The sequence below is a fragment of the Mya arenaria genome, chromosome 9, assembly GCF_026914265.1.
Source record: "Mya arenaria isolate MELC-2E11 chromosome 9, ASM2691426v1".
Lineage (NCBI taxonomy): Eukaryota > Metazoa > Mollusca > Bivalvia > Myida > Myidae > Mya > Mya arenaria.
The window spans coordinates 66,433,500-66,503,773 of record NC_069130.1 but is presented as its reverse complement, the minus strand read 5'-3'; the positions used below and the strand labels follow the sequence as shown (position 1 = coordinate 66,503,773).

Sequence of the window (70,274 nt, the reverse complement as noted above, 5' to 3'; positions counted from 1 at the left end):
GCACTAACCTAACCCTAACCCTAACCATAACCCTAACCCTAACCCTAACCCTAACCCTAACCCTAACCCTAACCCTAACCCTAACCCTAACCCTAACCCTAACCCTAACCCTAACCCTAACCCTAACCCTAACCTAACCCTAACCCTAACCTAACCCTAACCCTAACCTAACCCTAACCCTAACCCTAACCCTAACCCCCTACCCTAACCCTAACCCTAACCCTACCCTAACCCTAACCCTAACCTAACCCTAACCCTAACCCTAACCCTAACCCTAACCCTAACCCTAACCCTAACCCTAACCCTAACCTAACCCTAACCCTAACCCTAACCCTAACCCTAACCCTAACCCTAACCCTAACCCTAACCCTAATCCTAACCCTAACCCTAACCCTAACCCTAACCCTAACCCTAACCCTAACCCTAACCCTAACCCTAACCCTAACCCTAACCCTAACCCTAACCCTAACCCTAACCCTAACCCTAACCCTAACCCTAACCCTAACCCTAACCCTAACCCTAACCCTAACCCTAACCCTAACCCTAACCCTAACCCTAACCCTAACCCTAACCCTAACCCTAACCCTAACCCTAACCCTAACCCTAACCCTAACCCTAACCCTAACCCTAACCCTAACCCTAACCCTAACCCTAACCCTAACCCTAACCCTAACCCTAACCCTAACCCTAACCCTAACCCTAACCCTAACCCTAACCCTAACCCTAACCCTAACCCTAACCCTAACCCTAACCCTAACCCTAACCCTAACCCTAACCCTAACCCTAACCCTAACCCTAACCCTAACCCTAACCCTAACCCTAACCCTAACCCTAACCCTAACCCTAACCCTAACCCTAACCCTAACCCTAACCCTAACCCTAACCCTAACCCTAACCCTAACCCTAACCCTAACCCTAACCCTAACCCTAACCCTAACCCTAACCCTAACCCTAACCCTAACCCTAACCCTAACCCTAACCCTAACCCTAACCCTAACCCTAACCCTAACCCTAACCCTAACCCTAACCCTAACCCTAACCCTAACCCTAACCCTAACCCTAACCCTAACCCTAACCCTAACCCTAACCCTAACCCTAACCCTAACCCTAACCCTAACCCTAACCCTAACCCTAACCCTAACCCTAACCCTAACCCTAACCCTAACCCTAACCCTAACCCTAACCCTAACCCTAACCCTAACCCTAACCCTAACCCTAACCCTAACCCTAACCCTAACCCTAACCCTAACCCTAACCCTAACCCTAACCCTAACCCTAACCCTAACCCTAACCCTAACCCTAACCCTAACCCTAACCCTAACCCTAACCCTAACCCTAACCCTAACCCTAACCCTAACCCTAACCCTAACCCTAACCCTAACCCTAACCCTAACCCTAACCCTAACCCTAACCCTAACCCTAACCCTAACCCTAACCCTAACCCTAACCCTAACCCTAACCCTAACCCTAACCCTAACCCTAACCCTAACCCTAACCCTAACCCTAACCCTAACCCTAACCCTAACCCTAACCCTAACCCTAACCCTAACCCTAACCCTAACCCTAACCCTAACCCTAACCCTAACCCTAACCCTAACCCTAACCCTAACCCTAACCCTAACCCTAACCCTAACCCTAACCCTAACCCTAACCCTAACCCTAACCCTAACCCTAACCCTAACCCTAACCCTAACCCTAACCCTAACCCTAACCCTAACCCTAACCCTAACCCTAACCCTAACCCTAACCCTAACCCTAACCCTAACCCTAACCCTAACCCTAACCCTAACCCTAACCCTAACCCTAACCCTAACCCTAACCCTAACCCTAACCCTAACCCTAACCCTAACCCTAACCCTAACCCTAACCCTAACCCTAACCCTAACCCTAACCCTAACCCTAACCCTAACCCTAACCCTAACCCTAACCCTAACCCTAACCCTAACCCTAACCCTAACCCTAACCCTAACCCTAACCCTAACCCTAACCCTAACCCTAACCCTAACCCTAACCCTAACCCTAACCCTAACCCTAACCCTAACCCTAACCCTAACCCTAACCCTAACCCTAACCCTAACCCTAACCCTAACCCTAACCCTAACCCTAACCCTAACCCTAACCCTAACCCTAACCCTAACCCTAACCCTAACCCTAACCCTAACCCTAACCCTAACCCTAACCCTAACCCTAACCCTAACCCTAACCCTAACCCTAACCCTAACCCTAACCCTAACCCTAACCCTAACCCTAACCCTAACCCTAACCCTAACCCTAACCCTAACCCTAACCCTAACCCTAACCCTAACCCTAACCCTAACCCTAACCCTAACCCTAACCCTAACCCTAACCCTAACCCTAACCCTAACCCTAACCCTAACCCTAACCCTAACCCTAACCCTAACCCTAACCCTAACCCTAACCCTAACCCTAACCCTAACCCTAACCCTAACCCTAACCCTAACCCTAACCCTAACCCTAACCCTAACCCTAACCCTAACCCTAACCCTAACCCTAACCCTAACCCTAACCCTAACCCTAACCCTAACCCTAACCCTAACCCTAACCCTAACCCTAACCCTAACCCTAACCCTAACCCTAACCCTAACCCTAACCCTAACCCTAACCCTAACCCTAACCCTAACCCTAACCCTAACCCTAACCCTAACCCTAACCCTAACCCTAACCCTAACCCTAACCCTAACCCTAACCCTAACCCTAACCCTAACCCTAACCCTAACCCTAACCCTAACCCTAACCCTAACCCTAACCCTAACCCTAACCCTAACCCTAACCCTAACCCTAACCCTAACCCTAACCCTAACCCTAACCCTAACCCTAACCCTAACCCTAACCCTAACCCTAACCCTAACCCTAACCCTAACCCTAACCCTAACCCTAACCCTAACCCTAACCCTAACCCTAACCCTAACCCTAACCCTAACCCTAACCCTAACCCTAACCCTAACCCTAACCCTAACCCTAACCCTAACCCTAACCCTAACCCTAACCCTAACCCTAACCCTAACCCTAACCCTAACCCTAACCCTAACCCTAACCCTAACCCTAACCCTAACCCTAACCCTAACCCTAACCCTAACCCTAACCCTAACCCTAACCCTAACCCTAACCCTAACCCTAACCCTAACCCTAACCCTAACCCTAACCCTAACCCTAACCCTAACCCTAACCCTAACCCTAACCCTAACCCTAACCCTAACCCTAACCCTAACCCTAACCCTAACCCTAACCCTAACCCTAACCCTAACCCTAACCCTAACCCTAACCCTAACCCTAACCCTAACCCTAACCCTAACCCTAACCCTAACCCTAACCCTAACCCTAACCCTAACCCTAACCCTAACCCTAACCCTAACCCTAACCCTAACCCTAACCCTAACCCTAACCCTAACCCTAACCCTAACCCTAACCCTAACCCTAACCCTAACCCTAACCCTAACCCTAACCCTAACCCTAACCCTAACCCTAACCCTAACCCTAACCCTAACCCTAACCCTAACCCTAACCCTAACCCTAACCCTAACCCTAACCCTAACCCTAACCCTAACCCTAACCCTAACCCTAACCCTAACCCTAACCCTAACCCTAACCCTAACCCTAACCCTAACCCTAACCCTAACCCTAACCCTAACCCTAACCCTAACCCTAACCCTAACCCTAACCCTAACCCTAACCCTAACCCTAACCCTAACCCTAACCCTAACCCTAACCCTAACCCTAACCCTAACCCTAACCCTAACCCTAACCCTAACCCTAACCCTAACCCTAACCCTAACCCTAACCCTAACCCTAACCCTAACCCTAACCCTAACCCTAACCCTAACCCTAACCCTAACCCTAACCCTAACCCTAACCCTAACCCTAACCCTAACCCTAACCCTAACCCTAACCCTAACCCTAACCCTAACCCTAACCCTAACCCTAACCCTAACCCTAACCCTAACCCTAACCCTAACCCTAACCCTAACCCTAACCCTAACCCTAACCCTAACCCTAACCCTAACCCTAACCCTAACCCTAACCCTAACCCTAACCCTAACCCTAACCCTAACCCTAACCCTAACCCTAACCCTAACCCTAACCCTAACCCTAACCCTAACCCTAACCCTAACCCTAACCCTAACCCTAACCCTAACCCTAACCCTAACCCTAACCCTAACCCTAACCCTAACCCTAACCCTAACCCTAACCCTAACCCTAACCCTAACCCTAACCCTAACCCTAACCCTAACCCTAACCCTAACCCTAACCCTAACCCTAACCCTAACCCTAACCCTAACCCTAACCCTAACCCTAACCCTAACCCTAACCCTAACCCTAACCCTAACCCTAACCCTAACCCTAACCCTAACCCTAACCCTAACCCTAACCCTAACCCTAACCCTAACCCTAACCCTAACCCTAACCCTAACCCTAACCCTAACCCTAACCCTAACCCTAACCCTAACCCTAACCCTAACCCTAACCCTAACCCTAACCCTAACCCTAACCCTAACCCTAACCCTAACCCTAACCCTAACCCTAACCCTAACCCTAACCCTAACCCTAACCCTAACCCTAACCCTAACCCTAACCCTAACCCTAACCCTAACCCTAACCCTAACCCTAACCCTAACCCTAACCCTAACCCTAACCCTAACCCTAACCCTAACCCTAACCCTAACCCTAACCCTAACCCTAACCCTAACCCTAACCCTAACCCTAACCCTAACCCTAACCCTAACCCTAACCCTAACCCTAACCCTAACCCTAACCCTAACCCTAACCCTAACCCTAACCCTAACCCTAACCCTAACCCTAACCCTAACCCTAACCCTAACCCTAACCCTAACCCTAACCCTAACCCTAACCCTAACCCTAACCCTAACCCTAACCCTAACCCTAACCCTAACCCTAACCCTAACCCTAACCCTAACCCTAACCCTAACCCTAACCCTAACCCTAACCCTAACCCTAACCCTAACCCTAACCCTAACCCTAACCCTAACCCTAACCCTAACCCTAACCCTAACCCTAACCCTAACCCTAACCCTAACCCTAACCCTAACCCTAACCCTAACCCTAACCCTAACCCTAACCCTAACCCTAACCCTAACCCTAACCCTAACCCTAACCCTAACCCTAACCCTAACCCTAACCCTAACCCTAACCCTAACCCTAACCCTAACCCTAACCCTAACCCTAACCCTAACCCTAACCCTAACCCTAACCCTAACCCTAACCCTAACCCTAACCCTAACCCTAACCCTAACCCTAACCCTAACCCTAACCCTAACCCTAACCCTAACCCTAACCCTAACCCTAACCCTAACCCTAACCCTAACCCTAACCCTAACCCTAACCCTAACCCTAACCCTAACCCTAACCCTAACCCTAACCCTAACCCTAACCCTAACCCTAACCCTAACCCTAACCCTAACCCTAACCCTAACCCTAACCCTAACCCTAACCCTAACCCTAACCCTAACCCTAACCCTAACCCTGCCAACTTTTAGCTGTTAACAGCTGGTTGCCAACTGTTAGCTGGCTGCCAATTGCCAGCTGGCAGACGTTCACAAGGCGGCTGCCAAAGCGGCTGTATACTGTCAACTGGCTGCCAATTGCCAGCTGCAAATTGTCAGCTGGATGCCAACTGTAAACTGGCTGCCAATTGGCAGCTGGTTGGCAACTGTAAAGTGCCTAAATCTGCATTTTCCCGTTTGGGACTGCATATTCCCGTTTCGGACTGCATATTCCCGTGCAAAACCCTAACCCTAACCCTAACCCTAACCCTAACCCTAACCCTAACCCTAACCCTAACCCTAACCCTAACCCTAACCCTAACCCTAACCCTTTTCCAGAAATGACCCACAAACTCCAAAATGACCCTCATTTTCCAGATAAAAGTATAACCCTAACCCTAACCCTAACCCTAACCCTAACCCTAACCCTAACCCTATAGCGTCCTCATCAAGCAAATTGCCCCTGTTTCGCAAAGGCCACCATTGAGCAGAATGCCCCTGTTTCGCCAAGGCCACCGTTAAGCAAATTGCCCCTGTTTCGCAAAGGCCACCATTGAACAAATGCCGCTATTCATCAAATGCCATTGTAGAGCAAATTGACAAACACTGAGCCATGTCCTATCACAGCTTTGCAGACAGCCTGACAGACAGACAGACAGACAGACAGACAGACAGACAGACAGACAGACAGACAGACAGACAGACAGACAGACAGACAGACAGACAGACAGAATAAACCACAGGAGGCAATCATGTTAAAAAAAAAAAAATCGTTTTTTTTTTTTTTTTTTTTTTTTTTTTTTTAAGTGTTTTGCCAAACATGAGTTAAGTATACTATACAAATATGTTCACTAATGTCCTACGATGATTTTGGGATGTACGCTGGATACACTTTTTTTTTTTATAAAATTTATGTCCGTAACCCTAGCCTTACCCTAGGTGTATTTTGCTTTTAAAATAAATTGCCTGCCTGCCAACTGTTAGCTGGCTGTCAATTGCCAGCTGGCTGCCAACTGTTGACAGTTGACAGTATACAGCCGCTTTGGCAGCCGCCTTGTGAACGGCTGCCAGCTGGCAATTGGAAGCCAGCTAACAGTTGGCAACCAGCTGTTAACAGCTAACAGTTGGCAGCCAGCTGGCAATTGGCAGCCAGTTTACAGTTGTCAATTTGCTCTACAATGGCATTTGATGAATAGCGGCAATTTGTTCAATGGTGGCCTTTGCGAAACAGGGGCAATTTGCTTAACGGTGGCCTTTGCGAAACAGGGGCATTCTGCTCAATGGTGGCCTTTGCGAAACAGGGGCAATTTGCTCTACAACGGCAATTGATGAGTAGCTGCATTTTGTTCAATGGTGGCCTTTGCTATAAACAGGGGCAATTTGCTTAACGGTGGCCTTTTCACCTGCAGAATGAGGCCGCAAATAGGATTTTGGTTGAAACGGGAATATGCAGTCCGGGACTGTCAACTGGCTGCCAATTGCCAGCTGCCAATTGTCTTTAGCCGGCTGCCAATTGCCAGCTGGCTGCCAACTGTTAGCTGTTAACAGCTGGTTGCCAACTGTTAGCTGGCTGCCAATTGCCAGCTGGCAGCCGTTCACAAGGCGGCTGCCAAAGCGGCTGTATACTGTCAACTGGCTGCCAATTGCCAGCTGCCAATTGTCTTTAGCCGGCTGCCAATTGCCAGCTGGCTGCCAACTGTTAGCTGTTAACAGCTGGTTGCCAACTGTCAGCCGGCTGCCAATTGCCAGCTGGCAGACGTTCACAAGGCGGCTGCCAAAGCGGCTGTATACTGTCAACTGGCTGCCAATTGCCAGCTGCCAATTGTCAGCTGGATGCCAATTGCCAGCTGGCTGCCAACTGTTAGCTGTTAACAGCTGGTAGCCAACTGTTAGCTGGCTGCCAATTGCCAGCTGGCAGACGTTCACAAGGCGGCTGCCAAAGCGGCTGTATACTGTCAACTGGCTGCCAATTGCCAGCTGCCAATTGTCAGCTGGATGCCAACTGTAAACTGGCTGCCAATTGGCAGCTGGTTGCCAACTGTAAAGTGCCTAAATCTGCATTTTCCCGTTTCGGACTGCATATTCCCGTTTCGGACTGCATATTCCCGTGCAAAACCCTAACCCTAACCCTAACCCTAACCCTAACCCTATAGCGTCCTCATCAAGCAAATTGCCCCTGTTTCGCAAAGGCCACCATCGAGCAGAATGCCCCTGTTTCGCAAAGGGCACCGTTAAGCAAATTGCCCCTGTTTCGCAAAGGCCACCATTGAACAAATGCCGCTATTCATCAAATGCCATTGTAGAGCAAATTGACAAACACTGAGCCATGTCCTATCACAGCTTTGCAGACAGCCTGACAGACAGACAGACAGACAGACAGACAGACAGACAGACAGACAGACAGACAGACAGACAGACAGACAGACAGACAGACAGACAGACAGACAGAATAAACCACAGGAGGCAAGCATGTTAAAAAAAAATCGTTTTTTTTTTTTTTTTTTTTTTTTTTTTTTTTTAAGTGTTTTGCCAAACATGAGTTAAGTATACTATACAAATATGTTCACTTATGTCCTACGATGATTTTGGAAAGTACGCTGGATGCACTTTTTTTTTTTTATAAAATCTATGTCCGTAACCCTAGCCTAACCCTAGGTGTATTTTGCTTTTAAAATAAATTGCCTGCCTGCCAACTGTTAGCTGGCTGTCAATTGCCAGCTGGCTGCCAACTGTTAGCTGTTAACAGGCTGCCAGCTGGCTGCCAACTGTTAGCTGGCTGTCAATTGCCAGCTGGCAGCCGTACACAAGGCGGCTGCCAAAGGTCGAGCTAGCCTATTCATGGCTAAGTTTAAAGTGGCTGCCAACTGTTAGCTGGCTGTCGATTGCCAGCTGGATGCCAACTGTTAGCTGTTAACAGGCTGCCAGCTGGCTGCCAACTGTTAGCTGGCTGCCAATTGCCAGCTGGCAGCCGTACACAAGGCGGCTGCCAAAGGTCGAGCTATGCTCTTCATGGCTAAGTTTAAAGTGGCTGCCAACTGTTAGCTGGCTGTCAATTGCCAGCTGGCTGCCAACTGTTAGCTGTTAACAGGCTGCCAGCTGGCTGCCAACTGTTAGCTGGCTGTCAATTGCCAGCTGGCAGCCGTACACAAGGCGGCTGCCAAAGGTCGAGCTAGCCTATTCATGGCTAAGTTTAAAGTGGCTGCCAACTGTTAGCTGGCTGTCGATTGCCAGCTGGATGCCAACTGTTAGCTGTTAACAGGCTGCCAGATGGCTGCCAACTGTTAGCTGGCTGCCAATTGCCAGCTGGCAGCCGTACACAAGGCGGCTGCCAAAGGTCGAGCTAGGCTCTTCATGGCTAAGTTTAAAGTGGCTGCCAACTGTTAGCTGGCTGTCAATTGCCAGCTGGCTGCCAACTGTTAGCTGTTAACAGGCTGCCAGCTGGCTGCCAACTGTTAGCTGGCTGTCAATTGCCAGCTGGCAGCCGTACACAAGGCGGCTGCCAAAGGTCGAGCTAGGCTCTTTATGGCTAAGTATAAAGTGGCTGCCAACTGTTAGCTGGCTGTCAATTGCCAGCTGGCTGCCAACTGTTAGCTGTTAACAGGCTGCCAGCTGGCTGCCAACTGTTAGCTGGCTGCCAATTGCCAGCTGGCAGCCGTACACAAGGCGGCTGCCAAAGGTCGAGCTAGGCTCTTCATGGCTAAGTATAAAGTGGCTGCCAACTGTTAGCTGGCTGTCAATTGCCAGCTGGCTGCCAACTGTTAGCTGTTAACAGGCTGCCAGCTGGCTGCCAACTTTTAGCTGGCTGTCAACTGTCAGCCGCACATAAGGCCTAACCACAGCCCTAACCCTAACCCTAACCCTAACCCTATAACCCTAACCCGATTCACATCTTCACCCATGAGAGCATAATAGACAATAATGGAAAAGAAGTTAAAAGATTATTGAATGTTGATAGCCAATTCAATGGTGGATAATTGAAGCAGACAATTTTGTAAAAAATGGGTAAAGACTTGGTAAAGACTTGGTATAGACATAAGTTAAAGATATGCCCATAAGTTTAATTCATTTAGTGTGCTACATAAACTTACTGATTGTCATTTTGAATAACAGTACGGTTTGATTTTAAACATTCGTGTTCACTTATATTGAAATGGGAAACCAATTAGAAAAAAAAATAAATAAATGAAAGTTGAAACTCGATAGCATTTGAAATTAAATACTCTTAATTAACTAGTCTTTGAACAATAGGATCTTGAATATATGTATTTCTGCTGTAAAAAATTGTATGGATATCTGGAGATCTCAAGGTATTACAAACTTGCCTGTTCTTTTTATAAAGGCGTTGAATGCGAACCCTTCGTTCAACTGAATTTAAAATGAATTATTCGTTTTGAGTAAAGCGCAAACAGTTTTTGTTCCAAATCTGAGAATGTATAATGAAAGTGAATAAGTTTGTCGAAATATTGCTTTTTTTGAATATTAATCAGGTTATCGCGACAAAACTACCTAAACGACGTATGTGCTTACATGCAATTATGTTGCGCTAAAAATGTTTGTTAATAGTGGTTGATCATAATGTTTAAAATCCGATGTTCAATGGATGATCCAAATTAACGTACGACTTTTTGGCCCTGCCCATACTTTTCCATATACGATATACAGTGCATTGCAAGTGCATAGACAAGGTTAAAATTACACAGTATGCTGAGTAAATTTCACATTTCTATCGTACTTGTATTTGTACAATGATAACATTTATCATCAATTTTTCCATATAATCGAGATAGCACACTAAGAAAAGTTTTATATTGTTTATTTTTATATACCTTTACAACAATGGAACCATTTGTTTTACTTATCTTTTCATATTGAACCGTTATTCATGTCTCTGCTATTCTTAACAAAATCTTACTTATCTAAAATATTTTTAAATTTTGAAAATAATGTACCCAGATGTGTTAAAATGACATTTTAGAATGGAGGTGGATCTTTTCAGGTCAGTTGACAAAACAATTTTATCTTTTAATAGTTAGTCAGCATTTACGTGTACTGGCCTATTCGAACGGGACCTATCATATTTAAGACATGAGTCTTTAAGACATTGAACCAGCTATCAACGGAGTTTTTTTAGTCCGGACCATAAAAGACTATGTGGACGGTACTGGTTTTGTAGGATGTTAATGAAGAGTGTCGCAGTTACCAACAAAACAACTAAATATAGATTGTATTTCAAATTTACTTAATTCCCCTTCTTCGGAAATATCTCATTGAATTATTTTTTTGTGTTCATATACCCGACTTTAAATACAGGTTTTTGTATCGTGTAACTTGCACCTTTCACTATAAATATGTATCTTCAAATACTATTTTTTTATAAAAAAATAACCTTTTAAAGTTTTATTTGAAAGTCTAAAGAAAGTGTATCGTAAAATTCAAATATGCAGTTTCTGTGATTTGTTTTCATAGTCGTTTTGCAATAAACCACAAACACAAAACTGTCGTAGGAAATCACATTAACTGATAATAGATACTACTTTTTGCGGACTTTCATGGTGATTGAAAGCAAAAAAAGCATTTCAAAGAATATTAACTCGATAAGAAAAGCATTTAAGGTGAATCTGGCATTTAATAATATTCTAATGTAGTATAGAATATTGTACTGATTTGATAAGGAGACCCCCCCCCCCCCCCACACACACACACAAAATGAATAAAAAAATAAAATAAATAATAATATTTTTTTTTTTTTTTATCCAATTTCCTGACATAAAAAAAACAATTCTTAGAGGAGTTTTTATTTCAGGTTTGAAAAGTTTGTAAGTCAATAATTGTAGGATTAGAGTAAATAAACTGCTGTTTTCAAGCGGGTTTGAGCGATTTTTTGAAAAAAAGCCTTGAACGGCTTGATTCCTGTTGTTTGCCTGCCAAACTTTTCGCCGTCCCCGTTGGTACACTCGGTTAAAATAGAAAGCCACAATAAGCTAACAAATATATGGAATCGAAACTCACTGATAGACGTAAGGCTATAATGAACAAATATCATATTATTATTTCATTGTGCATGTACAAAACACAATAATAAAAAAGAAAATACATAAATCAATTCTCAATTATGAAAGCCTTTCTCGGGGTCTCCTATCACCAAATATGAAAGCTTTCCCCGCGATCTCCTATCCCCAATTATGAAAGCTTACCCCATTCTTATATACACCCAATTAAGAAAGCTCGACTGCAGAATATTATTTCCTCATTTATGAAACCTTTTCCAAGGATCTCTAATCTTAAATTGTATCTCATTTAAGGTTGGTGATATAAACCAGAAGCCCTTAATCATTGCATATCCCAACGTGGTCGTATTTTCTGAAACGAAATTTCCATTCGTAGTTGTCATTTTTATCTATATCGCATGTTTAATGTATAATCTAAGAACAAGTCTCTAGAATGTGGGCATGAGATTAGAAAATGATAGGAAGTGGTAACCCTATTTTAAGCCTTTTCATGAACTTTTGTCTACATATGAATGCATTTGATGGCACATGAAGCTATATTATTGTCTGTTACACATATTCAGTACTATAATTTTAGAACATACCTAGAATGTTGGCATGCTAATTAAAAATACCAATATCTACAAGAACGCATTTGATTACATGAACATTTCATTTATCATCTTTATCACTTGCTCATTCCAGAACAGACTTCAAGAATGTCCTCTTGCAACAATAAAGTAACAAAAAGGCGAGTAGTTCTTCTCTTTCTGGCGTCTCTCTCCGTCTACATCTACCTCTGCATCAACAATTTTGATGGCATCAAGTCGTCTGCTGTGTATAAAGTCGTTGATGTGAAACTTCAGGTATTTGTCATAAAATAACCTAAAACATGTTTACAACAACGCATTTTAAGCCATGATTTGATGCTTGTTTCATTTTTGAGGTATCTATTTCACCAGAAACCTACACAAACAGTTATATATGCAGTTACCCCAACTCTAGCTTCTTTTAAACAGTTCCTGGATCTGCAAAACATTTCAGCTGCACTCTTACAGTTTGACGGAATTGAAAACTGTGTTATTTCCTGTCTCAGAATCAGCTGATGTTTGCATGAGTGTTTTCAAATCAGTCTTATAGAAAAACACACAATAGAATAGATCTCAATTGTTTGGAAAACTGCCAAAAATGTTCATTTTTCTTAAAGCGTTAGTAACGCTAATTGCAATGAAACATCATCTTTTGAGCGTAAATCTCAATCATCAGTCTTATATCACCGGTTTACCAACATTTACGCAACATTTCGAAAACGAAAAAATAAAAAAAGTAATCAAACGGTCAATCTGTCAGAGTTTAGCTTTAAGATCAAACCAGGATGTTAAAGATTTTGTTCAGGATTTAGGTCACACAAAAGAATATGCATTACCCTAAACACCATATACGTCTATTTAGGCTTAAACTATGTTTATTTTAGATGCAAACTGAGATGTCAAATGTCAAAGTGATGTCAAATAGATAATCAATGTAAACTGTGGTATAATAAAATACTATTGAAAAATACTTCATTATCATTATGAAATAGTTGCTGTTATTTTTGGTCTTGTGAACAAATAACTGCCTAAAACAACCATCTTAATTTGGACGCAAAAAATTAAATGTCCCTTTACTATACAGCGCTACGTACGAACTGCTAAACATAAAATCAATTAATGACCTAATTAAAATTCGGCGATCGTTTTGGTTTGACGCTTTCTGAACGAATTAACATAATTCGTCTGGCGATCCTTATGGTGATAACACGCACGTAAACACTGCGATATTCGTTTGTATTAAATGAACTGGAGTTATAATATATGTTAATAAATAAGTGATTTGATATTGGCCATGTTATTTGTCCGATGGCAGACTAATTGGCACGAGGCCGAAGGCATAGGGCCAATACGACTGTCCCGAGGACAAATTCTATTAAATAACTTCATGCACTTAAAGGATTCAAAGTTTAAACACTTAATTTAACCTTAGTTTAATTTATGAAAAAAATATTAACAAATAACAACTCTTAAATACATAACTTATTTAACCATGTTTATGGAAATGTTATGTAATCAAAATGTATAACACATTGCATTTTGAAAATAAACCAATGTTTCTGTTTTTCTTTGTCCATGTATCAAAATACTTATACAACTAGAATGTCTATTGTGATTCCTGTGAGCTCTCAATGTCTTAAAACTTCATTTTCTCTGAAACAATGGAAATGTTAAAAGTACCCCCATATATATTGGCACCACATAACACTGCAAAAAGATTTGAGTTTTGTTTTGAGATCTTGGATGACATACTTCGGCTTGCATCAAGCGTATTACACGTATGGTTACTTGTGTTCATTACTGGAGTGACATCTGCCAACACAGATGTCTGGTCATGCTCAATGGATTGGACCTTGTTTCCTGAATGAGGAACATCAGCAGTGCTTGAAGATGGCATAATCAAATCAGATATGATATCAGACGCCTGTGCTTGCTTGGCTAAAGTAGGGGTTGAATAAGCGTTAATTGTTTGTAGGCTTTTCCAACCTCCTAGATTGGCAATTTCTGTTGGTGGTCGACCTGCCTGAACAAGAGTTTGAGCAAATATTTTTCTTGTTTCACTTTTCGGCCTTCAAGGCTTCCCTTTTCAGTCAGTTGTTTCATTATTTGCCCAAGTTTATTTTTTCCTAAAGGCTGATGAGAATACCAAAGGTCTGTTTTTGGTGTATTAACTGTTTGTAGGTAAAATCTGCTGTTATCATCAAGAATATCGGTTGGTCTTCGACGTGTATACTCCTAGTAGATGGCTACTGGACATAGTTCCTCTCCAGGTTTTGCAAACAGCTTGGGTACATTTCTCTGTTAAATTTTCGGCTGGATCCTTTTCTAGTTTGTTTACTTCTCTCTGAAAATATTCAACAATAACTTTATTACAAATCTGTAAGTCAATAAGAAAATGCATTTTCCATTCATATGTTAGTCATGAATAAGTATTGCATATACTGATATTCTAAATAAGTATATGATATGGCAACTATTAAATCGGCCTTCATAGCATCTCTAAACCATATCAACCCTTGAGCTGAGATCTTGGACTGTTATAGTCAGTGGATATTTCAGGGGTTGATATACAATAGTGCAAATGACAAGTTATACAAATATTTACCATCAATTTACAAAACCAAATACCTGTAAATTCCATGTACTCTCGATTGTCTGGTGACCTTTTCAGCTCTTTATCTGTGCCTCACCTGTAATATTTTGTCTATATATGTTAGCATTGATTGCATATATGTAAGTGATTTTCAAGTATCATAAGTATTCATATTTATATTTTAAACAAAACAGAACAAATGCAAACAGTCGGCAATATTTTGCAATAATAGTCAGCATATTTTGGCAATAATAATTAACATATTTTGGCAATAATAATTTACATTTTTTTACAATCTTCTTGTTAATTTATTTCTCTCAGGTATCATTTTCTCAATTCAAATACCCAATGTCTGATATTTAAGAATGGTCACATTACCTTTGCCAAAAAGCTGTCTCTTAACCGTTGGAATTCTTCTTTGGTCAGTGACTCAGCTTTAGATTTTAAATTCCCTTTGTCCATTGCCTTCAGATGTTTTCGCTTGGAAATCAAGATTTGGTTGAAATGACTGAAAAGTTCATCTTTCCTAATGCTTAAGTTTCTGCTTTAGGTAACGATCAATGGAATATTGTATGCTGGTAAGAGTACCTGGCTCATATTCTGTGCCGTCATGCTTCCGAATCGCTGAAAATAAGACGTACATATTTGATTTTATTTTTTAGACATTATGTTAGGTAGTGTCTAGCCGTCTTGTAACCGAATGCCAAGCCTGCGTTCTAGCCGTCATGTATCAGGACTGGCATATTCACTAGGGATTTTCTAACTATCCGGCTAGAATGCAGGCTAGGCTAAACACTTACATTTTGTTAAGAGGCAGTACTACAGCTTTTATGAATCACGATCATTAACTAGGCAATGACTTCGCTCTATAATTAGCTATCAAATAAACATTGAGTGTTTTTGCTCTAGTGTTGAATTATCTTCAAAAATACAAAATATGTTAACAATAAAATGAATCACCATCACATTTGATAATTAGAATAAAATAAGTGATTAATTGACTTACCAAGAAAAAACCTGGCCAAAAGGATATCAATCTCAGGGGGTTGGTTTATTGTCCAGGATCTCTCTGTTCACTGATGCTGTTCACACAATCATAAAACAGTTTTAAATCACTTTTGGTGTTATACTGTGTGTTATTGTTTTCATTTTCTTTAATAAAGCTGTCACAGTCTTCTTCAGAGAATATCTGAAAACGTTGCTCTCCAGAATTTGATTCCGTCACTGGGTGGGGCACAATCACAGACTCATCTTCAAGACTTGAAAGTTAATCAATTTCTTTGGTTTCATTCATGTATTCCATGGATAATAAATCATTAGCTAGCAGCTCAAACATTTATTCGCCAGAAGATATTCTTCCGCATTGATCCGAGTGAATATAAACGCTTGTAAATTTTACGTACACGGCGGTTACCACTAAATGGTGTTGTTGATTTCTGTATACGCTATAGCTATGAATTAGTTTTGTGATCAAACTGTCGACGAACGTTTTAATGCTGACTTTAAAATAAAATTGCTGCCGTTTCCCAATTTCCAGCTGCGAATCTATCACAGACTCATCTTCAAGACTTGAAAGTAAATCAATTTCTTCGGTTTCATTCATGTATTCCATGGATAATAAATCATTAGCTAGCAGCTCAAACATTTATTCGCCAGAAGACATTCTTCCGCATTGATCCGAGTGAATATAAACGCTTGTAAATTTTACGTACACGGCGGTTACCACTAAATTGTGTTGTTGATTTCTGTATAGGCTATAGCTATGAATTAGTTTTGTGATCAAACTGTCGACGAACGTTTTAATACTGACTTTAAAATAAAATGGCTGCCGTTTCCCAATTTCCAGCTGCGAATCTATCATTTTTTGGCCCTGTTTAATTAGCTAAGCTAATTCTTTAAAATGCGGGCTTTATATCTTTATCACTTTTCGGTCCGGAGCCTCTAACCGATATAAATATTGTCACTGTTATAGAGGAGGCCTTTATATTATTGGACGAGGCAAATGCTGTGTTTGAAGACTAATAATTAACAGTTATTTTATAATGTCTGGTATAAGGCGAAGAGAATACCCTGTGCCATTAAACGAGGTTAATGTTAAAACTTTCGGCTACTGAGCTTGTTTCTGTAGGTTTTCATATAAACATGGATAACTACTGTTTCCTTAACAAGCTTTTTTCGTATTTTTTATTTGTGTGTCAAAATACTCTCTTTCTATAGCTCCTTATGCCAACAGTTTGCCTGTCTGTCTGTCTGTCTGTCTGTCTGTCTGTCTGTCTGTCTATAACAACTATAAATCAAAACCCATATACTTAACTTAGTGTTCAAACTCATGCCACCCCTATTGGGAGCAAGAACAGATTCACATTAGTTTTATTCACTTAAAAGAGTTCTGTCAGCCAAAAACCATTAAACAGAAGACAACCTTCACATTTCCAATAAGACACGCGCGCATGCGCATTGGATAGAAAGAGGAATTCCGCACCCAGCACTAAATAGTGAGCATTGTTTTATCTTCCGTTTAGAAGACCAAATAACAACACTACTATTACCTAAACTTGGTTCAAACTTCACCTTAATACTTTTAAGAAGTGTTAAATAAAGAAAAAAAACATTTGTGATACACACTTTGGCATGTCCTTGAGTTTCATCTAGCTTTCCTTGTAGTTCACTCTCTATTAAATTCTACACATGCTGTGAAGACAGAAACTATTTTTGTCATAATATATTTATTTTTTTACACGGAGCCCTTTCGAATGATACCAGGCATCAACATTCATATATTAATGAATCGTATAGCTTTAGTGGATGCTTTGCTTTAAAAATTAAAAAATTAAAACGAAAACCAACTCTTTTGTAACAACATATGCTTTTATTTGTGTTTTTAAAATTTGGCAAGAGCCTGAAGATGGAGTTCTTCCCCTGGAGAGGAATAAAGCAAGAACAGACCACACCATTGCCTACAACTATCAGGGTTGTTAAAATTCATAGCAACTCGGATAAAGAACAATTACAAAAGTATAGAACAAGGATTTTGAAAAAAGAGAGTGTACCATTATTGACGTTATTCACCACGTGGAATTATAATCTCGAAAAAGATCTAGTCCATAATATAACAGTGTACAATTGGATGTCCCTTAACCCTTTCGTGATACCGGTGGTATTTACTAATGACAGTGACGTTGCTGCAGATTGTTCTAGAAAAGGATGGAAGGTCTTGCCCGTCTTGATCACTGCTGCTGAAGGTGTTCCAGTTCTGAAATACATGTACAGAGATGTGATGGAGAAATACAACACCACCTTATATGCCTATAGCAATGCAGACATCCTCTTCACCGACTCTCTTCCAGACAGCCTTGTCCAGATCATCACAAATACATCTCTGGACCTCACTCAGCCTGCACTAATGGTTGGGAAAAGAACCAACGTTGAAAATGTTACATCAGATGAAGGAAGTGCTTGGTATAATATAACAAAGATTGCAAAAGATAGGGGCACATTGTTTAATGGTTGGGCAGAAGACTATTTTATTACGACTAGATCGTTCCCATGGCATGACATCGCCGAGGTTGTTATTGGAAGGAGAGCTTATGATAACTGGTTAGTTTTTTATTCCCGAAAAATGAAATATTCTGTGATAGATATTACAAGGACAGTGTTAGCTGTTCATCAAACGACAAAAGCAGGGAATTCCGAAGGTCATAGTCATAAAAACAAAGATTACAATCATAATTTGTTAGTAAAAATGTACAAAATTATAAGGTATCACCTTGGTGTTATCGAGTGTATAGAGAAGTATACACAATATGAATATGGAATTGTTAGTATTAAAAATCGTAATTACCAGAAAGGTTGTGAGGCCGGTTGAAGAAAAGCGCAGCAGACACATCGATCTAAATATAAATATAAAAGAAGCTTCTAATACGAACATTAAAATTTGTAATCGCCATGTGATATTTACGAGTATATATGAGTATTATAGTAAAATACAAACGAGTGAAGCATGTGTAACAGCATACATCAGTAAACATGAGTTAATGTGTGTAATTGATCTACATGCATGGCTGCATTTGTGTTGCAGATGAACAACATGCCTTGTTTGTATACTTGTTTGTTATTCAGCTGAAATATGTAACGATGATTGTTTATTTATATGAATCTACCAATGTTGAGAGTTTTGCCAGGGGGTCGCCATTGAATAAAAGCCATTTCACTATTGTGCTAAACGAAATTCCTATAATCAAATATTAATAAATGATTGGCAAACTATCGACTGTTCGCCAAGTATACAGATTCTGTGATACGTAGTATTCGACTCAGATTAATAATTATTATAAACAAAGACGGCCTTTTTTAAGTTGAACAATAGATTCTCCTTACATTGTAAAATTCGGGTCAAAGCTTGTATGTACTGTTTTATTAATCTTTATTCTTTTTAATACATTGCGGATTAAATAATTGCAGACAAAAAGTGAGTATATAACTATGATAGGGTCTGATATAATGTCTGAAAAATTCCCGAGGTCAACACGATGCTTTTTTTAAAAGAAATATATTGAAAATACCAATGTAATTCTAAACTGGTTAACTGACTTACTATATGCTAACGAGGCAGATAAGTGGGCGGAGCATAGCATCAATGTTGTTTACAGTAGTAGAAATCGCAGATAGATACTCCTTGAATGCATTTTTTGTGTATGACAAACAAGTGGGACAAATCATTAGGAGTATTAAACTAAGATACTAAATGCTGGAACTCATCAGCAAATCTTGATATTTGCTCAAATAACAGGGACGGTCCAGGACTCAACGTTAGAGAGGGGCGTAACTTAGGGGCGTCAACGTTTGACTTGCGCCCCTCCCTCAGAATAGAAATTTATTCCGTTTAAAGTGTTGGGAGGGAGTTTGGGGCTACTCCCTCATTTTCTTTTAATGATTTCTATTCCGAAATGGTGCATTTTGAACGAGTTATATCTCCTTTTCGCCTATATTCGCGCACCCAACCCCCTCACCCTTGATCCGCTAGTTAAGATCGTTTTTTGAAGACCTCACTTTCCATATTAATTAGCGTCAACAGCTTTGTTGCGCGATAATTTGATTGAAATTATCACGTTATTTTATGATTGTATGGTCAATATTTAAAATCGTCTTAAAAATGTAACTCATCATGGTCCTGTGGGTTCGCACCCCATTAAAACCAAAATATTGTTTATTCTTTAACTGTATTTTTTCGGCAATAAACTTCTTAGTTGAAAAATGCAAATCATTAGTATAAAGCAACAAAGAACTTTAGGCTTTCAGAAAATCACGTGATATACAAATTTTGTAAAAACTTGGTGCGCGCTAAATTTAGATTTGCTTTCGGTTTTGTTGCATTTTGTAATTGCGATAAATATATATTTTTTATCATTTTAGGTGTTAAAAAATCCAAAAGGTTTAGTGAAGTTATTTGGATATGCATAAAAAAACGTTTACTTCACGAAAACATAATGAGACTTTAAGGAACCCCATATAAACATTCATAAACCAATAACATTTAGCTTTAGCTGAACATTTGTGTTATCATTGAGAGCGTTAATGTCCGTAATCATTATATGACTAACGCATGGATCGACAGGTACTAAGATCAGCCTAGAAAATTGTTACTCAATGGAATTTGTAAACGATAGTTATTGTTTTTAGACTGTCAGCTACAAAGCCGACAGGATTTAGAAAGCCACATTTCAGAAACGCGACGCGTGCCTGACACGGCAAGGTTTGCCTTATTTGTTTAAAACAACCACCTGCATACTAATGGAACTACTTTCATAAATATAGGGGTCAAATGCATGCTTATGCGTATTTCAAGTATTTTTATGGCAAAACATCGCGTGTTATTTTCGGAATAGTTGGAATTGTAATCTACTAAGTTTAACTCAATAATTTAAAGTTAAATCCCATTAGATACGAAGACAATTTACTGTCCAACCACAAGTAACTATGTGAAATACTTATTTTTGCATATTGACCTTTTGGCCATAACTAGGGCTAAAGCTGACTGGTGGTTTATAACAGAAACCCGCAACAGTCGCAGGAGCACAACCGGAAAAGCGGCATGTGAACAGGAAGAGACATAAAAATGAGTCAAGAAAGACATCAACATGTAAGTATCTTATAACTTTAATTTTAAGCTACAAATGATAACACACACATGCTTTCTTCAAATTCGTTTAACTAAGATGTAGAAAAGTATATTTCTTGAAAATTTACATTTTTATCTCTACACATCTAGGAAAGATAAGAGTATGCAAAAAGTAAACTAAACATTACAGCTACTTTACTAATAGTCCCATTAAGGTGACACCATATGTGACTGTTTCTTAGAACTAAAATACACCCCCACCCCCTAAAAAAAATAAATAATATAATTAAGTGAAATTTTATTTAAAACTCATTTTGTGTCAATTTTTTCTACCTGTACCTTTTAAAATGTATACAAGAAAACAGGTCGATGTAGAAGTCGTCGTCTGCAATCCCAAATTAGTATTCCTCAGTAAACAGTGATATTGCCATTATTATCAAAATAATTAGAAATATTTCTTATGTTTTAATATTGAACAAGTATGTAAAACATTTCCGTTGAATTAGTCAAATGATTAACAATGCAAAATAATCGTAATGTGTTTCTGTTAACAAAAGCAAAACATGCATGTTCATGTTCATTTCTGTGAAAGGTGCATGGCCAGTACAATGATATCACTTCAAGATATTATCACAGAAACGTCCCTGATCAAGTTAAAGGCCAATAGCTTCCAGTTATCTCTGTATTTACAAAATGGCACACAAGACACAACACGACATCGCCATGCAGTCACCGCAGATGGAACCCTGAAACATTACAATAGTAGCCATGCTGTCATCACAGATGGAACCCTGAAACAGACGGACGTAACAGTTTTTACCCTGCAGTCACCGCTTATTGAACCTTGAAAAAGACGAGCATAACAGTTTTCCCTTGCAGTCAACGTAGATGGAACCTTGAAACAGACGAGCATAACAGTTTTTGCCATGCATTCCCTAGAAGGAACCCTCAAAAGGACGAGCATAACAGCTATTGCCGTCCAGTCACCGCAGATGGAACCCTGAAACAGACGGGCATGACAGTTATTGCCGTCCAGTCACCGCAGATGGTAATGAAACCATGAAACAGACGAACATTACAGTTATTGCCGTCCAGTCACCGCAGATGGAACCCTAAAACAGACGAGAATAACAGTTTTTGCCGTCCAATCACCGCATATGGAAGCCTGAAAAATACGGGCATAACAGTTATTGCCATGCAGTCACTGCTGATAAAACCCTGAAACAGACGCGTATAACACACATCAAGTAAATTTACTCAACTCAACTTTATTTCAACTATTGATGATGATATTCAGACTACGTACAAATAATGATAAATAATGACAGTAATACACAAACAAATTTGCTTTACCCATTAAAAATCGAATTGCATGTTTTGTCAAGGTTAACTCATTTCTAGTTTAGATGTACGTGATAGGGTATATAAACTATATAATCTGATTTTAGGTTTTACAAAGAATGAGAAAAAGAGTCTCATACATGCTGGAAGAGGGTCTCAAACATGCAAGACACGAGTATCATACATGCAAGATAAGGGTCTTAAACATGCAAGACACGAGTCTTAAGCATGAAAAACAAGAGTCTCAAAGACGCAAGACACGATCTTCAAACATGCAAGACACATGTCTGAAGCATGCAAGACAATAGTCTCAAACAGCCAGACGCCATTTTCAAGCACGCAAACCACGTGTCTCAGGCATGCAGGACACGAGCCTCAAGCATGCAAGACAAAGGTCTCAAACATGCAAGACAAGAGTCTCACAGACGCAAGATAAAAGTTTCAAAGATGAAAAAACGTTTTTAAAGCATGAGAGACACTCAAGCATTCAAAATAAGTGTCTCAATCATGCATGATACGATTTTCAAACATGCAAGAAACGTGTCTCAAATACATCTATAGCTGACGTTTGTGCCTGGACCACAGACAAAATACTCACTTAATCGTTGTAGGTATTGAAAATAATATGATAAGTGATAGATGCGTACATGTTGATATAATTTGAATTTATTTATAGATATTTAATGAATACATGGTCCACCGACTTTGTCATACTTTCAAACATTTCCATCGGTCTTTCAATTATGTTTCAAAACATTTGAATGAGGTAGTCTTAAATACATGGGAAAATGTGGTTGGCTATATAAAGTATAAGAGCAATACAAAATTCGATATTTGATGAATTCGAAATAACAATTAGATTTAGAATGTATATCTTTTCTCGTTTACATTACGACAACCAAAGGTTCATCGGGCACTATGCCTGTATCGCGGAAAAAAATGGATATACCATTTCAATAGATGCGTATGTCGATGGTCGAGGAGATAAGAGGCGGCTTTCAAAAAAAATGTGGCTCTATGGTTTGTATTCTTTGTAAGCATGCCTTTGTTTTGTTTTACACCCACTGGAATTTTACTAGAATATGTATTTGATTTGAATTCTAGAATAAGTACAATATATGACAATAGCAAACCAGTTCTGTTCTCATAGCGCAAGCTGTTTCAAGGCGTTAACCAACACAAGCTTTGTCGTTGCTATTGACACACTGACGCAGAAATATGCCAGTAGGATTTGCTTGCTTTAAACACTCAACTGAGTACTTTGGGTGTCTTATCGCTTTTTTGTATCCATCGCTAACAAATTCCGCAATTTGGTATTTCTAATGATCTAAATTGAAGCATCAATAAAGAATGGCCACTGAAACTAGAATCTAGGTAAATATATTTAGCAAAACATTGTATCGCACTTATAACATCAAACGTAGCGATGTTTTTACACTTCCAAATTATAAGGCAGGTACAGTTCAATCATATAAATGTTTTTCTGTCCGTTATAACGTGCAATGTTCATGTTCTTTGTATGTCTCCGTCTTCTTATCCATCTACACCATGATACTATGTAGGCAAGAATTATCCGCCGAACACATAAAACATTAATTAGTGCAAATGTGCATACCTTTATTTCAGAATGCCGCTTGAGCCGGTGCGTTTTGCGTCGACGGCGTTACAACTACCAAATTTTCGTTTGGCGTCGACGGTGTTACACCTTCCAAAGTGTCATTGGGCGTCGACGATGTCACACCTATAATAGTGTCGTTGTGCGTCGACGGTGTTACACCCTCCATAGTGACATTTGGCGTCGACGGTATTACACCTTCCATAGTGGCATCGGGCGTAAACGGTGTTACACCTACCATAGTTGCATTGGGCATCGACCGAGTTACACCAACCATAGTGTCATTGGTCGTCGACGGTATTATTCCTACCATAGTGTCATTGAGTGTCGACGGAGTTACTCCTACCATAGTGTCATTGGGCGTCGACGGTGTTAAGCCTGCCACAGTTTCATCGGGCGTAAATGTCGTTACACCTAACAAACAAAGTTCCATTGGGAGTCGACGGTGTTACACCTACCATAGTGTGATTGGGTATCGACGGTGTTACACCTACCATAGTGTCATTGGGCGTCGACGGTGTTACAACTACCAAAGTGTCATTGGTTGTCGTCGGAATTGCACCTACCATAGTGTCGTTGGTGTCGATGGTTATACACCCAACATAGTGTCATTGGGCGTCGACGGTGTAACACCTACCATTGTGTCATTGGGAGTCGTTGGTATTACAACAACCATAGTGTCATTTGGCGTCGACGGTGTAACACCTGCCATTGTGTCAATGGGCGTCGTTGGTATTACACCTACCATTGTGGCATTGGGCGTCGACGGTGTAACACATACGATTGTGTCATTGGGCGCCGACGGAGTTACACCTAACATAGTTCCATTGGGAGTCGACGGTGTTACACCTACCATAGTGTCATTGGGCTTCGACGGTGTTACACCTACCCTAGTGTCATTGGGCTACGACGGTGTTACAACTACCAAAGTGGCATTGGTTGGCGTCGGTATTACACCTACCATAGTGTCATTGGGAGTCTTTGGTATTACACCTACCATAGTGTCATTGGGCGTCGACAGCGTAACACCTACCATTGTGTCATTGAGAGTCGTTGGTATTACACCAACCATATTGTCATTGGGCGTCGACGGTGTTACACCTGCCATGGTGTCAATGGGAATCGTCGGTATTACACCTACCATTGTGGCATTGGGCGTCGACGGTTTAACACCTACCATTGTATCATTGGGCGCCGACGGAGTTACACCTAGCATAGTTCCATTGGAAGTCGACGGTGTTACACCTACCATAGTGTCATTGGGCTTTGACGGGAATACACCTACCCTAGTGTCATTGGCTATCGTCGGTATTACACCTACCAAAATGGTATGGGGGTCGTTGGTATTACACCTACCAAAGTGTCATTGGGCGTCGACGGTATAACACCTGCCATTGTATTAATGGACGTCGTCGATATTACACCTACCATAGTGTCATTGGGCGTCGACGGTGTAACACCTACGATTGTGTCATTGGGAGTCGTTGGTAGTACACCTACCATAGTGTCAATGGGCGTCGACGGTGTAACACCTACCATAGTGTAATTAGGCGTCGACGGTGTTACACCAACCATTGTGTCATTGGGAGTCGTTGATGTTACAACTACCAGTGTCATTAAGCATCGATAGTGTTTCACCTACCGTAGTGTCTTTTGGCACTGGACAGCCTCCATTATGGGATTAAATGTCCATATGTTTGGTGTAATTATTTCTTTTTCAAATCTACTAGGGGTGTTGGTGTTTGGTAATTAATCAAAGTACTCGAATAACATGTTTATTTCTGCTAAACGTCCTGCTTGGAATCTAGTATGTTTAATAAATGCTTAATTAAAAAAATGAAATTGATTGTCTACTGAAAGCATAACGCCAATATGTTTGGATATAAAAAAATACACAACACAACGTGTTTGTGTGATAGTTTTTATATATTATAAATTAAATAAATGCGTATATATACTGAAAGTATATTATCAGAAAGAATGGAACTTGTTTTCAACACTTCCATAGTTAAAAGAAATAAAGTTTAAGAAAGATAAATTATAATGTCATAGATCAATGCAGCGGATTAAAAGTGATATACTCAGCAAACTGTATGAAGATGTATACAAAACTATACTAAATGTACCTAGTATGAGAATCCACCAATGATTACTTTTTCGAAAATTCCATAACATGCAATGTACAATTAAGCTTTTTATTTTATTGATCCATTGGCACTTGTGCTACTTTTGATGCCTGGTGATCCCATCTAAAAAAATAATTGTATCTTCCGTGCTGTTGGAAAATGGCTTTTGTTACATAATTCATGACTAAAACAATGTTTCTGGAATATATTTGTTTTCCTTTCTTTACACGTCAAACCCTTTCACATGATACGAAATAAAATATGTAACCAGGCATCAAAACGTGCACACTTTTGTTAAAAAGATATCTTAAGCAGACGTTAGGATAGTGGTATCGACCAAAATGCGACGGCTAACGGACGTCTTTTCATGTAATAACGCCGATGTAAGATAAGTGCTACCGATCCGAATCCCCGACGTTTAACCGGCGTCTATTTATGCCCAAATCCGACGTCTAACCGACATCCATTCGTGGAATAAAGCCCACGTTAGAGTACCGATCAACGTCCGTCTTCAAACCGATGTCTTTTCCTGGACAAAACCGCCGTCGAAAGGACAGTGATACGGACCCTCTCCGACGTCCCTCTGATGTCTATTCCTAATATGAACCGACATTAATTGACTAACTTAATTTAATTTAGATTAAAATAGTTACAATGGTTCATAATATAATGACAGGGTTATAAAAATGTGGAAGTCCCGATTGTATCTTGCCATTCACAACTCAAAACCATCTCAACTGCGCTCAACTTTGTTTCAACTCGCTTCCGTTTTCGCTCCCATTTCGTCTCCGACTACTCGCAAATTTAATCCGAACACTCCACAATTAAATCATAGCAGGCACGTTCCTACTTCGTTTCGTTATTCTCTCAAAATTCTTCTCCTTATACTCTCCGAATTCGTCTCCTTTTACTCTCAAAAGTTGTTCACGACAAGTTCCCAATGCGTCTTCAACGCTCTCCGCATTCGTCCCCAAACTGGGATCTATTAAACAATGTGTTCCCCAAAAATATCATTTGATCATCTTGACTGTTTTAGTCAGAGTGAAATACAAGTCAGAAAGCAAGATGTAACTTTTGCTTAAATGCTCTTCAATACGCGGTCTCTAGAAGCGTTTGCATGGTTTAACACGCCTTGGTTATGTGTCCTAACATAAAGTACAAACCGCTTAACTTTGAAGCAAAGTTCGACTTGAGACTAGAATTTTCAATTAAAGAAGTATACATGACAATTTTTATTTCTGAAGATTCTCAATTAAGGGGGCCGTATTCATAAAACTTCTTAAGTCTGTTCCTAACTTAAGTCAATTTCTTAATTTGTTCATTGTCAAGTTAAAAGATTTTTTTTTCAATAAGGTGTACAATGTATTTTGAAATATATTTTTATTTCATATGACATAAAGAGATACAAAGATAGGAAAGTGACTTAAGTTTGGAAAGGTTGTACATACTTGTTGAAAATGCCTGGGTCATACACACCCGTCGTCCATGCCGGTGTCATACACACCTGTCGTTTAACTTCGAAAGGCCTTAAATATGTTATGCAATTAAAGCTCCTCTGTGCTTTATGTTAGAGATTAATATTTCTAGTAAACAGAGCAACTGATAAAGTACTTTTGGCTCGACATTATTTTTAAATTAAGGGTATAAGTGAAAATCTAACCACTTTTTTGGACAATGAAAAGTGTTTGATATTAACAAGTGACAGGTTTGTTCTAAAACAAACAACCATTTCTCAAATACTCTAATATAAAAAAAAACTGTCTAAAAACACACAGTCATAAACTTTCTGTTGCACTGAAATGTTATTGTCTTTTGATAACAATAATAGTTTGTGGTTAATTCTTCTAAAAATCAAACACAGGCGCTCGCGCTTAGAAAACACGACAGAGACGGCGGAACAACAATAGGGAAGTGGCCGACGCTCTGTTTACAGTGTTAGAGCTTACACTTGTTGTTGGAATATTGATGGTGCTAGATACAAACTAGAATTCGCAGATGTTGGTCAATCTCTTAAGTTCTTTTCTGTTTATTCGAAACATGGGAGTAAGACGACAGTAACATGAATAACGTATTCACAAACTGTAGGACATTTCATTCTAATGCATTTCAACACAAAGAATATGGTAGACCTATGGCCGGTGTTTCTTTTTTTTCAGGATTCATTTAAGGCTTTTGTTAAACAGACAAACTATCAATGCAAATATTGTATTTCCATAACCATAGATAAGCGAATGTTGGCATCACAGAAAAAAAAACGTGTAAGCTGGTTTTGTTTATTTGCCATCTTTTGACTCATCAAGTAACAGATAAGAACTTTTAAGTGGTATTGCCTTGTTCGAATTTTCAGTTTGTTACCTAGGAAAATGTCAGCCCGCGCTCACTTCAAAATCATACGTCAGAGCGCACAGGGCAGGGACGCATTTCCAACGACGTAATTTTTCCAACTGATGTTACGTTCGATAAAATTTGGTTTCAGTGTGTGATTGCAATATATTTTACCACAGGAACACAAAAAGTAAAACATTTCACTTGAGGCTACACCAGTCGTGAATTATTTAGCTTTGTTGGTATCTCAGTGATAAATGTATTGCGAGAATGCATTGAAATACACAGTTATACTCCATTTCTCAGTTGTGTTTTGTTTCAATAAAAATAGAAATGATTATTTCATTTTGTCAACACAAATTTGTTGAATCCGTTTTGCATAGTAACTAAGTTCTAAATTCATTAAATTCATTAAATACCATAAATGTTGATAAATGTCATATTGATTTTTGATATGGCTTATAGTAGTATGTAATATGTTCGTCGTGGTCAAATTTGACCAATTGAGATATAGCTAGAATTGAGCGTTTCGGGATATTTGATTTTAAATGAATCTACTATGCATTGACTAGTCTAGTTCAATTATTTTGGTACTTAACCATTTTACGCTTTGATAATCTACTATCTCGCAATACTAAACACAAGTAAACTCCAAATAAAACAACGAACACATACTTCTACGGTTAATTTTCTGTTCCAACCCCTTAACAGTAACTTATTTAAGGTGCTTACCCTTTAAGAGTTGCCTATTAGGGACACATTTTTCTGGGGTTCCATATACATACTACATTTTAAAATATAAATAATATAATGACATATTTTAAAATAGAAAGTGAAGGGCAGCTTTTAACTCATGTGGAAATATAAGCGCAGCTTTAGAAGAGGTGAGCGGTGTAATTGGTTGCACGGCTGTTTTAGCTTTATTAACATTCTTACCAGTTGTTGTAGCAGTTGCTGGTGCCATTTCCGTACGAATTACCATTTTTGCTAGATAAGACTCAAAGTGAAAAAAGAAAAATATTACGAAAAACCCAACTTTATTCTTACACACAAAAAATGTCAATGCAACAAGATGTGAACGAACAATAAATAATCCGATCAGTTTTAATTCAATATAAGAACTTGAAAAACAAGCTTATTACGCTGTGCCACTTGAAATATATATGCATATATATATATAAAGATATAAACTATATTGGTATGGAGGACATGAATAATATGCTAAAATAACATGTAAGCATACATATAGATGGGAGAAATAGTGAAACACATTACGTTGATTATGTAGCTTCGAAACTATTAAAATAAAAAAATAAAATAAGGGGAAATGAATAATACATTAAAAGGTCTATAGAGGGAATATAAAGTATTGCAACACCATATAGAGAAGTTCTTAAATCCTTAGGTTTTTCTTAGGAAAAGTAGATGTAGTCCGATAACAGTAAATGCAATAAAAAAACAAACAATGAAGCCAACAAAAAGAATATAGAAGGATGTATACTGCTAGCAAAGATTTGAATAAAGAGCCAGGATTAATTAAAAAGTGTTGCGACGGTACAAACAGAGTAAAAAGTGCCTTTTCTAAAAATGATAGAACAAAATGGAGATTTGCGTACATTAAATCGTAAATATTTTTTTAAGTATATGAGGAGCCAATTTTAATGGCAGACAAGATTGTATTATCACCGATACAAGTATCTGAGGATAATAGAATTGCTGAATATGAAGCTAATATATTGAGTAAACACGATCCTAAAATACAGCTGGAGAAAACTGTAAAGCCGCTTTCTATTGTTTCAAATAGTTAGCTTAAGCACCAGCAGCATGGTATAAAATTAAATATAGCACTAAAAATAACATTTATTAAACCAAGTGAAGATAGGGAATTAGTTGGTTACTTTCAATCAAAGGCTAAACATTTATTTATGGAAACAATGCAGTTGAAACATTAAATTATATAAACAATGAACGTCTTATCAGAATGGCAGATTGGATTTCAGAAGGATTAATAAAAAGTGTTGATAAACATATCATTCCCATTGTTAAGTAAAAGCCGTTAAGAGGTTCCTCATATCTACCAAAAGTCATTAAAAACAGACAAGAATCAATTAATATAAATAATGAAAAGGGCAGTAAATGTTTCCGCTGGTGGCATTTGGCGTACACCTTTCCCGCACAAATACACCCACAAAGAATGACTAAATATAAAAACACATAGAACAACTTATATGAAGGCAAATAGTTTCCAGTAAAGATAAAATATATCCCAAAAGTAGAAAGATCTAAGGGTTCACCCTAACCCTAACCCTGAATTTATCCATTATATATTTTTATTATTTATTATTATAGATTATGAATCCCAACAAATGGGAGTTGTGGTCTTTGATTAATAGAGCTCAATAAAGTATCCCATTACATATGGATAAAATATTTTAACACATAAATAAATACACAGTCAAGAAATCATAATCGAAAGTTCTTTTGTAAATACTGCATCCAGTACTCCACAGAAGAAAGAATACTTAAAGATCACACAGATATTTGTTTAGCTATAAATGGGGGGGGGGGCAAAAGAGTAAGTTTCCAACTCAAAGAAAGAATATACTTAGGCTTAAAAATTATCATAAGCAATTAATGGCTCCATTTATTATTTTTGATGATTTTGAGGCGATAGTTAAAACCAGCTAATAAACCATCAGGAAACTGCTAATCAATATCATATTGCTTGTGGATATGGATATAAATTAGTTTTTACTTATGATGATAAATCATAATTTCGACACAATTTGCCACCCATCATTATTCTCCGGATTCGATACCTTTTCATTTTACCCATCTTCCAAACAATCATAGCCAAATTGAACGAAAGTCGATTTCATTCGTTGACAGACCTCCGCATGGCGACACATAATATAATTAAAGAATATGACTCGGAGTGGTATATGAATGTCTTCAGTCACCAATGAATTCGTCGCCACCGTATTGAAATACACTAGTATACGTCATTGTAGTTGTTAATGCGGTTCCAACACATCCGACGTGCGACGGATTTTCACCGTATATACTATTGCCATACTATTTTCAGTGTTTGTAACGGATGCGTCTAGTAAATGTACATTTTGATGCATATTATTAAACCATTTTAATATCAAAACAATCCATTTAATTTTGTATCATCCCTCGTATCGTGCCTTTATTGTATTCAAATGGTCATTGGTCTGTGTTGTGCATCTTGATACACATTTTGTTTGCTGGGTGATGTGAGCATTACATGAAATGTGAATAACATAAGCAATAAAACAAAACTATGTTAATAATGCAGAACGATTGCCTTGTTTTGTGTTCATTTCATTTTCAGCTTATGGTCTAGAACAAAAATACTACTTTAGTTTAAACGTATTTATTCAGTTCAATATAATTTGTCTGTGTGATAACTCGACAATGCCTGCACCCGTGACATTCAAACCTGACATTTAGGTTGGGAAGGGGGGACCAGTATAAGTAACCTATTTTTTGAGTTCATAGAGTCAAACGTCAAGGTCATAACTCATATTGGTCATTATAATTTACGTCATATTTACTTATTACCTCCTGCTAAGGGGATACATGTTTATCTGCAATTTACCTTCCGACAGGATTTGATTTACAGGTCCTATCAGCCAATCACAATACAGCGCTGATAAGCCGTGTTGCTATCCGCCATTTTGTCGGTCAAACTGACCAGAGTCCGTCATTTACAAGCGCTGGCATTTCCACACCTTTTTAAGTACTATGCTAAAAAGGTGTTCTTATGGCAATGGTAATTCGGATACAAGGTATCCAGACCGACCTAAAGATGGTGTGCAATTTGTTCCGTTTCCGAAACCAGCAAGTAATGTAGAAAAATGCAAGCGCTGGATCAGACTCTGTGGAACACCTCACCAACAGCTGAACTTGGAAATTTTGAAAGATCGTTCAAAGGCAAAACATCTATACGGCTATTCAAAAGTATGTTTCTGAACAAATATCGCAAATATTTGCTTATAAGGGGGGCAAATCAATCCGCTTCATTTGTATTTAGTACTGATGTTAGATGTCCGTGACGAAAATTAGTGTTACTATTTTTAAACTGTAAACATCGTACATGTATGCTTTCGCTTGTGTTGTCAAATCGGTATAAATGGCCATTTAATATCAGGTTCAACATGGACACGATTGATTTCATTCAAGATAGAGGTATTTTTAGTTGATACCGTTATATATGCTTATACTGCTTTGCTTTCAAAGTAAATCGGGAAATATTGTACAACGATATTTTTGTCCGAACCATCGCATGCTTCCGAATCTCATCCATTTTTATGGTTACTATGTAAATAATGCTTATTGTGGTTTTCATTTCGACACATTTTCACAGATTTCTTATTTTTATATCAGCACTTTGTGGACGGGAAACCCAATCAAGAAAACTCTGACCCTCAAGCAGCTACTGTATTTGACCAGCTCACTCCACATAGACCTCCTTCAAAAATCAGATCAATATCTGAGCCATCAAAGAAAAAATCAAGAACAGTACTGTCTGAATCTTTTAGGTATTATTTACTGTGTAAATCAATTTATTTCACTGTGCATTTTATCAATGATGATGTTAATTATGATATGATTCTGCCAAATCGAAGCTGTAAAGAAACTAATAAAGAACAAGTCGAACATGTATATGCTTTCAAAGTAATTTCTTATATTTGTAGCTCTTAACAAAAACCTACAATCTTAAATGAAAGTTAATACCATATTCAGCTTCTGGATCACATGAAAATACCGATTACCAATATTCTTAAATTTGCACTCTCATACATTGTCTCATTTTACAAGTAAACTTAAAACCAAAACATGACAAATGTAGTCTGTTCTTTTGTCAGCTGTCAAAACAATCAATCTTTAAAAAAGCAGCTTTAACGGTGAAAAAATACTTATGCTATACAAGTATACTTGCCATTTGCAAAATAGAGACAATTAAGTAGACATAATCACACAATATATAATAATGGTAAAGCTGCAGTCCCACAGATATATCGTTCTCAAACATTAAACAACAGTTTTGGAACTTAAATATAAAAATCTGTGATCTTATGTTTTGTCAGCAGTCTTATTTATCTGGTTTTCTTGGATTTTCGCAAAGATTGATTCCGAGACCAAAAAAAAGAAAAGTTGTCAAAACATTAATCTGTGAGAATGCAGCTTTAAAGTTTTAAATATTTGCAAAATAGTAATATAATTCATGTGAATTCAACCCAATAAATCTGGATATGGAACAACTGCTGTTACACTCCAGACCTGAAGCTAACACCACAAAGGTAAATCTTTCCAAGAACCCACCAACTTGTCATGAAGAACAAATACAAGGAATATCTCCAGAGGAAAATGAAGGAACCAATACATCTGTCATCATTGACTATGGTTTGTTAATACACTATTCACATCACAGGTGACAGAAACAAATTGTTTTTATTTTCACAAGCCTGTACAGTGTATAAAGTATATATATACCCGTTGCACGACATCGTTTATTACTCTGCATAAATGCTGAGAGTAATCGTTATCAACACATGTATCGTGACAATGTATAGTGTTCAAGTCAAAATCAACTGTTTGTCTGTCTGTCTGTGCGTTCAATTTATTCATTTTATATACAACGTGCGAAAGCATTTCACATAATGAGAAAAAACAACAACAACTATTTGCTTTAATTGCGAAGCACGGGGGTTTGTTATTTATCATAACTATTAATCTATAAAACAACTGCCATAAAAATGCTCACATTACAAAAAATAAATAAATTTGATTTTTGTTCGTGTTACGGTGTTGACAAGATCTCATGATATTCTCTCATTAATGCTTTCCCACGACATTTCATGATGACAGTATTTTCAACTTAATTTCATTCCAAGAAAGACAACATCAACACTTCCATAAGTTTATACACACAAAATTTCTTAAAAAACGGAATTAAACAATCAAAGTTATCAGCAAATCAATAGCATTAGCATTAGCAATAGCTTCCTAGGTGGAGGGGATGACTTCTGAACTGTTGCCCGAGGTGAAGGGTATGACTTCTTAACTGTTATCCCGAAGTGGATGGCTGACTTCTAAACTGTTGTCCCGAGGTGGAGGGGATGACTTCTAACCTGTTGTCCCGAGGCATCGTTTGTTTGAAACAAATATAAATATGGGCATATCCTACAGGCAACAGGTATCGTTTTATGGCCAACCTCAAAGCACTTTGACATCAGCTTTTTTAAATTTAAGCCAATATTATTATATATTTATGTTATAAATGGCATGAAATTGAAAGCACTTTTACCTATAAGTTGATCATTTTTACAAACGATGTCCCAAACAACAGACAACATCAGCATGTGTCTGTTTGTGCCAGGTTCTATATCCTTTATTATTTTACAATATTAGTAGTTTTAAAACAGACGGTGAGGAGAAATTCATCATATTCAACTACAAATTACGCAATCAACTGTTACAACAATCAATGTCTGTTTATTCTTTTTATATTGTACTAAATTGAATTTCAAATCAAATATGACATATCATTGTGCCAGGCACCGCTGATACTTTTTTGTATTTACCAGTTCATTATCTATGTCATATTTTTTTTTTTCGACATTGTGTACAATTTAGAATTTCTACTTTATAAGCATAAAGAAATCAGCACAAAAAATTTGCTTGCTCATGTCTGAACTCAAGGTTGGTGGCACGTTTGAAATTTTATGAATCTTATCATACGAATCTAAACAAATCGCTTCAGAAAAAATCTTTCTTGAGCAATATAGTCTCATCGCTCCATCTGATAGAAAATCAATTGAGTTAATATGTGGATTTTCAGATTTTATATCCTGAATAACTGGATGTAAGTGAGCACACCAAATGTATGCGATCCATTGTTAGGTTTTTGTACTATTTCTGTTTCGTGCCTGTTTTTCAAGCAGTAAACTCAAACATGAGTACTGGGTCCCAATATTTAAAAAAACTTTATTCGAATTTCAATCTCAGACTCAACTATTCTGTAAAAGCTATTTTTGCACGGATGACTTTCTGATGAGAAAAAGGGAAAAATAATGCTTTAAAGCTTCTCTGCACATTTTAATCAAAAAGAAGGTTTTTCACAGTTGATAATTTTCATTAAAATGGTCTAGTTGAATGCATATCAGAGCTTAGAGCAAAGCTTTTGTATTAAATAGTCTTGGGCTTTTGTATTACAAAGATAGCCTTGCATCAAGCCTGCGATATATATATATATATATATATATATATATATATATATATATATATATATATATACATGTATAGTAAAAACACACTGCTAGTCTTGTTTGTTTGTTTGTTTTCATGCAAAAAAAGAAATAACTCACAACGTATTACAACCAGAGTGATGGACATTGTTGTGCATATACATTTTTGAATTTTGTTTCTGGTAACATATCATGAATACCTAGATTCATTTGAAAATCTTAAAGAATGAGGTATGACGCCAAGGCTATGACAATACCTCTCTGCTTTCTTCAGAAAACAAACGATCTATATATTTGGCTGGTTGTTAACGTTATCGTTGTTTACTTTTCTATCTTTACTGCCCCGGAAGATTAATGTATACACTTGTGATTTGCAGTATTCTAGCAAGATTTGAGACAACTGTTTCATCTGAACTTGTTCATATTTAAATATCTGAGCTCATCATTAAACATTTCATGTTTAAAAGTTAGCTTTAACTCAGTTTTGAACACTCGGTTCAATATCAACTCTAGAATGTGATACTTATTTGTATTAATGTATTTGTTGAAGAAGTTAAATGTAAACAGACACATTGAACCAAACTAGTATGCAACTGTCAATATTGTTACATACTATTGAACCGCCCCAATTCGGAAATTAAATACATTGCATTGGAGATTATGCTTGAATTAAAATATTCATTCTGATCCAATTATAAAATAATCATTAATTTTGCTAGAAAATTTATGAATTCCTCCTGCCAAAACAAGAAACAACAAACTAATACATTCCATTTTTTTGTTAAAGAAAAGAAATTATATTTATAAGCTATATTTGCACAACATGACTAAATTGTGTTTATTGTGAATATTTGATTTAAAATGAAATTTAAGAGTTATTCAAATTTATTCAAATAGTGTTTAAATATTCACTCTAATAATTTAAAGCTGCACTCTCACAGATAAACTGCTTTTACAACCTTTTTATTTTTTGTCTTTAAAAGAGCAAATTTTTGCGACAATACCTGCAAACCAATAATAAAATATTGCTGACAAAAGATCAAATCGCAGATATTCATATTTCCGTTCGAAAATTAATGTTTATGGATGTAAACCGTTAGTAACGGTTTAAGAAAATGCATAAAACCTCAATTTTGAACATAAATATAAAATATGCCATCTAATTTTTGTCAGCAGTTTTATGTTACTGGTTTCCATGCATTTTAGCAAAGGTTTGCTCGTTCCAAAACAAAAAAAAATAAAAAAAGCTGTCAAAACATTCAATCTGTGAGAGTGCAGCCTTTAAAGACACTCAACCATGTGTTAATACAAATAGAAGTATGAAGTATGTCAATTTTTGTACAAGTTAGTTTGGAAAAAAAAAACAATAAATTCATGTAATGTTGCTAAGTGTGTTTTGAAATGGTAGTATTTGGGTTTTAATTAAAAGAATTATGGAAGGGTACTGCACGGTGAGCTTTTTGTAACACCCTTCTTCCCTCATGGACACCAGCATATGCATCCTCATGCCTTCTTAGCTTCAATTGCTTCAGATTATAAAATGTTGTTGTTTTTGTTAAAACTCAAAACATGGTAATAAATTCATACATACTTATAAGATACAAAGACTTATCAAGCAGCTGAAACTTAATCTAACTTCAAACAAGCGCACACGTTCATTTTGTAGAATTCATTCTGTTCAAGTTCATAACATCCCGACGCAATAACGACACGAGATTGGACCACGAGCTGTTCCAACATCAATGTGCAACTTAAGTCAATATTTAAGTCATACACCATTGACTTAATTCTCAGTAAATTTATATTATTTTATCGTGCATTCCGATTAAATACATCGTTCTAAACTCCAATTAAGACCAATATTAAAAACCACCAAATGTCCTTTTCCCAATATTACGATGCTTATTCAATTTGGCTCAGGGCATTCAGGACTCACAGACACCTAAAACAGGATTACATCAGGATTAAAATTAAATTTACAGAGTAACGTAAACTATAATAATAGTACTGTTAAAGTACTGATAACGTAACATTATCAAGCATCAGCACGTGTTGTCCAGTTAGCGTAGTAACTATCGCACTCGCTTCTCACCAAGACGTCCCGGGTTCGATGCCCGGCATTGGCGCATGTGAGTTTTGTTAGGTGTCACCAAGCCGGACAAATGGGTTTTCTCTAAGGTACTCCTGTTTCCCCGAGAACACAAGACACGCTCCCGCAGCATCGTGCCAATGAGAGTGACTTATAAGTGTAAGTTATCATTCTACACAATCGCTGTAAAATGTATAATGTTTTAACTTATCAAGCATAAGCAATAAGAAAAATTGTAAAGCAAACCAGTAACTCTTTACATCAAAAACAACAAATATTTACACATACATAGATATCAATTTCACAGAAAAGGAAGACGGCAAGCAATGTCTGATTATTAATTACTAAGTTTATAATCAATTAAAAAACTAATCAATCAGCTCCTTCATGTACCATGCATGCCCATTTAGCCCAGCGATTACGGTATTCGCTTTTCCTAGGCGTTCCTTATTCAATTTTGCTAATCAAGCCGACAAGTGCGTTTTCGCCAGATACTTCGTTCCCACCACAACAAAAAAAACAGAAACAAACGTCCGCGTAACATCGTGCCATCAAGAGTGATTGATGTAATATTGTACTAACTTCTTTAACAATTGTTTGTAAACATATTTATTTGCTCGAAGTTCCAACTTCTGCTTAGCTTAGTTCATGTATTAATAATTTACAGCGAGGTTCTTACGCAGTTAATCCTGGACAACTCCCTTCAGGTTAAGGTGTTTAGGTTGATCTGGAAGGTTTTCATAATCGGATTTCCATTCTTTGAGTAGTTCATTGGATGGCTTGCTTGCATTTCCAGAATAGTGTAAACCAGCCTCAAGCCAATTAGTGGTCAAACCTTTGTGTCCTGTAAATATGAACATAATAAAGTAGTGTACATGAATATTATTATCTTTTCTGCTTGACTAAAACTCTCATTTTGGAAACAATGCCGGGATCTTCCTGATATGGAAAAATGCGTCATTCATCCTTAAACCGGGAGTTCCATTTTTTTCTTGAAATAAAAAAAAATGATTAAAAAAAATCTAGACACGATATATAAGAAAGAGATAAAAATGTTTTTTCAACAATGTACCAATTCATCCAAACAAAAGTAGTTTTGAGATACGATATAAATGGAGGGAAATGGATTTAAAATATTCAGGACTTAAAATGGGGAATTTTATTTTTACATTTGGGAAAAAGGAATATGCCGAAGTTCGGCCCGTTAGAGAAAAAACAACACTATAGATCAACAATACTACTATTCGAGTAAGCATAACCCTTAAGAACCTCATTTGGTTTCCTCAGCCTTTAATTTAGTATTTAGATATATCCATCATATAGAGCATGTCAAAAAAGCGTAAACAACTCCAAATATGCGTTTTGTACAATTACTTCTCAACTGAAAAGTCACTTTGTTCACCTGGTGTCAATTCAAGAATATACATTACAAGAGGAGATGATGTTATCAGGATACATGCACATTTACGGTTGAACAACAGGGGTAGATTTACAAGTTGATTATTATTATAATGTTAAGATCGTGCCGGCCGATAAGGGTTAATTTTTTACATTTTACTGACCGTTCCAAGGCGGTACATAACAATCCTTGATAAACTTACCTAGTGTATTATATATAGTATTATTCACTGTGCTGTTTGTGGAGTTTTGTGCTGTTCTTCCATGTTTCTTGCTGGTGAGATCTTTTTGTGCATACATACCATATAAAAAACTAGGCATGTTTTCATATTTATATTTTTTTGCTACTGAGCTTGTTTCTGTAGTTTTGCACATAATTGTTTTTCGTTTTATTTTTTTTCGAATAATGAAATGCCCTGTTTATCTTGCGATATTTTCATTTGTTTTGATTTTTTTTATTATTCTGGAGTAAAACGCATGTGTGAGCAACCATGTTTCCATTAAATGTAGAAGGAAATTGAAGTAAAGCATAAACAAGTGACCTGATTTAGATATTCAGCAGGCATATTTAGGGAAATCATTACCTAAAAAGGAAATTTCGAGTTAAACGCTGCTTATTTATATCCAAATATCTTTTAAATACCCCAGCGATTTGCGGGGTACAATTTGGATTATAAAATAATGGTGAAATTACCATAAAATACGAACAAAGTCTTGCCAAGTATGATATGGATAGAAAATTAAGGTCAAATTGTAAAAAAAACCTCAAGGTCTTGCAGAGTACAAAAGAAGAAATAAAGGTAATAATGCCATAAAACACCTTAAAGTTTTCCAAAGTAAGACAAAAAAGGAAAAAATGTAAAAGTTGGATACGAACATGGAGGTAAAATTATCATAATGTCCCAAGCTACCAGCAAATACCATATTAGTATACAAGACGAATTATGATGCAAGATATCAAATACGTGGCTAAATAGATTCAAGTGTGAATGCATTTAAATTCGAATGAGGGTTAACTTAAGTCTAACCGTTCTAATTTAGGATAGACATAAGCAGGGATGACAAAAATTAATATACACCGGTAACACATATGAAATCAGGAGAACGTCATATCAACAGAAAGAAATGTTAAAAAATTAATAAAACATATATCCCCACCACCTGAATGGCAGTTATTTCGCATTTACTTTCTTGAGAACATATGTGAAAATGTCCAATATACTTGAGGCCGACGTCAAGGTGCGTAATCGCCATGATCTCTGCCTAGTTCAGTTATTCGAACATTGCAGTTAGCGCGAGACTTGTACCCTATGTTTTTATCGTTAAAACTTACGACATAAATATATGAAATGTTGTAACCAAAAGAAAACGTGCGTTTCTTTTTATATTGTATGCATTTAAATGGCAGTTGTATTGTTTTTTTAATTATATGATAATAATTTAAAAATGCTCGTTTCAATGAAATATCGATTATGTTTTATTAATTAAACAATGGACGTGGATATAATCACCGATGAAAATATGCCTTTCGGTTCTCACTCGATGACATATAATTGATACCTGTCTGAAACAATCATTGAACTGATTTTGAAGTTACAACTCACAGCCATGAAAAAATAAACATGCCAAAAATGGTCAGTAAATACAACGAAGATACCTTACCTGAGACAAATAAGACATGGGCATACAGTTTGAAATAAAGACAAGCAGATATAAGTTACCTTTAAAGTTTGGATAAAGCGTATATTCCTTGAATTTCCAGGAATGATATATGTGATATATGGATTGCTCCCCATCTGCTCGACCCTGGGCCTGGAAAATCTTATACCACGCGGTAACCACATTTCCGGGAACATACGGCTGAAATGTCTTGTTTTGAATCACTTGCGAAAACCACTCCAAAAAGTGAATCCAATTGTCTCTACATGGTGAAAAACCCCACGTTCCTAAAACGGGGTATAAGTAGACTAAACAACTTTCGGGGGCTTCTAATGTTTGGCTTGAGTAACCTATTGCATGCTTGATTGAGATTCCCTGTAATGAAAACCCGTTAATATCAGGTACGTTGTCATATTTATTATGCACTAATTTCAAATATTTGTAAAAATGAGGAGAAACTATTAAGTCATCCTCAAGAATCACGGCGATTTCAGAACTGTTCACTCTTGCTTTCCACGTCGCAAACCATTGTCCATAAATTCCGACATGTTGCGAATGTTTTAAGACTTCATAATGGCCGTGCTTGAATACAAACTCTTCCGCAGTTTTTACTGTTAATGTATCCACAACCCCCGCCTTCGATCTGTCAATCCAAACCTCCAGTTTGACGTTATCACCATCAAAATCGGCCTCGTTGATAGAATTTAGCAGACGTAACATTGATTGAGCCCGGTTGTATACGATTACCAGTATCCTTAAGTCATACTTTGTGATCGGTGAAGGGGATGACGACGAATTCACCGGTATCATGTTCCACTTGGTGTATCCCACAATAAGCGAAACCACAAACACAACCAAACATATGTTCACGAGTGTTCTGAAATTCTTCTTCATTCTTGTTTTCTTGTTTACTTTAATCATCAAATTTCGGATATTTATTCGAATATTTTAGTATTAGGTAGCAACTTGAAGCAATGACGGTGAGATCCTATGATATTCTAAAACATGGTAATATAATCTGTCAACATGCACATTGTAACAATACCTCTCAAGTAGCCTGTAAAGAGACTGTTTTTTCACCAAATTTACAATATGACGTAATTTACTGCAGTTTTATAACTACTTTGTCAAGTTAATGAGAACTTTTCAAATACTAACCGTTCTTGTCTCATTTCACTCCTACTTTAGACTGAAATTATTTAAATATTTATTCCACCTTAAATTAAACTCTCATTTCTTCAGCAGCCCATGACTCGTTCATCTGGTTTTAAGTAGCCTTTTTGTCTGTTTCTTAAATGAATAATATGACACAAACAGTAATAGTTGTATATTCAAAAGCAAGAAACTTATTTTCATTATGTCTCAAGCAACATATTTACTGGTAAGTTTCTGGCAATAAACTTCGGCCACTCTTTTAAGTTCGCAGTTTAATATGGTAAACCAAATCTTTATTACCTTTTACAAATATCTTGTTAAAGTTACCCGATTGATTTTTTTGGCATTTCAGTAAAAACTACCATGGAAACATGCTAAAATTCAGCATTCATACACCTTATATTTTGTAAACACACTTATTTCATGAACACGCTACTCTCACTTTTGCTGTTTTGGCGGGCCAATAATATATGCATGAGTACAGTGAAGTTCTTCCCCGCTTTAAGATTTTTTACTTAATTGATGTGTAGGATTTATATGCTGTTTACTGAAAAGGTACTCATTTGATCGTTATGAAAGATTGTCTGCCGAGGTAAAATGTTCCTGTATTGATTTTACTGAAGGAGTCGATCATCGGTAGATCTACCACAAAATTTATTTTCATGTGTCCGAATATCTAGACAATGTCCGAAGTTACGACTCTTTCTCGAGTCGTCATATTATTCACAATTGGAGTCAACGAGATCAGGGTTTTTGTTATTAAGCGAGCCTTACGAGCCATTGGCGAGCTTACAAGCATATATCCTGGACGAGCTCAATAAAACTGTCTATACTTGATGACATATGCCATTTTTTTATCACATGCCCTCTTTGTTACTAATTTACACAAAAGATATACCTATTTCTCCTGAACAAAGCTATTTCTCATAATACGTGTATTGCAGATCCAATTATTTTATTCTCTTTTTAATAAGATTTAACGGTGTGATGATTTCCCGAAGAAAGAATCACAACATATATAACACAATATCTTTTGGCTTCCTTTTAATAGTGAATTCACACCCTGTTTGGTGACGTCATAATGTTGCAATATGTTTATGTGTCATGACTAAATTTTACCAATTTTGTGCAATTTGGGTTAAAATTATGAAATGTTGCCTGATGACACATATGCGTGTCAAAGTTAAAAGGAATAATGACCCATCTAAATTTCATCCAAGATGGCCATTATCCTTCATGTTATAAATAGGTGTTATAAATAGGTATTGTCATAAATAAATGAATTGTTATATTACCTCAGATATTTCATAAGTCATGTTGAATTATTTTTATGGTTATATCGTAAAAAGAAACACAATAAAATATTATTTACTTAAAAAAAACGTTTTGGTTGCCATGGCAGCCATTTTCCACCTAAAAATATTTGATTGCTAATGTTATTTATCGAAATCATGTTTTTCATTTACTTTTCTATATCTATATCTTTTGTAAACATGTCAAGCATAAATGTTGTAAATATCCTTTTATGTCTCTGTTTTAGAAAATAATTATAAAACGATTCCAATAGCAACAATTTTTTTGTATCTCATGCTAATAATCATTATTTGAAGTGACTACACATATTACTGGAGTGACAATTAGGTCAGAAGAAGTTGATTTAAGGAGTAGGTAACATAATGTTATACACCAACATAGGCAAAGTATGTTGTATCGAAGTGATAAAGTGATAAGCATAAATTTCGAACGCATGGTATGGATCGATAAATCCAAGATGGCGACAAAAATGGCTGCAATGAAATTTGAATTCACTAAAAATCTTATGCAAATATGGTGAAATTCTTGACTTTTTCATTCATTTGGTTCAGTCGGAATGTTTCAGCGTATGGCGTTACTTTATTTCTATATTTTACTTAGGTTTATAATTTGGAAGGATATTTTAGCAAAAATATATATTGTATTTTTTATAATGTTTTTGTTTAATCCCATGGCTAAAACAATGATGATTTTCATTATAATCACACATTTCTATCCCTTGTATTTGTTAAGGCAGACTGTGTGGATATTTTATAGTTTCAAACATTAACTGCATAATATATCTGAAAAGTTTTTGCCAAAGTTACTATAAAGACACTATGAAGCTCTATCAAGTGCACAAAAAAACACACTAGTTTGTGATATACTTGAGACAATTAAGTGTAAAATCTTTTATAGACTCTCAAGTCAATTCAGTGCCTAGTAAATCCAAATCGGCTGAAAAAAGTTAACATACACATCCATATCGGTTCCAAATAAACACAAATGCAGCCACAGTTAAGTCCATCATATGTCAATGAAACACCAAAGTTGGATTACATTCGGCATTCTGAATCAAAGAAGACTTGTATACAAACCCGTTCGGCGTTGGACAATTTCTTTAGCGATCAAAGTAAAGCATTTCCATATTTAAACCCACACCGCATTGGGTATATACTTAAGTCAGTCCAGTTCTGTATCGTTTTAAATTTTACTACAATACAGCACGTTCAGAGCATAACAAAATCATGTGTAGTTCCATAGTGCCAAATTTACCACCTTTTCGCAATCATGAAGCTAATTCGAAGCTAAGCAAACTGTATATTTTCTAAACTACACGTGCAACCGTAAGCCAAAACAAGCCAATGCTCTGCATAATCAGTACCAAATAGAGCACATAATGTCAGCCATATAGGGACCTAAACCACACATGCAGCTCCATTGAAGCATACTCAGTGCCATGCATATATTATTTATTTTTGCAACCATTTCAGCAAGTTTACGAAGTTTCAAAATTTGAACCCTATCTGTACATTGTTTTCACAACATCAACCTACTAAAAGGATTTAAGAATGTTTCATCATATCGAGAGGAATTATCAGGTTTTTCTCCTAAAGATATGTTATAAAAAAATTAACTGCATTATTCAAATAAATCTATATAATGATAAAACAAAATGAGAAATAAACGTATGACTTGCTGAAATTATTACCAAATAAGCAATTATTGTTTTCATTTAGATTGTTACACAACAATGATTTAAATCAGAGTAAATTTTCGGATAACATGTGTACAAAGTTTCATTAGATATGTGACGACGTCTGTAAGATAAGTAAAACGATCACAATTACAGTTTTTAATTGAATCCGAAGCGGTGGTATACGCAGTACTTGTTCAACCCAGGGAAGTTGTATTCCGTGTATCGGTGCGTTTCACCAAACACATTAAAGAATCAAGATGTCTATTCGAAAAAAGCTTGCGTTTCACGCCCGCATCTCGTGTATCTCACTCTGGTTTTATTTTTTAATAATATTATAATGTCTGGATTTGCCTCCTAATTGCATTCACTTCTATCTCATGGCATTTAAACATATTTTAAGTCGTAATGGTGTCGCGGCGGGGTTCAATATATATGCAAAAAGCTACAGAAACATGCTCAGTAGCAAAACGTTTAAACATAAACCCGGTTAGTGGCAATGGGCAACGCCAAAGACATAGAACACAAATTCACAAACAAGAAACATAGAACATCAAGCCATAAAGCTGGCAACAGACTTGAGCAGAACTTGATAAACTGAAAAAAATACGAAGCAGTACTACCTAGTTGGCATTTAAGTGGAAATCAAGTCAGAATATCGCAACTATTCGCGTTGCTATGGCAATTTCCGGGTAACATAGGTACATGGAAAATACCACGAAATTGCTTGCAATAAAGATATGTTAAAAGACCAAGGTGCGAATAAGAACATATCAACGTTTGTATTACATTAACTTTGGAAAGTAAAATGATACAATCGTTAATATAACGGTTATTCAATGCAAGAAATTCAATATTAACATGATTAATTGTTTTGTTCATACACAAATTGCTACACAATGTTAAAAAATGTTGCCATGGTTTCATATATTGTTTTAAGTTGATGTTGTTTTTCAAACGTATAAAACGCTTTGTGAATTTTTTTTATGTTCATCTTTTTATGTATCCATAGTAACAGTATAGAAATATAGATTTTCATATAAACATGTACGAGTACACACTTTACATACTGCAGTAACAAAAGTATTTTTCAAGGCAAAACACAGAACATTAATGATAAAGCTCTACTTTAGCATTCTATATTCTAACGGACTCAATCATGTAAAATGCGCTTTTTGTATGACAAAATAAAGTTTGGCAAATTACAAGATGTGTTAAAACTGTATACTGTCCGCTGGAACCCTTCAACAAATATTGAGATTTGCTCAAAAATTGTCTTTGAAGTCCGCAATTTTTAATAACGTTAGTCACACAATTCGTTTAGGTTATGTTATTATAATGTTTGTGTATGAATACTTGTGGGCGTAAGGTTTTGTTGTCAGTTTTATTTTTTGTCCTTGACTGTGTCAACCAGAAAAATAATAAAAAACACTCTGTATTTTTTCTAGAATTTTGGTATTAAAGAGTAAAAGGTATTCTTCAAGTGTTTTCAGATGCATTACCGAGAAAATCTTATGCCAAAACATGAACGACTCACTTCAAATTATAAACAGTTTAAAGGCTGTGGGTCAAAAGTCTATAAACATAAATACCGCTTATCGAAAATAATTATCGTTAGATCTCATTTTTGAAATAACTTGTTGAAATAATTAATGCGCCGAGGTTACACAAATGGTGCGTTTGGTGTAATGTAGTTCAAAATAGTGCAATGAACAAACCATTTTATTCAAATACGTTCATAAGAGTGCAACGTAAATGTGACTTTGAAAGCAAGACAAAAATTCTTAAATAAACATTGGTTAGGAACCGAGGGGAATATATCAGTATAGATAATAATGCAGAAAACTGACCTTCTCGTACTTTACCTACTACAAAAAGTCAAAACGTCCTCAGTCAATATCGGGTTTCGTGTATGTTTTCAAGATCAATTAACTGTCGAGATGCAAGCACTCTTCATATAGCTTAGTACATAAAGGATGATCAGTCACGGTTATGAAACTAGCCAATTGTATAAAAAACATAACCTATTCGTAGATTATGACAGGCCCTTATGAGGTACAGTTTGGGGTCCCTCAAATATTATTGGGATTAGTTTTTCCTGTCAAGGTAATTGTAAAAAAGCCCCACTTGTCGCGTCTAAGCCTTTCAACGCTTTCAGCGCTCTCCTTACATGGTGTTGTTTGTTTCAAAGCCATCACGCTAAATTGATGCGGTTGTTTTAGCCACACAATAAGATGATAAGACAGACAACTGCATTACAAATGAAGAAATTGTATTGAACCTGCATAATGTAAATTACTTCATCATAAAAGAAATGATAAAAAGATGAAATGGAAAACATATATTCAAACTTCTATAATGCCATTTGATAATGTATTTACAACAGTCCAAGAAATCGCCTTTTTATAAACATGACTTTGCCGCGAGCAATTCAAACGTTCTGTATATTGCGGAAAGGGAAGCGCTGTTGTTTTAGAGGACTTAACGGTAAATAAATCGACAGCTCTAATCAGTGTACATCCTGCAAGAGCAGGTATATTAACAAAATGTCAGAAAACATACCATTTCTGTTCGACATACACAAGAATATTATACTTTACATAAATGTGTCCCCTCCATGTGTATATAAAATTGATCGCTCCGTATATACATGCATTTTTTTATAAAAATCCAGTTTTTTAACTTCAGCGGTCCATAATACGTTTTTGGCCGGTCCGGACCTCGTCCAAAAATATAATATGAACCGCTGACGTCATAAAATATGGACCGCTTTAGGCATAAAACAGGTGAATACTGCTTGCAATTTTCACAGGGACATTGTTTAATATAAGATTGGTTCAATTAATTACATCAATGGCGCTTTAAAATTATTAAATGTTAAAAAAATGATCGGCTCGGTCCATATACACATTCGGGGGCTGACTTGCCGGTCCTTATAATGTCATAAGACCCTCAGTAGTGTGTTATATTTCTTAAATATACAAAGATACGTGGAGGGTCATATATGCCAACGTAAACAATGTATCCAAATTCTTATAAGGGGACTGTGAAAGTTTACTTAATTCTGAATACGTGCCTTTATACTTCACCTTATCAATTACAGACCCTAGGTAGTAATTTTGAGTGGCTCACATGAAACACATATAGGATGCCACGTTTTCAGAAGGGATTCATGACCGCATCTTACGTATTACGAAGATTAACGAAATATTTACATGATGTTAGTATTTGCACTTTGAAAGCTGCAGAAAGAATCACAGTCGCTTCAACAACATACCAAGCCTACTGGGACCAGCAAATTACTTAAACTAACGCAGAAACAGGGTCGGAAAGAAGCGCCCCAATGCCCCTAGGAGGCCAGCACGTATCTTTTCGAAATTACCAAGCAGCTTAGAGGCAATTCAGAGGGCTACATCGAAACAAGTGAATGGAATACTGACATGAAGTTATTTACAAATATAAAAACAAATGAACTAGATATATGTAATATACTTTATTTAAATTATTTCGCAACAGAAACAAGAGGGTGAGAGTGGTCTAGAAGTAAAACTGTCTGCATATCATTAAGGGGTTGTGGGCTCGATCCCAACCAGGGGTACCTTCTCATTGCCACTCAAAATAGGCATAAAACTGGTTTCTGTCCAGGAAATGGTACGATAGTGAATCAGCTTTAAGCTGTTTTCGCAATCAGAATAGAATACACTTATTTAGCATAAACCAACAAAAACAAGTAGTCGCCAGATACTTAATCAATCTCGTCTAGCTAGAGGCTTAACTGCATTTTGCTAACCTCACAGAACATTGAAATCTCCTAAATGAAGTTCTTAAACTTGCATATGTCATAAGGGCGGTTAAGCTACTTAGGACATCTTATCATGTTGGTCAACAAACCCTTCGAAAATTTCATCTTAAATAGACAATTGTTTATAGCAAACGCAGTTTTAATTACATGAAAAGCAGTTCCAGAAAATGTTAGATACTTATTACAAACAGCTAACTGTTTATCATCAAATTGAAAAGAAGAGTAACGTGGGGGTTTTTGACAAGAGAGATGCCTATTACTCAGAAGGGCATCAGGAACTGTTTCTAAAGTAAATCCGGCTCGGTATATGTTGCTTAAATAAATGAACTCTCATACATACTTGAACACAGCAACTTTGGATACTCGTTGCTATCAACAATTTGTCGTCGATATCTGCTTTGACACAATATCACCCCTTAAATGCAGCGTATGCCTGACACGGTATTTCACTTTTGCAATGCATGTAATATTTTAATGACAAGAAATCTATTGTGCTTGTGTAGACCAAGAAACATATCTTTGGTGTATTATTTAATTTAAACTCGCACTCGGGGAAGGTCCTCTAGTCCTCTTTGCGGCAATGAACTTTGGAACAATATTACTGAACACGATGTTTTAAATTATGAATCTGAAACATTTTATTCGTTAAAGGGTACCAGGTTTTCATCTATATGTGTGAAGCCATGCTTGGCATACGTAAATAATTATTGACTGTTATCATAACAAACTGTTATGTATGCACACACTCTCAATAAAAAGTCAAAGTGCCAGCAGAAATGTTACTTTATATCAGAAAGCACTTAAATGACGCTGGGATGTGTTCCAGATTTATGTCATTAAATGTAAACGTTTTGGCTACATTAGGTTTTTAGTGATATACGTGTAAAATCAATTTTGCTACCCAGTATATACAAATGGGAAAAGCGTATAAAACAGCTTGTAATTACAAAGAAAATAAGAGTTAAGGTCTTTATTATTTAGAACTACATTAACGTACTAAATATTGGTTTGATCTGGAGTATGATTAAGTCACCACGTTTGATCTTGGAATATGACGAAGTGTTGATGATCCTGGTTTGATCTTGGGGTTCGACTAATTTTTTGCTATTAGTCCTTGTTTAATAACGGAATATGACTAATTGTTTATTGATAGTACCAGTTCTGATCTTGAAGTACGACGAAGTGTTAATTATGGTCCCAGTTTGATCTTTGAGTATAACAGAGTGTATATAATTAGTTCCAGGTATTATCTGGGAGTATGATGTGTTGTTTATTAATAGAATAGATTTAATCTTGAACTATGATTAAGTGTTTATTTGTCCAAGGTTTGATCTGGAGTATGTATACGTAATAATTATTGATCCAGGTTTAATGTTAGAGTGTTAATCATTGGCTCAATGTTTGATCTTGAAGTATGGTGAAGTGCTTACTTATCGTATCGTATCGTATTGGCCCAAGTTCGATCTTTGAGTATGATGAAGTGTTTATAATTATTCCCATGTTTGATATTGAATAATTATTAGGTGTTTATGATTTGCCCCAGGTTTAATCTTGGAGTCTGACGAAGTGTTTATTATTTGGTCGTAGATAATATCTTGGGGTATGATGAAGTGTTTATTATAGGTCCTATGTACGATGTTGGGGTATGATGATTATTATTGGTCCCAGGTATGATCACTGAGTATAGAGTGTTTATTGTAAGTGCCATGAATTGTCTTGGAGAATGATACAATGTTTATTATTGGTTCCAGGTATGATCTTGTAGTATGATGAGGTGTTTGTTTTGGTATCTGGTTTGATCTTGGAGTATGAAGTGTTGTTTATTATTGGTCCCTGGTTTGATCTTGGAGTATGAAGTGTTGTTTATTATTGGTCCTGGGTTTGATATTGGAGTAAGATATTATTTTATTATTGGTCCCTGGTTTGATTTTGGACTATGATGAGGTGTTTACTATTAGTCCCAGTTTTGACCTTGGAGTATGGTGAGGTGTTTATCATTGGTTCCTGGGTTGGTCTTGGAGTATGGTGAGGTGTTTATCATCGGTTCCTGGTTTGGTCTCGGAGTAACATGAAGAGTTTATTATTGGTCCAAAATTGGGTTAAGGCAGTATGTCCCCTGGGCACTCTGAAAGAAAAAAAAACAAACAAATATAGACACATTTTAAATGTTACTATGTGTTCCTTAATATGGGTTCACAAAAGGTTAGTTTGAATTATATTGTCTACTATGCAAATCACAACAAATACGATTGATATACGAGTAATGTACGAGTTTTAGTGATTTGGTGGGAATGTGCTGAATTTTGACCTTTACAAAATTTAGTGACATTTAACCTAAAATATATTTTTTTCTCTATTTAGACAATTCGAGATTTTCTGACTTTGTAAAAGTGCAGTAATTCATAGTTATTTATGTTATATAGTTGGTGCCCCCTTGATGAATCTGAAGAAAAAAATAATATTTTAAGTTATTTTAGGTTACATGTCACTAAATTTTGTAAAGGTCAAAATCCAGCTCACTGTGGTTTTAAGTACAAAATTCTTGTCTATGGATAAACATACCATATCCGATCCACAGAAAGGTATTCCTTGGGTCGTCAAATTTTAGCCCAAATTTCTGCCACAGATCTCGGACAATGAGATGCATTGGTGGATTGTCGAGTTTTCCCTCGCTCATTATGATGTCAACATACCATCGGTCATAGCATACGCCATTCCTAACGGTGTTCTTTTCGATACAGCTAAACTGAAAGAAGTATTGTTCCGGATTGTCGGACACGTACCACATGCGGAAGGCCGTGGCATTGATCGGGGGCCCAATCACAAGGTCTACACGACATATTTGTTCATTTCATATCGAGGAGTGAAAGCGAAAAGCTTCTATCTTCTTCTTTATTTAATGTCACTTAGAACCTATTCACATTCATCTCTCGATATAGATATGTTAACGTCAAAACAAATTTAAACCGAAAATACAATGTATAATGAATATATTTGCTTCTACATTGTATTGGTTTTCAAACGTTCAGTTAGACTGCTTGGTTACGTGATGTGATAAAACGCTGTGAATTTCAATTATCTAACCTATCAATGCAGAGGTTCCTCATCAAATGTTGCACTTTTTAGAAGTAAATTGTCTCAATATAAGGTATTGCATGCATAGTTACTCAGGTCTTCTGAAATACCTACGACACCCAGAACAAGATATAATTGTGATACCGAAGTTCATAATTTCGCGATCTCTGCTGGCCAGCGTGCCCTCTGGTACGTCATTCTTGGCCTGGAGCAAAATACAGTTGGGTCCCGATACATTTTCTGTCCTGCAAAAGTAATACAAGAAGCAATTTATCACAATCTTACGAGTGAAATCTGCAATATCATCCTTTTTGACAAATACTGGCCCATGTTTTATTCTCTCACAATGATATAAGCTGCTTAGCCTTTATTGTATTATTAATGAGAATACTCTCAACGCGGTCGTCCTACGTCACAGAAAAACAATAACCGACTATAAATGCAATTGAATATCTGATAGATGTTGGTGCAAGAAGCAGTTTTAAAGTTGAAGAAATCTGCCATATCATCCTTTTTAACAAATGCTGGCCCCAGTTTAATTTCCTCAAAATGATATAAGCTGCTTGGCTTTTATGTAATTATTTATAATAACATACTCAACGAGGACACACTACGTCACGGAACAACAAATACCGACTACACATTCAACGTCACTTAATATAAGCTGCTTACCTTAGAATGTTTTAAACATAATAACACACTCAATGGTGACCCAAAGTCACATTATATAAGCTGCTTGGCTTCTCTTGTATTATTGATAATAGCACACTCAACACCCAACATCACATAACAACACTTACCGACTAAAAATGCAATTGTATAAACTTAATGTTGGAGATGCCGCGTTGAATTGATCAGCGAAAAAGTTCACTAGGGCTTTTAACTAGCCATGCATTCAGGAAGCATGTTTACGGCGAACGTTTGCTTGGTTCCCCCACTTGCTGTGTATGTGCTTCGATGCAACACGAATACAAAACAAAACGTTTTCTAGCGTTTAATAAACGATCGCCTTTTTAACGCACTGAAGGTTAGTCTTAATTTGTTTTGAAAATGTGTGTTTTATCGTGCCTTTAAGGTCTTGAAAACCAGTACCTATACTTGAACCCGATCCGTGTCGTGTTTCGACCAGTGATCTCATAATCGATGTTGATGACATAGATGGGCAGGAGGCCGTCCTTGAGAAACCTCACGGCGTCAATTCTTCACAATACGGAGTTCACCTCCCCACTTATCGTAAAGAGGCACAATTGCAATACAACTGTTACAACGTTTATTTATGATTAATTGTAACCACTAGCGTATCAAAAGGGAGCAGCACGTCAAATTGTTCAAGTGAACTAATCATGTTGATATTGTAGTACAACCATGCATGCATTACACTAGAAATCACCATAATCTCTTATACCGCGTTTTGGGCCTTATCATTTCGGCTCCTGTGAGAGGGGCGCGCATACTTTTGAATTCCTTGACTTGTAGAATGTCGGTAACCAATATCCCTCTCATGATGGGTATTTTTATACAACTGTGTTTTCTAAAGGACAATTTCAATGGCGATTTGGGGCTAAAAGCTGCACTCGTAGAGATGAACCGTTTTAACAACTGTTTTATGTGTCTCTTTGTGTTAGAATAAACTTGTTTTTGCATAAGGGTCCGGAAAGCAGTGATTTTAACTGCCTACCAGCAGTTGGTGATATTTAAGTTCGAAAACTGATGATTTATGCCATAAATCTGATCTTTCTTCAAGCGCTAGTAACGCTTTCAGCTATAAAACTTCCATTTCAGAACATAAATGTTAAAAACTTCAATATGCACGCCAAAATTGATTCATTAAAAGACAAAAAAATCAAAAGAAATCAGAACGGTCGATCTGTGAGAGTGCAGCGTTAAGCACCAACAGGCTATAAAGTCCGTTTCGTACCTTTCATCAAATGCTTCTGCCATTTTGAAATGGAAATCATCAAATGTGTATTATTTCAAGCTGATGATGAGATAAGAAATTGCTGAATTACGCATTAGTTACCTTTCAAGCAAAACAAAGTATAAATTATCCGTAACCAGTTGTACGTTACCTTAAGATCTGTAACCTATGTTTTCTATTGCAATGAATCTATTTCTTGGAATAAGGTGCACTCTCACAGATTGACACTTTTGACAACTTTTTATATATTCTTTTGTCTTGGAATAAACCATTTTTTTCCGTAAATATCTGAAACTGGGAACAAAAAAACTCACAGATTGACACTTTTGACAACTTTTTATATATTCTTTTGTCTTGGAATGAACCATTTTTCCGTAAATATCTGAATCTGAGAACAAAAAACTACTGACAATAGATCAGATTGCAATTTTCATATTTGCATTCAAACAATGATGTTATATGCGTTTTTAAGCGTAAGTAACGCTTTAAGCCATAAAACATTAATTGTCGAACATAAATATGGAATGTGCGATCTTATATTTTGTCAGCAGTCTTATATCACCGGTTTTCAGGCATTTCGACACAAAATTGCTTCTTCCAAGACAATATTTTTTAAGAAAGTTGTAAAAACGGTTAATCTGTAAGAATGCAGCTTTAATGTCAAGGGGAAATGGGCAGGATATGTAAGCTTTTCATTTTACTGTCAGAAAATCTAGCCGTAGAAAATGTAATCATTCAGGTGCTAAATACTCATTTGCGTAATTAAATTCTGACAGGTCGAAGTTTTTGTCATACAAAAAAACCCGAATTTAAAATAAAATGCATAGGGGAGGGGGAGGGGGGAGTAGTAGTGAAGGGATTTACATGCTGTCCGGCATCGATCGTAATCCAGAATTAATCACCTGTCGGACCATTCTTCTATCTGGCCCATCCCATAGCCTATAAGTCAGCTTAATTTGAATCATTTAACGTATATTTAACTAATAAAATCGATATGATATTTGCGGAAGAGCGTTTGGAAATTTGTAGATAACGAGTTGCCAAGGGCCAAACTGGAACGCATGTACTTTATGAATATAGGTTTTTGTTCAACTTTATATCAATACATTTAACATTGTAAAATACTAAGTCAAGCAAAACCGAATGTATTGGGATGCTTTCTGGGACTGTCTTCCTTTTATAACGCTCAACACATTATACATGTGAATAGAGGTACACATTATATTATAATATAATATAATTATAATAATATGTAGTAAGGCACTGCCTTAGACGGGCTCTATGTATGTTATAAACTGCAGAAACTGCTAATGCAGTACATTTTTTCTTAGGTAAACAAGAGTCAAAGGCAAAATTCATTTTATATGACATACTTTGACTTTGACTACACCAATTAAATTATTAAGGTGCATAACAAGTAAGGTTAAGGCAATGCAAAGCAAATTTAATATTTTAATGTTTGAAAAAACTCATAATAACAAACACAAGTACAGTCGAAACTCGTTGGCTCGATATCTCATGGCTCGATATCCTCGTTGGCTCGAACCAAATTAAAAGGACCGAATTTTATTCACTCTTTGTTCATATAAATTTCGATCGGATGGCTCGATATCTTGAGGGTCGATATTTCTCCACGCTCGGAGTCGTTTTCGCGGTCCCAAACAAGAATTTCACACTTTGATTTGTTTGCTTGGGTCGATGTAATTTTCGCGGGTTCAGTTAAGAATCCCACACCTTGATTTATTGGCTTCATTGAGCACAAGGCGCTAATCGATTAAAATTGCTTGACTGATATTATAATTATTAGGCCACTACTTTTATATAAATTGTTTACAAAACCGGCGGGTCTAATTTTCCGAAAAGTACAAAAAAAATAAAAAATGAATTTCACTTCTTTTTCATTTTTTTTCCCGACCGTATTGGTTTTGGTGCGAAACGAAAGAAAAACGAATATATAAGAGTACGAATGGGGCGATACTATTTCCCGGTCTCTCCCCGTAAAATCCGGTCTCATCCGGTCTCATAATTCCCGGTTCATAACTTATGGCCCCAGGTAACGGATTGTGTTGCTGATGTTTATAACACGATTTTGACAATCTTATTTGTTTTTATATGTAACAAAATGGTATAAAATATATAAACATTATGTTTTAATTTATGCAATTTGTTATAGGTCTACACTATGTATGCAATTCGTGTTAAAGGTGTAGAGAAAGATGCGATGGCAGTACAAATGCTAATGATTTTTGCATAAAAGATTGAGGACGGCTAGAGTATGAAGTAACTAAGGATTGCACCTTTTAAATTATGTTATGTCAAAGTTGTTTATTGTTCTTCCTTTTTTGTTTATCCCCTCCCCTCCCCCCCCCGACATTATTTTTTTAAGCATTAATGATTACAATTGAAAAATTCCATGTTTGCATATCCGACCCATATCGATACGATACGATATGTTTATTTCGTAAAACATTATACAATGTTCATAGCATGTAAACAAGTAAATCAATGAATGAAGAAAAGGTACACAAACACATTTTCTGCAGCTAATAGTTGCAATGTTATAACATCCTATTATAGTAAGTATGCGTGTGCTTAGACATTAAAGCTACTAGATGAATAGTGTTTGTTTGAAGTTGCGCCATTCTTAAGTAATCAACACATTATGTCTCCATTTTTCGTTTATAATGTTGTGCTATTCGCTAACATTGAATACATTTAAATACCTTCGTCATTATTACACAACTTTAGCCGAATATATTTTATTTGTCAACTTGAAGTTTGCAATAAAACTCTAGCGGTTTAAGAAGTCTGATGCTGATTATTTTATTTATGTTTGAATTTGGTTATATGTTATCATCGTATTATTTCTAATCAAGATTATTAGAGCCTTTGCATAACAATCATTTATTCTATAAAATTGCCGTTATAATAAACAACAATATTTTTAGGGTATGAACCGAACAGTAGCCGTGCGTGTGTAATAAAAAACTGGCTAATCCGTTTATCATGCTCTTAACGAGGGACATACGCTAATCTCTGACACGCGTTGTATAACGCATTTACACCTTTCATGGTATGACATTATTGTGTATTGTCATAAACCTGTTATGAAGAGTTCCTTGACAAAATAAAATGATGATAAATAAACTTCTGAAATATTCGGAAGGCTATTTTACAAATGAAGTATAACTTCAAGAAACAAGAATCTTTATTTAAAGTCGTCATGATCGGTAAAACTACGATGCTCCTAATTTATAAAAAGTAACAACCCAGCAGGCACACAACGTTGTTTCAATGTTGAAATATAGTTGAATTTTGGTCACAACGTCGATCAACAATATTTCAACGTTGAAACAACGTTGAAGCTTCAACGTTGAAAAATTGTCGACATTTCGACGTTGAAACGACGTTGAAATACGGTCGATACCTCAACATTGAGGATGGTTGAAAAATGGTTGATATATTGATGTTGTCATGACATTCAAATATAGATCGATATTCTGTTCTGATTATATTAATATTTCCACATTCAATTTTTTATAGAGAGCCATTCATGCTTTGCGAGTAGACTTCTTTTTTTAGGCTGTATTGCCATCTACCGCAATACAGAGTTACCCCGATTGGAAAGTTCGAAACGAGTTGCGCCCATAGCGTATTGCGTAGTTCCGGTCAGTTTTCAAAAAATATCGATTGTGCAGATCATCAGTAACGGCAGAGCATTAAAATTACCGTAAATTCCATTAGTTCAAGCTAACTACGTGTGGGAAGTGACAGTCGGTTCCATTCGAGTAAGTACGTTTGGTATTTATTTACAAAATGTCAAAAAATTATGTTTTTGAACGTATTATTTGTTGAAAATCATGCATTTTGGATACGATGGGATTTCGGATACGATTTCCATTGTTCAAATTATGGTGAAAAATGTTCATATCAAGCGGTGATCTCTTAATGTTACAATACTCTTCTTTGCATCTATTATGTTTATAAAGGATGGTTTATTTACATTTATTGTTTTAATCTTTTACATTTTAGCATGGATAAAGAAGAGGTGGCGCATCGCATTGTTGATCGGGCAGTTTTTACCATTAACATGTACAAACTGTATAAATGTAATCCAAACAAAACTGTGTCCTTCTTAGTTTTCACCTTACCTAAACCCTTCAGCGGTTTAACTGCAACGTCTATTTAATGTTGAAACAGCAACTCTGATTCAACCTCATTTCAACGTTGTTTCAACCTCATTTCAACGTAGTTTCAACGTTTAAACCGCAACGTTGTTTCAACGTTGAAATCACAACGTCAATACAACTTTCAAATACAACCATATTTCAACCTTTTCTCAACGTTGAAGGATGATTGTTGTTTCAACGTTGCTTCAACGTTGTTGTGCCTGCTGGGAAATCTCAGCTTATAAAAGTTCCACGACTTCTATATGACTTTCAAATTAAAAAACATTCTGTTCATGTGAAATGCGAGAAATACTGAGTTAACTTACAAATTTGAATTACATGTAGTCAAGCATTGTTTCTTTTTGTATTACTATTATAAATAGTATACTTATAACTGAATTTAAAATGAAACACACACACACACACACATATGTTTTTATCTTTGCCTTAATTTATTATTTGTTTTACTGATATAAAATATGAAATAAATGGTGACATAATTATCATCAAATATCTATATTTTTAATAAACTGTAATCTTTTGTAATCCTATTACCCCCCCCCCCCCCCCGCGGTCATTAACACCTTTTTGATCACGCCCGAGAGCTACTCTAAAATTTGGAAAACAGAGACCGGAGGAGACCGGGACCGGGAAATAGTATCGCCCGTACGAATGCAGTAGATCTCGACTGGTTTGTTATTCCGTAGCCGTATTCGCCAATTTATAGTGATAACATGTGAGCAAGTCAACTGTTATGGCAGCGCCGTTGGCAATGGCGGAATTGACGATAGCAGTCATTCTTTATATGAAATAATTAATTAAAATATGCAGGAGTTGTTAAAATAACAATAGCAATAAACATTGGCAAATTTAACAGCCGACACAAACAATAACTGTCACATGATTGTTGTTTTCCCGCTAATTTAGGTCATGAAAATATTGTTTATAGATAAAAAATGAAAATGTCAGCGGCTGCCATCGAATAAGTAGACACAAATATCTGTAAATTATGTGTTAGAAAAACATTTTATAATAATTTATGGTTATATATCAAATAACAGTGCACAAAGTGTGAGTGGTGAAATCGAAAGTAAAATTTTTAAGTTGACACCGGTGACCTAGTTTCACCAGTTCGGTCGGTGGTGTTTATTGATTTTAAATCACATAATGGTTTGGAAATACTTGTCATTGGGTAAATGTAAAGCTTGTGTTTATTCTAGATTACATTTTTATTCATGTTTGGGTTAAAAAACAAACAAAGAGTTGAACACATGTGTCAATGACATTTACTAATGCCGGGAGTTGTGTGCAAAACATTTAGATAAAACAACACGGAAAACTATTTTGAATAAGTCCATTTCGATTTGTAATGAACTTGATATTTCACTATAAATGAGATTTGTTGTTGCCACCAAGGAATACTCTTTAAAATGAAAAATAAACAAGCATTAAGTATAGCTGCTCTGTGAACGCATGTATACACAAAATGGCAGAGTTGGGAGAAGATAAAAAATATCCGATACATAATTATTGATTTCTCTGTCAGTTTGCTACATAAAGTTAAGTCACATGCTAGATTTATTATTTTGCTATGTGATTTTTATGTACTGATGTGGTAATTTGCTGCAAGATTTGAATTTGAAATGGATTTGTCGAACAGCCCATATTAAATATCCCGGTCCGAAAATATCCAGACTTAGCATGGATCGGGTTTCACACAACTAGGACCCCGCATGGTAAGAGTTATTAAAACTCAAATCTAAGTCTAGTTTGGTTATTAATTTTTCATGAATTATTTTCACAATATTAAAGCTCAAATGTCTTCATAAAATGTTACTTCCTTATTTACAAAATTGGTAATTATTGCACTTTATTGACATTTTCCAATATTTAAATAACTAAAACAATATTTAGAAAATGTAATGTATTGTTCTAATACAGTGCAATTTATGTGTATTTTAATGCGTAAAATTCGCCTTCTCTTTTTTTCTGTTTAATATTGGTCAGTTTTTAAGTGTTCTGCATTCACTTTTGCTTAAGCATACCCGTAAAGCTAAACAAATGACTTGCTGAGTGATATTCAATGTATCTTTGATAACAAGTGTAGTTTATACATGTAAACATGTTTTATAGTCAATTTCATTGATGTTTTATATGCACAGTATGTAAGATTTAAACTGTCTGTTTAATAAGTACTTTGAGTGTATTAAAACATTCATTAATAGCAGTTTAAAAATTTAAAATGTCAAGTAAATGATACAAATGTTCGATGTTTTTATGTTAATCTCTGATTTTCAACCTTTTAAGAGTATGTTTTGGGACTTTTTTCTTTTTTTTTTTTTTCGACCACCCGGTGGACATTTTTTCCAAAAATTCTTGTAAACCAAAAAGTAAAAAAGGAGTGGCCTTATCGAATTTAAATGTTTTAACAGTTTGAATAAACATGCCATCACTTTAAGTTCTGTCTCTAATTGTTATCCATCCCTAAATTACTATGCATTTAGATATAACTTTTAAGCCATGTTTGTGTTACCCACTGTTTATAGTTGCTTGTTTTCGCATAAATGTATTTTTATTATAAATAAAATAATAAATGATATTTTCTAATAATCGAATAAGTCATATTACGAAATGTAGGGTGCGTAACTATGCCCAATAAATACTCTTCCTTCTCTTGCGGAGATAGCGTAGCCAATAACAAACGAGGTAAATAAGACTTTATGTAACTTATGAAAAAATAACATTCTGTAAGCAATCCCGCTTGGCTCGATATTCTCGAAACTCGAAGTACTTTGGCCGGTCCATTGAATTTCGAGCCATCGAGTTTCGACTATTATATTATATTATATATTAATTCACCTAAATTAGTAATACTGAATATCATACACGCATTTACAGTACAAATAAATGATTCCTACTTTAAACATAACAAGGTAAACGAAACAAATTGAGTTTACTTAAAACTAATTATTACAGTTATCTGACAATTAACCTATAATAAACTATTTTAATATGTAAAACAGCATTGTGTATATACTAGATTTTTAAGGTTCTGCAAATAACCTGTAAAAATGCAGTTTGAAATGAATATAAATTCCCTGTAGTTGATGTTGTTAGCACCATTCCATCATTGAAAATAACAATGTATGCAGAAGTATGAAACTATTTAATCATAAAGTATGAGTCTTTAAACTGAATTATACATCTATAACATTTAAAAAACAACAAGAGGGTATATCATTTGCCAATACACTTAATAATACTTGTTCAGAACGTATTAGGCTTTGTTTTAATTATAACAATGGCACTGTATTTTAGACATAGTAAATTCCCCCCCCCCCCAGCAAGAGTTTAGCAGCCTGCTGACAAGATGACTGTAATAAACTATGATGTATTGATCTATTGATAGGGGAATACTCTGCAAGAAAATTAACACATTTCTCTGCATTTGATACATATGCAATTCTTGTCTCTTATTTCAATTGTTCATAGTGATTACAGTACTGAAGTCATCGATCCAAGATACATAATGCACTCTGGTATAGGGTACTGAAGTGATAGTCCCATATGCCAACTCTGGTATCCTGGATAAAATGTTACTGGTGAATACAGTACTGAAGTGATCAAATCCTGATGCCACTCTGGTATCCCGGATTAAACGTTACTGGTGAATCCAACTCACTGAAGAGATCAATCCCAGATGCCACTCTGGTATCCTGGATAAAACCTTACTGGTGAATACGGTACTATAGTGATTAATTCCTATCTGAAACAGATTAACACCTAACTCAGAATATAATAAACAAGTTCAATTTGATTACATTGACGCAGATGAAGAGACTATCACACTAACAAATGAAATCATCGTTGTTAAAAATATGTAAATATTGCCTAAGACCACAGTTATTCTAACTATATGTTTCATATAGACACTAACCTTGAGCTTACAATGTATCTCTTCAAAACAGTATTTTGTTATAATATTTTTGAAAAAAAGACTTCAAAACTCCTATAGTTCAATTTCAGGCTGTATGCAACACATACTGAAAGTTTGGCAATGAAATTTTAAACACTTTTAGAATGAGTATTAGCACCTGTGGTGTTTTCATAAAGAGCAGAAATGGCCACTTCCATCAATCGGTAAGCCGCAAACCTTTAAAGAGCCATTATTTCCTCATGCATTGGAATAATCTGACGAAGTAAAGTTTATTTTTATAAGACATCAGCATAAAAATGGCCTGCCTACTCTATTAAGATTTTTTCAAAGCAAAATAAGATTTTTCCACTTTATCAGATTAGCGTTTATATAAAAAATGACATAGAGCCAAACTGAAATGCTTCCAGGGACAAATGGCGCAGCAAAGGGAATGGCAAAAAAACACACCAAAACTGAAAGATTCATGACAACTGCTAGTGTTTTCATGTATGAGATGGCTACATGATGTAGAAAATGCAGTGATAGCATAAATTATGCTAAGTTTAAGAAAAACATTGCTTTAAGTATCTGTTTTGAAGGCTAGATTTGCCTTAAAATTAAGATTACAGCTCTTAACCAGTGTCTATAAGTTGCTTATTTACACCTGATTCGTATAACTCTCACTCTTTGGAATCATTTACACACAAACAAGTACTACACAGTTAACTTAAATCTTCATTCTGAAATATTAGATTCAGAGCTGCAACTCCTGGATCTAGATTGCAGGACATACTGCCATGGGCGAAAAGCCGCATCAAACTGGAGCTTATTGGCACATCATATTCTGCAAGCAAGACACAAAATCAATGTTTGACACAGAATAACTATTTTCTTCTACTGTAAAAGTATAAAAATGCCTGTAAACACTCATTTGAGACATACATAACCTTTTATGTAGGAATTATGCTTCAGTCAATTGTAACCCCCCCCCCCCATCCAAGCCCGGGGAATAGCGGGGACTTTGACTTTCAGGCCAGTCAACCAAGGGTAAAATCCCCGCCCTGCAGGGAAGAAATGATGTTAAAATACCCGCCAAATGCCCCCGCACTGCTATATTTTGCGCCAAGACAAAACCACCGCATTCACCCGGCACTCCAGGGACACCTGAATGGTAAAAACACTGCCCTTTTTCCCCCGCTATCCCCGGTTTACCACTGGACCTGGAGGGTCCAAGGTTACAATTTACTGGTGCATTTATGCGATAAATGTGCAGAAAAATTCATTAATTCCAAAAAAATTATGACAAAAATATTAAATATATAGTCTTTTGGACGATTTGCAATAACTTTTTCAACAACACAATGGTTAATCTTTACTAATTGAGTACCCCGATGCATTTTGAAAGCCTTTAAACCAGACTTTCTTAGAAATCTTTCTTACTTGCAGACAATATTTCTTTCTAAAACATCCTTGCCAAGAACCGGTATGGAATTCCATCACTAGACCATGTTTTGATCAGCATTGTTTTTTTTCTCGAAAATACCTCTGTGGCTTCAGCAACCAGACTGGCTATATTAAATAAACAATAAATTAGTGTTTTTAATTTATTAAAGCTGCACTCTAACAGATTGAACGTTTTGATCAAATTTTATTAAACAATTGTTCCGAGATTCGCTACAGAAAAAAATCTTTTTGGTGGCAATCTGGTGTACCCTTTAAGGTATTTTGAGTGTATTTAGGTTTTTTCTTTAATGCAGAAAGGGAAAAGGTTCTTATCTCAATCCCCCTGCTCACTTTTTATTGCTTTTGCCATCAGCGATGTAAAAATTTTCAAAGTATTATCTTCAAGTAAATGAATATATTCATGAATGATTGAGAGTATGAATGAATGAAAAGTAGCAATATTTCTTTAGATAGGGATCTCATTGTGTTGCTGTGATTGTTTAAGTAGATGTTTTTCATGTTCATAAGCTAAAAATCATATGCACACTAATTGAAACATAATTCTGCATCATGTTTAGTAAGTTGCTATACTTGTTTGCAATTAATGCAATGTTTGCTTAAAAGAGCAAACAAAATGGGCGAATAGATGCACAATACAGTCCAAAGACCAATGAAGGTCAGCAGTTTTATTAGAAAATGATATTATCTCAAAGCCGCAAAAAAAAAAACGGCATGAAAGAAATTCAATTCGGAAAAAACAGTTCATCAATGAGCTATTGAAATAAACACTGATCATGATGTCATAACAAGCGAATGTTAATATCAAAGAGCAAGAAACATACTGGCAATTTATTTCAGGGAAACCTTGACAAAAGTCTGGTTTATTTCCAAACTTATTGCCTCCAGTAATACAAAACATGGCAATACCTGCATTGCTGAAAATCTGTCCACAGCAGTAATGTCAAAAACCAGGTGGCATGGATGCATTCTGAAATACAAAAAAAAATGTCTGTAATTTGTGCTAATCTTACATATCCCAATTACAAGTGATTTACACTGAAATATTTTTTTTCTAAACTATAGTAACACAACTTCTTTATGACCAAACATAACGCTATTGATCATTAGTACACTGTATGTACATGACTTGTTTATTTTGTATGTCATATTTCTTTGCCCCAATTTATGGATATATTTTATAACAGGTTCAAGCTTTTTAAGTGGTTACGCTTAAGATTTATCGAGAAGCTGGGGTCTTATGTACCAGTCAATTGTAACAACGCCCCCCACAGGTCTGGGGGTATACAGGGGATACACGGGGAAATGGGCCGTGTGTTACCTTTCAGGTGGCCCGCAGTGCCAGGTGAATGCGGTGGTTTTGTCTTCGCTTTAAATATAGCGGGGAATGGGCCTTACCTAGGGTCCCTGGGGTAAACGGGCATTTGGCGGGGATTTGACCATCTGTTTGTCCCCACAGGCCGGGGATTTTAGCCGGGGTTTGCTGGACCAAATGTCAAATTTCCCACTATTCCCCGGACCGGGGGGGGGGGGAGCGTGGTTACAATTGACTGGTGCATTATCGCATGCAGATTTGAGTGAATCGCAGAGGGTGTTTACAGTATTCACTGTCAACAACACAATCGTCTTTAGGCATGTCATTTAGACTTTTTTACTAATTAACAAGCAGAAAATTTGACACAATGGCAATTGTATAACAAACTTGACCATGAGATTGAGGGTGAGCAAACCAGTACAGTTTGACTTACCATTTGGGTGAAAAATTACTAAACGGCGATGTAAATTGAAAAAATGGAGTTGCACCTAATTTTTTAAGATGCAGGTCTAAGAAAAGGCATTGACGGTCTAAATATAGAGGTGCAGTTGTATATTAAAGATGTGCACCTCCATCTTAAATATAAAGGTGCAGTTGTATTTATGTAAGAAGTGCACCTCCATTTTAAAGTTTAAAATATATACAGAACAGAACGTATGAATAAAGAATTGCACAGCTTAATAACATAGAGGTGCACCTGTAAAGTAAGTGTAGTAACATTGATGATTCTCTCACAAAGCCATGTTGTTTCATGGAAAGGGTACGGCAACTCTCACTCAGTCATGTGGGTTGTTTGGCAGGATGGTTAGCCTTCTCCACACCCTGGACTGACTATTTAGTTACAATATTTCACACAATCTGTGGCCCACAGCAAAACCATCAACCTGCATTTGCCGATTTGTCTTTCAATCCCAATTTTGCCTTCTTATGGTGTCAGCCTTCCTCTCAACATATTCAGTCACAATCTCTCATCTCCCATAGTGTTGCTTGGCACGAGTAGTCACTCGGCAATATTTATTTACAATCTTTCACACAATCTGTGGATCAAAGCAAAACCATTTATCTTTACAGTCACAATAGCTCACAAAGCCATGGTGTTGGACCGCAACCGTCCATTTATATTTTCAGTCATAATCTTGCGCTTCGCCATAGGTTTTTTTTGGCAGGAGGGGAAACCCCTCCCTCACCCTCCCCTTCCAACTTCTTAATTTAATAACATCTGTCACAAAAAAGTGCTGTTGCATTTCAGTTACCTGGTATTTGGACTGCAGTTGTGGCCAGTCGACCTATCCGATTGGGGCGATTCGGTCTCTTGCGTGATCTCTTGGTTTGAGAATTATACAAAATGTGTTTGTGTACTCTATGATACATATTATAAACAAATAATCCATTTTTTGTAGTATATTTTTACATATTAAATGTTTTAATATTACATTCAATCTTTATCATTCACATGGTGTTGGACCGCAACCGTCCATTGATCTTTTCAGTCATAATCTTGCGCTCCGCCATGGTTTCACTTGGCAGGAGGGGATATCCCTCCTGCACCCTCCCCGCCCAACTTCTTAATTTACACAAAAGTGGTGTTGCATGGCACAAGAGTTCACCTGTCACACAATTCCTGTTTATCTTTTTAGTTTCAATCTCTCAACCAGCGTGTTGGTAATTGAAAGTTGTTCCCATCCTTTGATCTCAGTCAAAACAGCTCACTCATCAATTGTTGCGGTTCACAGACGGTACACCCCATCCATCTTTTCATTGACAATATCTCGCTCAGCCATAGCGATTTCTGAACTGGTCAACCGCATGTCATAATTTTATGAAATTGATATCTTCATTTTATGATTTACTGAAAACTATTTTATACAAAATAATCATACTGTACCTGGCTGACGTGACAAGCTCTGCTATGTGTACCGGTATAATCCATGGTCGTAATTAAATCGGTAATCCAACAGGAATTAATTCTTCGCAATTTCTATCCGATCAACAACTGTCAAACATCTAAATGGTATCGATATTGTAAATCCTAAAATGACAACTACTAACTGTCATGTGTGACCTTAGTATAAAATGGTAAACAATGCGTATGGATATCTTTAATAAACAAGTGAAAACAAAGTATGTATCTCAGACAATCTATAGAAATATGTTTTATTTGTCTTTGTTAGTTTATCAAAAGTATTCATAGTAATTGTTTATAAGCATATTTTGAATTATTTTAATAACTAGTGGGGCGCTATTTCGCATCGCATAGTTTTAGCCTGTTTTCTTCCGTGTCGTCACGCTCTGATGATTTTGGTGTCCCGCTTGCACGCGCTCAATATAGTTTATGAACAGAACAATACTGGTTCCATCACCTTTACGTCTTTTTTCAGGCTGATAGTATGTGCAAATTTTGAACGAAAGTAGTGCTATGTGTGACGGTAATAGGGCTCTGCCGAGCTTCGCTCGGTTTAGAGCCCGTATAAAAGCAATAATTAATGAACCAGATCTTTGGGGTCAGATGTTAAAGCATAATATATTTGAATCTGAAAAGACATAAGATACACCTAACCATAATAGGTTATAGCCGAACTACTCATCTTTAAAAGACAAGGTTTTATTGCCAGGTGGGTTCGCAATGTTTTAAACACAAAATATATGAATTTGCTTGTGAGTATTAGCTTTTCACAATCATTCTCACACATAATCCTTTGGAAAGATATTGTCAGCACATTGAATCATTGTGAGGATTTAATTATTATAGTCCTGCTACTTCGGCCTTAAGCGTGTGCGTAGAGCATGACGTCGCTCAAACTTGTCTGATCACCAGCCAGAGGCCCCAATTTCTTGAAACTTCTTAAGTTTAAAAGGCTTAAGTAGCTTATTTTAATAAGCCATAATACGTATTAAAATTTGATTTTGATAAATGAAAAATTGTTTGTTTATAATTACCATGAGTATAATTCCTATTTAAAGACTAATAATCTTAAAGAAGTCAATATATTAATAACACTAATTATAGGTAAACAGAAATAGTGAGCTTATCTTAATCCTGTTATAAGAGATTAAAGAAGTTTCGGATGACCAGGGCCCTGTAACAACAGTTTTTTATTATTTGATATATTTAAAGAACTGGAATTAAGCCAGTATTTAAGTTACTTTAATGAAAAGGCCAAAAACCCAATATATCTAGCTTGTGTGTTCATTTTGTTCCGCGGATGAAATGAATGTCAGAAAAGTTCAATTTTTCGTGTAATCAAAGAGATGCAAAGATAAAAAAATGTTTTGAATTTGTCCTTAAATCGCAACGTTTTCATCATTTTTTTTTAATTTTGGTATTTTTTAACAATTATGATATTTACGAGTAAAACATTTTATTCAATAATTATCCTGAGATTCATTACAGAAAAAAAAAACTTTTTTAGGTGCCAATTTGGTGAACAGTCCATTTAAGAAGTAAGGCTTGCACTCTCACAGATTGAATGTTTTAAAAACTTTTGTTTTTGCCTTGGAATGAGCCAGTGTTTGCATCATCGTCAGGAAACAAGTAATATAAAGCTGCTGTAATAATTTATATTTTATAATAACGTTCGAAAATTGATATTTGATGGCTAAAAGCGTTACTAACACTAAGAATTGAAACTCCAGCTGTTTTCCAAACAATTGAGATCTGTTATATAGTGAGTTTATTATTATATGGCTGAATCAAAGTCATTAAGGCCAAACTCGGCTGATTCTAAGACGAAAAATGAAAAAGGTCAAAACTATCAGTCACTGAAAGTACAGCTCTAATAACATCCGGACATTTTTCAAAACAATGTTTAATCATTATGATGCAAGCTACAACAGTGTTAACAAAAGTGCCCATATTTATAAACCGATAATAAATATAAGGGAATGTTCCGAAAACCTGCTCCAAAACCAACCATATTTTTTCTGAACAATTACTATGAGCTCCCTTAAACTATGCAATAATATGGCACATGAAACGTATAAAAAACACACTTACAACGTTACGAAACATCTGAATATCGATGAAATCACAATCGCGAGGTACCGTTAGACACCCGTATGGCGCAACTTCCGGTGTACAGAGGGCGGGGTCCACACGTGCTCTCCGACCGCAACGGCTTTTCTGGCGCCGCCCGAACCTCGCGTCACTTATCGAGGCTAACGCTATACAGATCATTACAATGCATAATCCCCAAAATGCCTTCAACATTTTTGTTATTAGCGTATCCGAACGTTTTCAATAACGCTTTGCAACTGTTCGTAAAACGATTACTGTGGTTATTTATTTAAATGAAAATGCGCAGAGATAATGGATTTAAATGAGACTCTATAAATATTATAAAACGTTGCACAGTGACTCAAAAAAAGTATATACGAAGGTCCATGTTTAGCCGCGCACTTTCACAAAATGTACAAATCAGTTTTGATATAAGAAATCTATGTCATATTTTAGTATAGCTTTAAAGTACGGAAATGTGTATATTGTTACTTTCTCATGAACCTAGCAATTAGTCAATTATTGATGAAAATAACCATGGTATTAATGATAAGCGAAAAATGTCAAAAGGTTATTTTTGTGTATACTTTCACTATATGACGCTGCCTGTTTCAATTGTCGCACAACCATTACATATTTTGATATTACACTAATGTCATCAATGGTAACTTATGTTACACTTATGCCATCGATGTCATCGTATATTACAAGTATGCCATCAATGTCAAGTTTTCTTAAACTGATGCCAACAAAGTCAAGTTATATTACACTAATACCATCAATGTCAAGTTATATTACACTTAGGCCATCAATGTAAAATTTACTACACTACCGTCACCAATGGCAAGTTATATTACACTTATATCACCGATGTCAAGATATATTACACTTATGCCATCGATGTCATTTTTATTACACTAATGCCATCAAATTCAAGTTATATAACACCAATGCCATCAATGTCAACTTATATTACACTAATGTCATCAATGTCAAGTTATATTACACTATTGTCAATAATGTCAAGTTTTATTACACTAATGTCAATAATGTCAACTTATATTACACTTATGTCAACAATGTCAAGTTCCATTGCACTAATGCTATTAATGTCAAGTTATATTACACTCATGTCACCAATGTTAAGTGATATTACACTTATGCCATCAATGCCAAATTTATTTACACTTATGCCATTAATGTTAATATATATATTATATGAATGCCATTAATGTGAAGATTTCTTACACTTATGCCAACTACGTCAAGTTATAATACACCAATGCCAAGTTATATTACACTTATGCTATCAATCATTAATGTCAAGTTATATTTACTAATACCATCAATGTCAAGTTATGTTACCCTAATGTCATCAATATCAAGTTTTATTGCACTAATGTCAATAATGTCATTTTATATTACACTTATGCCATCAATGTCAAGTTTTATTACACTAATGCCAATAATGTCAACTAATATTACATTAATGCCATCAATGTCAAGTTATATTTCACTGATATCAATAATGTCAAGTTATATTACACTAATGACATCAATATCACGTTTTATTACACAAATGCCACTAATGTCAAGTTATATTTCACTTAAACCATCAAAATCAAGTTTTATTACACTAATGCAATTAATGTCAACTTATATTACAATAATGCCATCAATATCAAGTTTTATTACACTAATGGCATTCATGTCAAGTTATATTTCACTAATACCATCAATATCAAGTTTTACTACACTAATGCAATTAATGTCAACTTATATTACAATAATGCCATCAATATCAAGTTTTATTACACTAATGGCATTCATGTCAAGTTATATT

At 36.3% G+C, this 70,274-nt stretch overlaps 2 protein-coding genes across 5 annotated transcripts; one reads left to right on the top strand and one right to left on the bottom strand.

Annotated features, from left to right (window-relative positions):
- The first annotated feature begins 9,702 nt into the window (after positions 1 to 9,702).
- On the top strand, positions 9,703 to 19,834 carry LOC128203013 (uncharacterized). Of its 2 annotated transcripts, XM_052904252.1 has the most exons (3): positions 9,703 to 9,826; positions 12,212 to 12,372; positions 17,586 to 19,834. In XM_052904252.1, the coding sequence occupies exons 1-3, from the start codon at positions 9,805 to 9,807 to the stop codon at positions 18,552 to 18,554; spliced, it is 1,152 nt and encodes a 383-aa protein (XP_052760212.1). In that variant the 5' UTR covers positions 9,703 to 9,804; the 3' UTR covers positions 18,555 to 19,834. The 2 variants fall into 2 exon arrangements, with proteins under 2 accessions (XP_052760212.1, XP_052760213.1); XM_052904253.1 differs by lacking the exon at positions 9,703 to 9,826 and having other exon boundaries at positions 12,301 to 12,372; positions 17,588 to 19,834.
- A 13,072-nt stretch (positions 19,835 to 32,906) lies between these two features.
- On the bottom strand, positions 32,907 to 41,683 carry LOC128203015 (uncharacterized). 3 transcript variants are annotated; one of them, XM_052904258.1, is made up of 3 exons: positions 40,700 to 41,683; positions 38,260 to 38,424; positions 32,907 to 37,433 (listed from the first exon to the last, which is right to left on the bottom strand). In XM_052904258.1, the coding sequence occupies exons 1-2, from the start codon at positions 41,556 to 41,558 to the stop codon at positions 38,264 to 38,266; spliced, it is 1,020 nt and encodes a 339-aa protein (XP_052760218.1). In that variant the 5' UTR covers positions 41,559 to 41,683; the 3' UTR covers positions 32,907 to 37,433; positions 38,260 to 38,263. The 3 variants fall into 3 exon arrangements, with proteins under 3 accessions (XP_052760218.1, XP_052760219.1, XP_052760217.1); XM_052904259.1 differs by having other exon boundaries at positions 32,907 to 34,375; XM_052904257.1 differs by having other exon boundaries at positions 32,907 to 38,424; positions 40,700 to 41,682.
- Between the last annotated feature and the right edge of the window lie 28,591 nt (positions 41,684 to 70,274).

What these genes read in the sequence shown, in the direction of transcription:
- LOC128203013 (XM_052904252.1), top strand. Translation starts at nt 9,805, where the DNA reads ATGGATATCTGGAGATCTCAAG. An exon ending in GGATATCTGGAGATCTCAAG is followed by an intron (nt 9,827 to 12,211) that starts GTATTACAAACT and finishes TGCTCATTCCAG; the next exon opens with AACAGACTTCAAGAATGTCC. An exon ending in TCGTTGATGTGAAACTTCAG is followed by an intron (nt 12,373 to 17,585) that starts GTATTTGTCATA and finishes AAATTTGGCAAG; the next exon opens with AGCCTGAAGATGGAGTTCTT.
- LOC128203015 (XM_052904258.1), bottom strand. Translation starts at nt 41,558, where the DNA reads ATGATTAAAGTAAACAAGAAAACAAGAATGAAGAAGAATTTCAGAACA. An exon ending in GCTTTATCCAAACTTTAAAG is followed by an intron (nt 38,425 to 40,699) that starts GTAACTTATATC and finishes TCATATTTACAG; the next exon opens with GACACAAAGGTTTGACCACT.